This window comes from Humulus lupulus, chromosome 7 (assembly GCF_963169125.1).
Source record: "Humulus lupulus chromosome 7, drHumLupu1.1, whole genome shotgun sequence".
NCBI lineage: Eukaryota > Viridiplantae > Streptophyta > Magnoliopsida > Rosales > Cannabaceae > Humulus > Humulus lupulus.
In genome coordinates, this window is record NC_084799.1 from 65554994 (window position 1) to 65627082 (window position 72089).

At 35.3% G+C, this 72089-nt stretch overlaps 2 protein-coding genes across 3 annotated transcripts; one reads left to right on the forward strand and one right to left on the reverse strand.

Annotated features, from left to right (window-relative positions):
• Positions 1-33723: 33723 nt before the first annotated feature.
• On the reverse strand, positions 33724-53086 carry LOC133788226 (nardilysin-like). Of its 2 annotated transcripts, none has more exons than XM_062225616.1 (19): positions 52608-53086; positions 52044-52119; positions 51878-51924; positions 51054-51166; positions 50407-50480; positions 50175-50270; positions 49975-50094; positions 45304-45537; positions 44511-44659; positions 44096-44252; positions 43489-43638; positions 42963-43342; positions 36715-36864; positions 36382-36564; positions 35875-36078; positions 35673-35779; positions 35194-35347; positions 34616-34737; positions 33724-34152 (listed from the first exon to the last, which is right to left on the reverse strand). In XM_062225616.1, the coding sequence occupies exons 1-19, from the start codon at positions 52941-52943 to the stop codon at positions 33909-33911; spliced, it is 3096 nt and encodes a 1031-aa protein (XP_062081600.1). In that variant the 5' UTR covers positions 52944-53086; the 3' UTR covers positions 33724-33908. The 2 variants fall into 2 exon arrangements, with proteins under 2 accessions (XP_062081600.1, XP_062081602.1); XM_062225618.1 differs by having other exon boundaries at positions 51054-51158; positions 52608-52781.
• A 126-nt stretch (positions 53087-53212) lies between these two features.
• Positions 53213-56518, forward strand: LOC133788227 (uncharacterized). The gene is made up of 5 exons (XM_062225619.1): positions 53213-54151; positions 54652-55106; positions 55582-55766; positions 56001-56067; positions 56139-56518. Exons 1-5 carry the CDS (start codon positions 53260-53262, stop codon positions 56175-56177), a joined length of 1638 nt encoding a protein of 545 aa, XP_062081603.1. The 5' UTR covers positions 53213-53259; the 3' UTR covers positions 56178-56518.
• Positions 56519-72089: the final 15571 nt, after the last annotated feature.

A 72089-nucleotide genomic window follows, 5' to 3' on the forward strand; every position in this document is an offset into this window, starting at 1 on the left:
AATAATAATCATAATTTCTAATTGGGCCATACAAAAATTTGATAAAAATGCATTTTTTTTCTTCTAATAAAATGGGGGTCTTATCGTTTTCAACCATGACTAATTAATATAATTGGCACATGGGAAGAAGTCTTTGTTTTCCTATTCAAAACATATATGGAAGTTTCTTAATTTAATCAATAAATTTCCTTTTTAGTTCTAGTTCAAATCAAAATTTTTGCCTAGCTATCAAGGGAGTCACATAACACTACATTATTTGTTATTAGTGCCGTACTGGATAAGCATTATATGTAAGAGTAGTCTTTTTAATGCTTCATATATATATATATATATATATAAATAGCTAGTGGGAAATAGCAATCACGCATAATAAAATCTTGGGATGTTCAATTTGATTTAATGGCCTTTATGAGTGAAAATACCCCACAAATGGTCCTTAAGATATTCTAATATCAATAATTATTATTGATTATTGATGTGTATAGATACATGTATAACTAAGCTATATTTAAGAAACTTATATATATGTGTGGATGTATGAATATTATTGTGTACATAATACAATAAAATATACATACACGTAGGCAAAGTTGTACATGTACATTATATTATGGGCCCATTTAGTTGAATTAATTAATTAATGAGTGAGAGTTGGAGGGGGGCTCTTACGTGGGCATGGGAGACATCAGAGATGTTATGTTCGACTATTGTTGGACGTTGGGATCACATGCATGGCCGACTCACATTGAATAGTTGGAGTGTGACGTGGCAATTTGAACCTTCAAAGTCAGAGCAAATTAGATGACGTGGTGCTTTGTAACCTTTAATGTGAGTCATAGTTGGCCTCAAAGTTAAAAAGCACCGCATATTTATTTATTTGGCGGATTTAGTCGTACGTGTGGATTAAAAATCCACGTGTCACATGTTCACATGTCCATTAATCCTATTACGTGACTAAACTACGCTATTATTAATTGTTGTGGTTTCTAGGGTTATCTGGTCAAGGGTATTATCTGTTCAAGGTATATAATTTCGATAAATAGACTATATCATTATCTATCAGCTTAAAATATAATGAACAAAAAAATAAAGTAAAAATTACTATCCATTGTTATCAAATTATTATAGAATACAAATATATATTGTAATATACTTCGCAATAATATTGAATCAGTAGCAAATATCTACGTGTTATACCTTTTTTTTTTTCATTCTAATAATAATTGAAAATAAGTTACTCCACTTGATGTTTTTGATCAATTATAGGTTGTTTATGATTCGTGACATTCACAATAAGTCAAAAACTCAATTTTCCTTTTATATTGGTGGAAATATTAAAAGTACTAATTAAATTATTGTTAAGCAGCATATGCAATATAAGTTTAGATTATTTTTTCACAACAAACTTATTTTTAAAGAAAAATGTATCAGTGCTCGAATGAGATAATATATTATTATGTGTATTTTGTTTTTTAGTAAGATTTTCGGAAAGTAATGATTAGCTAAATAATAAGTTGTATATACCACATAGTCCGTGCGCTAGCTAGGAATAAATGAATTATATATTTCTCTGATCATTTTTAATGCCATATCAATTATAATATCTAGTTATAAAAATGGTGCAAATTCAATTATTATAATATTGTTAAAAAATCACTTGAACATATTTTGTATTCTAAGACAAATATTCTTAGTATATTTGACATTTTCATCGATATCACTCGTAAATTAAATAAATAATTATAGATACACTTTTAATTTGCATAATCAAATTATAAGTCATGAATCTCAATTTTGAATATTTTTAAGTAGGGACCATATTACATTCTTATAGTATGATTGATATTACTTATACATTATATGTGTAATTTGAGTGTGCAAATTAAAAGTGGATATGCTATTACTCAAATTAAATTTTGGACATATCTACATTTTCATATATACTTTTTAAAACTAAAGTGGGATTTATTATGTTCATAAATAAATTCCTAATTATGGTAATGGTAATTTGGTATAAGTGGCATATATGTGGCTATAAAGGCAGCTTGATAAAAAGTAAGAAGAATGCAGTATACATTGTCAAATGAAATAAAGCCTACACATCGATCCTGAAAATTATAATTTAGAAGACTCACGAGACAGGACTATATATAATTTGGGATAAGAAAATATTTAACCTACAACTTTGTTTTAGTTTTCATATGATGATGGTGTTAGATTAAAAATTAATCTAGATACATAACAATCTTAATGCAGAATAAACAGATTGTTACATAAAATTGATAGGATCGAATATTGTACCTCTGACCATTGCTATTGATAATCTTGATCTATAAAATTTAGATCTACAAAAGAAAAGAAGAGAAATTAGAACGAGTACATGGACTTCCAAGCTCTCACTAACTCTTTTAGAATGAGTTACTGAAAGACAGAAAAATTAGCAGTGAACTTGGGGACCGGTACTCTATATTTATAGAGTGAGACATTTCATCAGAATCTCTGCTACATATTGAGATACTCTCTCAATCAGTTGGGATATACAAAATCGGGTAACAATAAAATTGGGTAACAAATAATGTTGACCATTAATTAAAATATTTGTCAATAAATAAAATATTGACTTTGGTATATTAAATGAATTTAAATCAATTAGTTGTAACATAATTGATTTTATATACCATATAAATAAATATTCTAACATTATTCCACTTGGTCAGCTTTTAAATTAAAGTATAACTTAAGCCCAACGACTATCCCTGTTAGATAACAAATACATGAATCATGGCGATAGGTCCTCTATTTATGCTGAGTATTATCTTCCATGTATTACAATAAATTTATTACATAACAACGTACTTTATGTGGCTATGTACTTAAATGAATAAACCCTATGTTTATTTTGCTCCTGTGAAGATAAAATTTTCTCAAATAAAATTAAGATGCGCATAAATATGAGAAAACATCAAAATAAGAGTTTCATTGATAATAACTTCAGTTTGTACAATAAATTTACATAAGGGAACTAAGTCCTATGTTCAATACATGATCCTTGAATTTATGAGGTGGCAAGCCTTTCGTCATAGGATTCAGTGCTAATGTGTTGAATGAGCACTTTGTTTTCTTTAACACGTTCTCTCATGACTAAGTACTTTATGTCGATGTGCTTGCTTCGACTACCACTTTTATTGTCCTTAGCGATGAATACAACAACTGAATTGTCACAAAACATTCTCAATGGCCTAGATATGAAATCTACAACTCTAAGGCCTGAAATGAAACTCTTTAGCCATACACCATGTGATGTAGCCTCAAAACATGAAACGAACTCGGCTTCCATAGTAGAAGTAGCAGTCAAGGTCTGTCTGTTACTTCTCCATAACACAGCTCCACCAGCAAATATAAACACATAACCAGAGGTTGATTTATGTGAATCAGTACAACTAGCAAAGTCTGAATCTGAGTAGCCACCTACTTCCAGGTTGTCGGTCCGTCTGAACATGAGTTTGTAATCCTTAGTACCCTGAAGGTACCTCATAACTTTCTTTGCATCTTTCCAGTGGTCTAACCCCGAGTTACTCTGAAATCTTCCTAGCATTCCGACAGCAAAGACAATGTCGGGTCTTGTGAACACCTAAGCATACATTAAGCTTCCAACAGCAAAAGCATATGAGATTTTCTTCATTTCTTCCTTTTCAAAATCATTATTTGGACACTGGCTCAAATTTAAGTTATCACCCTTAACAATAGGAGCAACACTTGGTGAACAATCTTTTATCTGAAATCTCTCTAAAACTTCGTTAATGTAGGCTTCTTGAGATAGACCTAAGATACCCTTGAATCTATCTCGATGGATCTTAATGCCACTGACATAAGACGCATCACCCACATCCTTCATCTCAAAGTTCTTTGAGAGAAATTGCTTCACCTCATGTAGCATGCCCTTATCATTGGTTGCAAGAAAAATATCGTCCACATATAAAACAAGAAAACAAATCTTACTCCCACTAACCTCTGGTATACACATTGATCCATGCCATTCTCTTCAAATCCAAAAGAAGATATGACATCATGGAATTTTAAATACCAATGGCGAGACGCTTGTTTTAAACCATAAATGAACTTCTTAAGCTTGCACACCAAATGCTCACCATTACTAAAGGAGAATCTTTCTGGTTGTTTTATGTATACCTCCTCCTCTAGGTTACCATTCAAGAAAGTAGTTTTCACATCCATCTGTTGCAGCTCTAAATTGAAATGAGAAACTAATGCCAGGATACCTTTGAGAGAATCTTTCTTAGATATTGAAGAAAAGGTCTCCGTGTAGTCAATTCATTCTTTTTGAGTGAATCCCTTAGCAACGAGTCTCGCTTTGTGTCTCTTAATGTTTCCTAATGAGTCTTTCTTTGTTTTGAAGACCCATTTACACCCAATAGCCCTCGCCCCATTAGGCAACTCAACAAGATCCCAAACTTCATTGCTCTTCATAGAATTCATTTCTTCATTCATAGAATTGTACCACAATTCCGATTCTTTGTTATTCATAGCTTCTGAAAACGTTTCTAGATCATTTTCGACTCCAATATTGTAGTCAGATTCTTGCAAATACACAACGTAGTCACCATGTATGCCTTGATTAGTGGGTGTGATCAATCAAATGACTTATTAGGTTTTGAGAAAGATCCTTCAGAACCTCCACCTCAAGAGCAAGATTGATTGTGGTTGATAACACCCCTAGAGTCCAAATGGATGTTGAACCACCACAACCAATTGTTGAAGATCCACAAGTCAATGATGAAGTTCAAATGGATCAAGCTGATCAAGTCAATGATGAACTAACCCTGGGTTACTTTGAAATCTTCCTAGCATTCCGACAGCAAAGGCAATGTCGGGTCTCGTGCACACCTGAACATATATTAGGCTTCCAACAGCAGAAACATATGAGATTTTCTTCATTTTCAAAATCATTCCTTGGACATTGGCTCAAATTTAATTTATCACACTTAACAATAAGAGCAACATTTAGTGAAAAATATTTCATCTGAAATCTCTCTAAAACTTTGTTAATGTAGGCTTCTTAATATAGACCTAAGATACCTTTGAATCTATCTCGATGGATCTTAATGCCAATGACATAAGACGCGTCACCCACATCCTTCATCTCAAAGTTCTTTGAGAGAAATTGCTTCACCTCATGTAGCATTCCCTTATCATTGGTTGCAAGAAGAATATCGTCCACATATAAAACAAGAAAACAAATCTTACTCCCACTAACCTTTTGGTATATACATTGATCCATGCCATTCTCTTCAAATCCAAAAGAAGAGATGACATCATGGAATTTTAAATACCATTGGCGGGACGCTTGTTTTAAACCATATATGGACTTCTTAAGCTTGCACACCAAATTCTCACCATTACTAGAGGAGAATCCTTCTGGTTGTTTCATGTATACCTCCATCTCTAGGTCACCATTCGGTAAAGCAGTTTTCACATCCATCTGTTGTAGCTCTAAATCGAAATGAGCAACTAATGCAAAGATAACTCTGAGAGAATCTTTCTTAGATATCGAAGAAAAGGTCTCCATGTAGTCAATTCCTTCTTTTTGAGTGAATCCCTTAGCAACGAGTCTCACTTTGTGTCTCTCTGTAACACCCTAACTTATTTTAGTTAAAACCATATCTGAGGTGTTACGTTTTAAAAACTATATCATAATTACTTTCTGTGGAAGTCTAGATATTTTTTTTTAGAAAACTTATTTCACATTATTTACATTAAACATAAAGTGTGTCTCAAATATATTATACACAAGTATTAAATAACTCAATTTGTTTTTAAAACATAACTTCACACTTTATTACAAATATCACATTGATAAACTGAAATAACCCACAAAAGGTCGATATGTTCATATGTACAAATCAGGGTCAGGACCATACTTCAGTTCTCCTTATGTCATTCACTCATTTCTTTCTCTACCTGCAACACAAGACAACTGTGAGCCTAAAGCTCAGTAAGCAAAGCAATGCATGCAATGCTAATGATTACCCAATGACAAAGGACATAGACAACTTCTTTTTAAATTTTGGGCCCCTTAATATTGTGCACACTGTTTGAATTGGTCAATGCCTGCAGAGCTTGTTACACATATAATATAAAATCCCATGGGTTCTCCTCCGGCTAGCCATCACCACAGTAGGGCGCATTAAAAACCTTATTCCATCGTTGCCCCGTCGGGCTCAAGAGTTAAGGCGGCCACACACTGCGGTGTCAATACATATAACAATAACTCATATAGAGGAGAAATAAAAATGGAAATATGGAAAACAATATAATTGGTTCACTAAAACCTAGCCCAAATTATTGGGCTGCCACTATAAGCCTACTATAGGCCTCCGTTTACACTTATTAACACTTTCATTTGCCTTTTCAAAACAGTGGCACCGAACTTAAACTTCTTATTACAACTTGCTTTTATGTTGCATAAAACTTGCTAAGGCATCATATAATTAATCATCATAATATCATGCATGGTCTTATATCATACAATAATTTACCATATCACTATTATGCCATGCATACCAACATAATTCATCACAAAGTTATCATATATCGATTTTGATAAAATTCTAATTTCCAAGATCATCACCCAAATTAAATGAGTCTCCACGTCTATTCAAATATTTATAAACATATCTACCCTCTTATAAACTCAATAAAATAACCAAAATTATCTTGTACTCCAAGAACCCCAAAAACCTCATAAAACACAAAATTTCACTTATCGAGCAACTTTTCGGCGAAAACAATCTCTTCAAGATTTTCTAAACCTAAAACCACTTGGAAACCACCAAGAAATATCTTAAAAAAGATAAAACACCATAGATAAGCTCTCAGAAAAATTCAAAAACATGGTTTAACTTCCAAGCACAAGAACTTACCATAAAAAGACCAAAACTAAGCTTAATCTACTTCTTTGGCTTTGATTTCACTTGGATCTCCTTAGAATCTCTTCAAACCAGCCAATAAATGGTTTTTGGTTTTCTTTTCTCTCTATTTTTCAGAGTCTTGGTCATGCAAAGTGATAAGGTTGATGACAATCTTTTATTTTTAATGATTTGGCCTTATTGTATCAAAATTTGACACATTTCACCTCATCATTTCACTTTTTGACTTATAAAAACCTTATCACTTCAATAATTTCGACTTAATCATATGCTAGGCCTATTATCCTTATGTGTGAAACACTCACACCAAACCTTAGGTCCATATGAGTTCATACCCAATAGTTATGCTTATCCGATTGAGCGTAGCGCACTTATGCTAAGCTCGTTTTGACTTTGCATCAATACCACTGATTATGTATACCTCCCATCAAGACTTGATCTAATGATTCTAAAACCTTTTTTACTTCATCAATGAGACCTTAATCATACCTCAATTATATTTGGTAAATCTACTAATACTCAATTTTACACCGAAATACTAGTAATCGACATTGTACTATTTTTCACCGTTTAACATCTTTTGCCTTCTATATCTCACTCTTCTCACTTGATTTCATGCCTTGTCCATAGTTTTCATACTTTCTTATATCTTGAGCACATCACACACCCATAAAAGACAACTCAAACGCCACAAGGTTAAAAAATATTAAACATACACATAGACATCATATACACAACTTTTATACTTATACATGGAAACACTTATAAGAATATGCATATTCTCAAATTATACATAATGTATGATATGTAATGCAATGCAATCATGTGATTGTTGGCTATATTATATTAAAATAATGTGGGTATTACACTCTCAATGTTGCCTGATGAGTCTTTCTTTGTTTTGAAGACCCATTTACACCCAATAGCCCTTGCCCCATTAGGCAACTCAACAAGATCCCAGACTTTGTTGCTTTTCATAGAATTCATTTCTTCATTCATGGAATTGTACCACAGTTTTGATTCTTTGCTATTCATAGCTTGTGAAAATGTTTCTAGATCATTTTCGGCTCCATGTTGTAGTCATATTCTTGCAAATACACAACGTAGTCACTAGGTATCGTCAATTTTGTTGTCCTAATTGATCTTCTTAAGGCTACACCAGTAGGCTCTTGGGGAGCGGGTGGTTCAGCTTGTTGTTCAACAATTATAGGCAACTCCTAAACAACTTGATCCATTTGAATTTCATCATTGACTTGTGGATCTTCAACAATTGGTTGTGGTGGTTCAACATCCATTTGGACTCTAGGGGTGTTATCAACCACAATCAATCTTACTCTTGAGGTGGAGGGTTCTGAAGGATCTCTCTCAGAACCTAAGTCCTTTGATTGATCACTCCACCAATCAATGCATTTTCAAGAAATTTTGCATTCCTTGATTCCACAATCCTAGTACTATGAGATGGACAATAAAACTTGTAACCTTTAGACCTTTCAGTGTATCCAATAAAGTATCCACTTATGGTCCTTGGGTCCAGTTTATTCTCTTGTGGATTGTATATCCTAACTTCAGATGGGCATCCCCAAATACGTACATGTTGCAAACTCAATTTCCAACCTTTCCATAATTCAAAAGGAGTTTTTGAGACTGCCTTGGTTGGAACTTGGTATAATATGTACATGAATGTCTTTAGAGCTTCAGTCCACAAGGGTTTAGGAAGATTAGGGTTGCTGCTAAGCATACTTCGCATCATGTCCATCAATGTTCGGTTTCTCCTTTCTGCAACACCATTTTTCTCGGGTGTACCAGGCATGGTATATTGGGCAACAATTCCATTTTCTTGAAGAAACTTGATAGACCCAAAATGGGTACGTTTTAAATATTTATATCGCAAGCGCACGAATCGTATATATAATATAGAGTTCGTGTAAGCAAGGATGTCGAACCCAAATGAGTTGTCTAAAATAAAAAAGAAAACTATTTTAAACCAACACTAATAAACTCTAACATAGCTCCAAAGATTGATGATGGGATATTGTGACAAGAAAATCAAATAAATGCAATAATAAAGAAATTGAAGAGAATATATATATAACTAAATTAATAATTGTAAACAAGATGGTAGAAGAATGATTATAAAGATAATAGAATCCACAAAATATAAGTTCGATAATATTTATAAGTACATTGATTCACAAGTTTTAGTAATAGTAGAAATTAATCAAACCATCACTTATTCAAATTAGATAAACTATATAAGCACAAGTTATTATAGAGATATAGGATTTTCTTCACTTATAAAATTATAATTTCAAAGTATTTAGTGTGAATCAATCTAATGAAACAACAAAGAAATCAAAGAACATTACTTATAAGGCAAAACATAATATTTTTGCTCTAAGCTTGGATGTGCTCAATTTAATGACACACCTTAATAAAAGAATATTATGATTTTGCACAAATGAAGAGCAAAGTGTAAATATGTTCCAACAATAAAAAATACAAGATATTAAAGATGAAAGAAGATATTTGAAGAATAAAATCCATAGACTTTATTGCACAAAATGAGAAATTAACATACAAAATAAACATTATCTAGTTACATATTGTTTCATCATCACCTTAATAATCTTAAAAAGATTAGAAACTCATAACTAGAACAGAAAAGACAAACCAAAAATTACAAACATAACTAGGAAAATTTGGAGAGCCCCCAAATTGTTCCTCTAAAAATAAATAGAAAATTAACCAAAAGAAGAAGAAGATAAAGAGAATGGAGTGTTCTTCAAATGTAGTAAGTGTGTAGTGTAGCCTAAAATGGTCTTCAAATCCCTTATTTATAGCAAAAAATAAAGTGTTAAAATAATCAACTTAAATTAATTAAATTGATTAAATAAAGTAAATATGGTATGTAGAGGTAAATTTTAGGGTGTAGGGATGATTTTGTGGTGAAATATGTAGGAAAGTTGGGTAAAAATTTGGCATTTTTGGACATTGAGACAAGGGGATATTGTTGGGCTTAAGAGAGGAGGAGGCAACTGGGTTTGGTGGCTGTTGACAGCTGGGTCGTGGGGTGAAGGGGGGCAGGCGGCTGGGCCTGGGCCTGAGCTGGCCTAGCTAAGGCAGCTGGGGTGTGGGCCCGTGTGGGTTGAGGGGTGCAGTTGGAGGCTGGAGAGGCTTCGGGCCTAGGCTGGAGGGGCAGGCGCGGGCCCATAGGCTGGGAAGGGGCTGGCGTCTAGGCTAGGCTGATGAGCCAGGCGGGCCCAGGTAGGCTGGTGAGCCATTTCCTTTATTCTTTTCAAAAGTGCCATTTTTTTCTTTCTTTTTTCAGAATTTATATCCAAAAAATGCATCATAATTCCTACAAAATAAACATAAATTAAATTAAAACTAAAAATTTCCAATAATAAAATATGCAACATAAGTTCTATGAAAATACTAATTGAAACCTAATTTACTTTGACATTTAAGCTCAATAAAATTACTTTTTTAACTTTTAATCTAACAACACTAATTTCAAATAATTAAACTGCAACATATTACAATAAAATATCTATAAAAACATATAAAAATCTAAAAAATTACAATAAGACTAATAAATTCAAAATTACTTAAAAACTTAATAAATTACTTAAAAATCTTAAGAACTAACCAACAATTAGTATATAAAATGTTATAAAATAACTATATTTTGTAGAGTTATCACACCCCCAAACTTAAAGTTTTGCTAGTCCTCAAGCAAAAGAAAATTAAAACATACAATTTTTTTTTTATTGGTGTTATCATAAGTATTTCCTCAAGAATTGCACAAAGAAAACAGTTCTAAAAAAATTTATGAATATAGATTAAGCTTATCAAATAGTCAATCTTGATTTCTAAGATGATTTAAGCAATATTATTTTTCATATAAACTTATAAGAAATAGAAGTGTTCTATTATGAAAAATATATATATATATATATAAATCTTAGAAAACTTAACCCAATAATTAAAAACAAAGCTTAACTATTCATATTTTTAAGAGAACTGCAATTAAACTTTGTTAGGGTTTTTAGTTGGACATAAAAAATTTTGTATCCTAATTTTAGCTCGAGTCATTCACTCAGTTTGGGTACAACTGGCAAATAAATATACGAAGAAATAACCAAGGGAATGATATTTGCTTGTTATCCAAGTAAGCAACTCCAGTTTCACATGGGCACGTGTGGTGTTAGGCATCCTGGGTTAGCCCTCGCTACAAATGCGAAGGTTATAAAGTGTGAGCCATAATATTCAAACAGCTGTTGAAGTACGAGCTCAGAGAGATATCCAGCTCGTGATAACTCAAATATATTGCGTACCCGCGGATCCCCAAAGACTCGGGTCCCATTATACGATTATTTATAACCAGGCTGTCATAATTAATGTCTCAGATATTAGGAGACCATTTACTTTGTGATCAAATCATTTCCCAATATAAATGAGAATTGTTTGTATTAAATGTAATAAATATGTAAATCTGTGATTGACTCACGCGGTTACCCAAACCTGTCCATGAAATTTCTCTATAAATACTGAGAATATTGGACAGGAAAATGGACCAATTATTCTGTAATACTGAAACTCTGCCAAAATATAGAGAGAAACAACAATAATATAGACTTTTGGACTAGGAGGATTTTAACCACTGAACCACGTAAAAGATTTGTGTTCTTGTGAATTCATTTCATCTTTCGTTACGATTTATTACTAAGCACTAATCAACCTTATTATTTCTTAATACACTGTTGGCAAAAAACCGCATCAATAGTTTGGTGTTTCCGTTGAGAGGGAAATTAGTGCTTTCATCAAAATCCCAATCAAATCTCATCATGGTGCTCACTCGCTCAATGCACGACAATGAGATAGAACAACCTGGTGGGGAGGAGGCCCATCATACCGCTATTTAAAACGAGCATGGCCCTGAAGTCCAGTAACGTCCAGGAAAGCAACCGGCAGGTCACGACGATACTGGGAGTTCGACGTCATTGCCATTGAGTCCAAACCCAAACTACTTAACTGCAGTTGAGTTGGAAAATATGTAGTTAAGAAGCCATCTTGCTAAGGAAAATAGGCAAATTGAGGAGGTTTTGGCTCGGTTACCCCTTCTTGCAACCGACATTAATGTCAGAAAGAGGCAAAGTGGGGTCTCATAAGTCTCACAGGAATAATTGATCCAAACCAAGTCGGCTAGTCAGAACTGCCACCCCAAGTTCTGTGTCTACAGTGCGAGATCGCCAAAAAGCTCAACCTAGTGGCCCTCATAGGGGTCATCAACATGTCAGTCGATTCGTTAGAACCGCAACCCCAAGTTCGGTGCCTCCTTCACAAGCGCCTAGGAATGTTCCAGCAAACCCTCTTGTGTCAAGATCGGATCGCCAGGTGCAGAGAGCTAGAAATAATGGAGCAGAACAGAGGTGGGCTAATTTAGTTCGCCCTGATGGGACAAGGATTGCCTTGCTAGTTAGGCATCCCCCGTCACCCATATGACATCCGATGCCACCTCGTCCTACACGGGACATTCCAGCTTATGGAGACAGCAGGAGAAATCCTCCTCCTTTTGCCCATACCTATATCCCACGGACATGTGTCGAAAATCCAGATCCTCGGCCTCAACCACGAGCTGTAAGCTTTGAAAATGGAAGTTATTGGACTACAAGTCATCGAAGTGGTAGGTCCAAAGGCGATCTGAGAAATCATCTGAGTTCGGAACAAAGCCCTCGATACGATTCATAGCCTGATCTTCGTGATCATCTGAATTCACAAAGAATAAATTCAGCTCAGGATGAGGATGTTAGTTATACTCATCGAGAGGGAGGTCCTTCCATAGTACGTGATAATAGGAATGCCCCACCAAACCAAGCTCGAGCTTGGAGGGACAATAACCCATAAAACACGTACGATAGGATGGGAGCTGTTGAACAACCCCAAAATAACCTAGGGACCAAACCCTCGAGAGGCTAGCTCAGATGGAGGAGCAAATGAAGAAGCTTTTATCTGGAAAAGATAAAGACGATTGTGACTCAGAGCATGAGCTCGAGATTTTCGCTCCAAATATTGCGACAACCACATATCCGGTGGGCTTCAAAATGCCACACTTGTCAAAGTTTGACGGAGATGGGGATCCGTCTGATCACCTTGGGATGTTTAACACCATGATGATGGCCCACAACGTCGGACTCGATATAAGGTGCATTTTATTCCCCTAAACTTTGATTGGGCCAACCAGGCAGTGGTTTAAACAGTATAAGAGGCATTCAATTAGCTCGTGGAAGAAGTTTTCTGCTGATTTCAAGAGAGCATTCAGGGCTTCCTAGATAGCTCAGGTTAAGGCTGATTCATTAGCTAATGTAAAGCAGCAACCTGGCGAATTGTTAAAGGCATATCTAAGTAGGTTTGCCAATGTCGCTGCACGAGCTAGAGATGCCGACGATAGCTCCAAGCTCATGGCAATGAGGATGGGAGTCCTTATTGGAGGAGACCTGTGGTAAGAATTACAAAGAAAATGAGGTAATAGTGTGGACGAGTTCTTGGCACAAGCTCAAAGATGGGTTAACTTGGAAGAGGCGCGATCTTCTGTCGTAGGAACCAGCCAAATCCCTGTCCAGCCCGTTGGAGCAGTAATAGATGTTGCAGCTACAGCTCAAACCGTTGCCCAGAATAACCAAGGGGGAAATAATAAGAGGAAGGGAAATGGTGAGGGCGACCAGAGCGGAACAAAGAAAAATAAGTCCGCGGAGAAATTCAAACATGTTTACACAACTTATACCGACCTCACGGATACTAGAGAGCGCATCTTCTTAGCCATTTCTACTCGCCTTCCATGGAAGAAGCCAGAACCATTGAAAAACCAAAGAGCGAAGATAGATCCTTTGGAATTCTGCCGATTCCACAATGATATCGATCATAACACTGATGATTGTAGACAGTTGAAGGATGAGACTGAGACCTTCATCAGGGAAGGACCTTTGGCCCAATACGCCCAAAATCAAGTGGTCCCTAGTCAGCCCACTGGAAAAAAACCCTCCATCAGCTCCATCAGCTCCAATGAATCAAGCCGGAGCTCAAGCGAATTAGGACGACCCTCCTCCGATAATAGGAGGAGATATAGCCACCATTTCAGGAGGACCTCATCTGGCAGGCACGAGCAGAGGTGCCCAGAAGAGGTACATTAACGAACTGAAATCCCATAACAGAGTGGAATTCATCCCGGAACAGCGGTTAACAAAACAACAGCGATTGGAAAAACAACCAATCATTTTTACAGAAGAAGATGCTAGCCATGTCCAGTTCCCACATAACGATCCTTTGGTCGTAACCGTTCAGCTCGCCAAACGGAGAGTACAGAGGATACTAGTAGATAACAAGAGTTCTGTGAATCTACTTTTTAGGTCCACCTTGGAAAAAATGGGTTTGTTTGTAACCGAGCTGAAGGCGACCTCAATGATTCTATATGGGTTTTCTGGTGAAGGGTCGGTTGCCATTGAAACGATCGAATTAGTAGTAACATTGGGAGAAGGTTCACGAACTGTCTCCAAGCTGCTTGAGTTCATGGTAATTGACTGTCCAACCACATACAATGCGATTTTGGGTCGTCCTGCGTTGATGGCATTTGAAACCATACCCTCTATCCGCCACCTAGCAATCAAGTTCCCCTCGGCTGCGAGAATATGCACCATTAGGGGCAATCAACTCGCTACCAGGGAATGCTATAGCATTTATATGAAGGGAAAATCACAACCCAGGCAGCAAGCTATGGCCATAAGTGATGGAGGTGAGGAGTCTCAGGAAGTGGAAGTTACTTGTGGGGCGGAAGAACCTCAAGAAGCAAAGGATAGCGATGTCGTCCCACGTGATGACATTGACCCACGAATGGGCGAGGACAGGTCAAAGCTCCAGGCCATTGAGGAGATTGAGGAAGTAAGTATAGACCCCAAAGAAGCTTCAAGAGTAGTTAACATTGGAAAAAATCTTGATGATGTAAGGAAGAATGAGCTGATCAATTTCTTACAAGAGAATATGGACGTCTTCGCCTGGTCACACGAGGACATGGTGGGAATAAGCCAAAGTGTGATCATGCACACTCTAAACTTGGACAAGAACGTGCTTGCAAAATCCCAAAAACAGAGGCATTTGGAATAATCTGAGCCGAAGCACTGCAGGAAGAAGTAGCTCGACTGCTAAAGTGTGGGTTTATTCGTGAAGCAAAATACCCGATCTGGGTTACCAATCCCGTGCAGGCCATCCAGTGCTATAGCGATTCTCAGCTCGTGGTTAATCAAGTGTTGGGAGAGTATCAAGCTCGAGGCACCAAGATGGCGGCTTACCTAACTAAGGTGAAGGGGGAGCTATTCGAATTTAAGTACAGTATTGTTGAACAGATACCTTGCGAGCATAATTCTAATGCTGATGTTTTGGCAAGGCTTGCCACCACCAAGGAAGTTGAGACCTTGAATGTAGTGCCAGTAGAGTTCTTGGAGAGTCCGAGAGTGACAAAAAAAAAAAAAGTAAAGGTCGAGATGATCGACACAAAACCGACCTGGATGACCCCCATAATGGAATACCTCACAACAGGAAGGCTATCCTAGGAAAGAAAAGATGCAAGGAAAATACTATATCAAGCTCCGAGGTATGTGATACTGGATGGGACATTGTACCGACGTGGTCATTCATTGCCTCTCCTACGGTGTATTCGGCCCGAGGAGGCTAAAACCATTTTGTAGGAAGTGCATGGAGGCTTTTGTTGAGATCATGCTATGGGGAAAAATCTAGCACTGAAAATATTGAGGCCGGGCTATTTTTGGCCCTCTTTAACAAAAGATTCCATCTCGTATGTTCAGAAATGCGACAAATGCCAACACTTCGCCATAGTTGCTCGAGCTGCTCCAGTCGAGCTAACGATGATCTCATCCTCCTGGCCATTTGCAGTGTGGGGAATCGACTAATAGGGTCCCTACCTATGGGCAAGGGAGGAGTTCGTTACGCGGTGGTGGCAATTGACTATTTCATGAAGTGGGTAGAAGCCGAGCCTTTGGCAACCATCACTTCAAAGAAAGTCTTGGACTTTGTGGTGAAGAGTATTGTATGTCGGTTTGGGCTTCCTAAAAAGATCGTGTTAGACAATGGGACATCGGTCGATAGTGATCTCTTCACTAACTTCTGTGAAAAATATGACATTCTTAAGAGCTTCTCCTCAGTAGCGTATCCACAGGCCAATGGACAGGTCGAGGATGTGAAAAAAACCCTAAAGGCGAGCCTTAAGAAGAGGCTAGACGAGGCCAAAGGAGTATGGCCCGAATAGCTCCCGCAAGTACTTTGGGCATACCGAACTTCTCACAGAACCTCCACAGGACACACTCCTTTCTCCTTAACTTTTGGAAGCGAGGTCGTCCTTCCAGTTGAAGCCATGGTAACCACTCACAGGCAAAGGACATTTATCCAGGAATGGAATGATGAACTACTTACCGCATCTCTCAACCTGATTGATGAGAAACGAGAGGATTCGTAGTTACAACTCGCCCATTATCAACAAAATATCACTCGTTACTTTAATTCTAAAGTCAAGAGGCGTAGGTTCGGATTGGGTGACCTGGTTCTCTGAAGGGTCTTTTTGGTGAATAAGGATCCCAAGGACGGTGTTTGGGCCCGAACTGGGAGGGACCATATCAGATCGTGGAGATTCTGCGTGAAGGAACCTTCAAGATAGCTTGGCTGAATGGGGAGATAGTCCCACGGACATGGAACACCATGCATTTAAAAAAGTATTATCAGTAGTACCATTATCCATGTAAGGCTTAAGTATAAAAGCCATTTGATTAAATAATAGATGGATTTTTAAATAATTTTTTCTTGTTAAGGTTGTATCAGCTCGCGTATTTAATGTTTGTAAAAGCAACCGAGAAAGTTTCTCATTCTGGTTACTTGGGGGGCATATAACCCAAGATGGGTCAGAGTAAGATCATTGGATAAGTTGAAATTACTTAAAATCCTGGATACAACCAGGTCTGAAACTTAGAAGCTTGGAAAATTGATTATTCGACGATTTTTTAAGAGCTCGAGATGTCAATAAACCTAGCACGAACTAAGTTTAAATTACTTAAAACCTTGGATACAACCAGGTCAAAAACTTAGAAGCTTGGAAAATTGAGTATTCGATGTCTTTTTAAGAGCTTGAGATGTCAATAAACCTAGCATGAACTCAATTTTAATCATTTAAAACCCTGGATACAACCAGGTCCAAAACTTCCAAAGTTGGGAAAAAAATCTAACACGAACTAAGTTTAAATTATTTAAAATCCCGGATATAACCGGGTACAAGACCAGATTCTTAACAGGTATGCTACAAATCAACACACAAAACTCGAATATAACCGAGCTCAAAATATCTATCCCGATCTAAAAATCGATTCCTAAAATGTCGAATGTACAAGTCTAAGGAGTCATAAACATGAGAGATAATAAAGGAAAGATAAATAGATAAAAAGTTAGATATACATTGAAAATAAAATTATCCCGAGGAGAAAAACCTCGAACTGAGCCCAAGGGCAATTGTTTACAAACAAATAAAAAAAACCAAAAGGAAAAAGGGTGTCACTGAGCTCCTCCAGGTCGCTCTAAGGATGTAACCTCCTCGCCATCCTCCTCGCCTGCTGCAGAAGCCTCCCCTGTTTCTGACGGTTCTTGCAAAATTCGAGCCTTCAATTTTTCAAGGTACGAATTCCACAGCTCAGGAGCCGAAGAAAAGTTCCCATCCTGGTTAAAGGCCCAGCAATGGTACATCATATCCTCCATGGACGACAATGAGGCCGCCCTCTCGTCTTTGACTGCGGCTTCGGCCTCGAGCAGTTTAGCTTTGGCTCCATCAACCTCGGCCTGAAGTTGTGCATTTTGAGCCTCGAGGGTAGTCAAGGCAGTCTTCGCAGCCATCTCACTTTCTTAGGACGAGGCAAGAGCAGCCTTGACCTCGTGTTCATTTTTATGAGCAGCCGCCAATGAAGTTTTGGCAACCTGCTCGGCTACTTGAGCGGCTGTCAAGGTAGTATTGGCGGCGTTTAATTCAGCCTGAAGCTCATCATTTCTAGCCCTAGCACGGGCTATACTACAATATTGAGCCAAGATAGACTGCAAAATAACAAGGCAAGTCAGATATATCCTTAGACGCAATAAAAAGAAAGATGTCACCAAGGAAGGATAACTTACAGTAAGGTCCATCCCCATGGATAACTCCAGGACGTTCTCCGGGCTCTGCTCCTCAATAGTCCTCAAGTCTCTTAAGCTGGCCCTATAGGCGTGCCCCACCATATGGCTCGCCGTCTCGTAAATGATCCCTCGAAAGGCTTCAGGGATTTTCTCTAGATGCTGGGGATCCTACTGGTATTTGAAAGGTCGCAGCTGGGACAGGGGGAGCTGGAGGATCACCTTGTATCACTTGGGCTCGAGGAGGCACAAATCGGGGCGGAGGAGGAGGAGGAAGAACCCTTCTATCAACAACAGAAGACACCGGAGCTGTCGAGCTCGTGCCTTTCCCCTTAGCAGGGGATTTTGAGGCATTTCCTGCTGCCGGAGGGGCCTTCTTCGTAGATTTGGGCCTCTTCACAATGGGGCCTGAGCCAGTTTTCCCAGTCTGGAGGGCAGTACAAAGGTCAAGAGCTTCGGTTTGTTCCATCTCTTCGCCTGAAAAGAACAAAAGGGGATTAGTTCACAAATAAAGTAAAAAAACATATACAAGGAAAGAAAATAAATGAAGATCCTACCCTCCGGGTTGGGGGAGGAGTCTATAATCATGACATCCGACCTTGGGGCTACTGGAGTAGAGGGAGAGTCTACGACTAGTAATTCTGGGATCCTATGAGGTTCAGGCTCAGGTTCCTCCTCGGGACTAGATTCCTCTACATATTGTCTAAATCCAGGGGCAAAGGCACCCTGGAGCAGAGAAGAACAGGACCTACGGTTGGTCCCATACTCCTAAAAAATGGCGGACCTAAAATTTAAGATATTGTCAACAACTACTATGCCCTTAGGGTAACTACTGTCATGGCATACCACTAGGTGGTCTATGCATTGGAGCAGGGTTACATTATGATCTGGGTTATCAGGATGATGATGGACGAGCTGACTTGGGTTAAATTGAACTAACCTAAAATCAGCAACAACCCTATCTAATTCCCTATAGGGGTATGGGTTACCTTGGCCGGAGGGGCTGGCTACTGCCCCTGATGCAACACGGTCTAAATTAGGTTCCCGAACAGCCTCAGGAACCCCCCTTTTCCATACAAGAGGCACCTCTTCCTCTTCCTCATCATTGCCTTTGGTGGCTGGCAAGGCCTTCTCTTGAGAGGATGGGAGCTTGTGGATTACCAGGAGGGTAGTGATAACTCTACAAAATAGAGTTATTTTATCACTTTTTATGTGCTAATTGTTGCTTAATTCTTGAGTTTTTAATTGATTTATTAAGTTTTTAAGTAATTTTGAATTTATTAGGTTTATTTTAATTTTATATATTTTTGTGTATTTTTATAGTTATATTATTGTAAAATATTATAGTTTAATTATTTAAAATTAATATTGTTAAGTTAGGAGTAAAAAGATGCAATTTTGAGCTTAAATGTTTAAGTAAATTAAATTTTAATTAATATTTTCATTGAATTTTTGTTGTATATTTCATTATTGAAAATATTTAGTTTTAATTTAATTTATGTTTGTTTTATAGGGAATTTTTTGTATGTTATTTGCTCTTGAAAAACAAGAAGAATGGTGAAAAAAATGGCATTTCTGTAAAGGGAAAGTAAGGAAAGTGGCATTTTTCTCCAGGCCCAAGCCAGGCCCACGCCTGCCTCCATTCAGCCATTGGGCCTGCCTCTTGCCCAGCCAGCCGTGGCCCACCTACCTCCTGAAGCACTCCCATGCTTGACCAGCCATGCATCAACGCCTAAGCACTCCATCCTTCAGCAATCCTCTCCACGCTGCCACCTGTCCAGCTGTCCCAAGCCTTCAACATTCATCCAACTAAATCACATGCTGCCATCTCACTTCAGCAAAGAAGGCCCAACCCAGCAAGCAGCCACAAGACTCCAAGCACCAACAATTCGGCCCAAAATAGCCACACAAAGACAGCCACAATCTTTTGCCTAAACCAGCTGCCAAATAGCCACCAAAATGCCAAAAATCATGTTTTTCATTCCGAATATTTTTCACTCAAATATCAATTCACTCTTCCCTATTTTTCTTACCTAAATAAACATTCCTAATTCATTTTTTTTACCCTAGCTTTTCACTAATATTTTACCCAACCAAACATTTCATCTTTCCAATACTCTTACACTTACTCTATTTATCCTACCACTTCCCAACACAATTAAATTAATCAATTTATTTATTTTAATTTGATTAATTTAATCTCCATATTTTGCCTATAAATAGAGTCTTGTAAGACCATTTGGAGGGCTCTTCTTCTTCATCTTTTCAACATCTTCTACACATATTTTTCTCTCTTCTTCTACCATTTTCATCTTTTGAAGAGCATGTCAAGTATGTTATTTTGTAATTTTTATTTCAATCTAGTTATGAGCTTCTAATCTTTTTCAAAGATTATTAAGATGATGATGAAGCAAAATATAACTAGATAGTATTTTTTGTTGTATGTTGATTTCCCATTTGTACAACATTGTTTATGGATTTTTCTATCAAAGATATGCATTTTTCATCTATTATTGATTGTTAAAGCATATTACACTTAGCTCTTCATTATGCAAAAATATGATATTCTTTTATTAAATGTTTTTCATTAAATTGTTCACATCTAATTCTTAGAGCATAAGTATCATATTTTGCCTAAACATAATCTCTTTGATTTTTTGTAGTTTCATTAGGTTGTAACACAACTAATGCTTAGAAATTATATCTTATATAAGTGAAGAAAAAAATCCTACATTTTTGAAAGAGTAACTTGTGCTTGAATAGAAAATATATTTTGAAAAAATATATAGTGTGATTTATTTCAACTATATCAAAACTTGGGAATCAATATACTTATAAATACTATTGAACTTGCATTTTGTGGATTCTAAAATCTTAATAATCTTATTTTACATATCTCATTTAAAAACCATTTTTATCATTAATATTTTTATTACTTGTCTTTTATTTTTCTAAAACAAAATCTCATCAAATATTTGGAACTAGGTTAGAATATTCTTGCTTTGTTTGAAATAGTTTCTTTTGATGTTAGTCAACTCCCATGGGTTCGACCTCGTACTTACATGAACATTATATTTCGAAACGATTCGTGCACTTGCGAGTTTAAATATTAAAACACCCTCTTTTGGGATCAACAGGTAGCCTGAGTCCTTAAGGCCAACGTCTGGCCTTTGCCAATCAACTGACACGCCAGCATCGTGACATCATTCACAACCTGGCGATAGTCCTTCTCGCTAGGTGGAAGCTCAGACAAAGTCTCGTATTAACCCCCGAGGGCCACGAACTTCGCCGTCCTCGCAAATATGGCTGCACGAGAAATAAACTCATTTAAAACATGTATAAGGGAAAATATCTTAAAAAGAATAAAATTTCACGAGCTGAGGTCAGAGAATAAAGAACTTACGAGGACGGTTGAAGTATCTGTGCTCGCAATTCTGGAACCCATTTGACATAAAGAACAAGTCTTTATAGTCGTTGGGGTGGCTGGGAAGCTCAATGATGGGAGCAGAGTTGGGGAATCTGGTGAGATAGTATAACCCGTCACCTTGAACTCTCTATTCTGGGCTAGCCTTGAGGCAGAAAAAATATAGGATGTCTGCCGGAGTGGGGACCTCCCACTCATGCTTAAAAAATAAATATTTCAGCCCTGCCAAAAGTCTATAAGAATTTGGGGGGAGCAGAAATGGAGCCAACTTCACGAAGATCAAAAAGTCCGCGAAGTATTAGTCCAATGGGAGAAAGGCTCCTACCTTCAGGTGTTCGTCACTCCAGGCCGCGAAGGATACAGGATACAGTGAATGAGTTTTGGGGATTTCTAGGAAAGGAGGAAGTTTCGAGAGTGTAGAAGAGGAGAAATTTTGAATGAAAGGTGGTGAAGTCTGAAATTGCCTAGCCCATTTATACGTAAACTGCGTAAATTAATTTGGGCCATCTGATTTGGTTAGTACAAGATCCAAGGGCCATGGTTAAATAGACAAAACAACGACAAAAAGGTGACAAGACAATTATTGCAGTCCTTGAAACCCGAACAGACGCCAATTGCAGTACGCCACGTGTCCAATACTCGAGTAGTGGGCAAGCATGGTTTTGTGTAACAGAAGACTAAAAGTCCCTACTGTGTAGATCAAAAAATGATGACGTCATACACGAGCAGGAGCTTGGGGGGCAAATGTTGTACCCTAATTTTAGCTTGAGTCATTCACTCAGTTCGGGTACAACTGGCAAATAAATATACGGAGAAATAACCAAGGGAATGATATCTGCTTGTTATCTACGCAAGCAACTCTAGTTTCACATGGGCACGTGTGGTGTTAGACGTCCTGGGTTTAACCCGAGCTACAAACACAAAGGTTATAAAGTGTGAGCTCATAATATTCAAACAGCTGTCGAAGTACGAGCTCGGAGAGATATCCAGCTCGTGATAACTCAAATATATTGCGTACTCGCGGATCCCCAAAGACTCAGGTCCCATTATATGGTTATTTATGACTAGGCTGTCATAATTAATGTCCCAGATATTAGGAGACCATTTACTTTGTGATCAAATCATATCCCGATATAAATGAGAATTGTTTGTATTAAATGTAATAAATATGTAACTCCGTGATTGACTCATGCGGTTACCCAAACTTGTCCATGTAATTTCTCTATAAATACTGAGAATATTGGACAGGAAAATGGACTAATTATTCTGTAATACTGAAACTCTGCCAAAATAGAGAGAGAAACATCAATAATATAGACTCGTTGACTAGGTGGACTTTAACCACTGAACCACTTAAAAGATTTGTGTTCTTATGAATTCATTTCATATTTTGTTATGGTTTATTACTAAGCACTAATCAACCTTATTATTTCTTAATACACTATTGTCAAAAAACCGCATCAACAAAAAATATCACCATTTTTTTTACATTTTATAACAAATGCAAAACACACATAAACAAAAAGAAAAACACACACACACACACACACACACACACTCACACACACACACACACACACTCACACACACACACACACACACACACACACACACACTACCCCCAAACTTAAATGAAACATTTGTCCTCAATGAGTAATAAAATGGAAAAAGTTAAGAACTACTCCTTTGGATATATGCTTCCTTGATTTGGCTATTTTGTTTTCTTCATTTTTTTTTCTTTTTGGGCAAGAAGTTTCCTTCAAGCTTTTAAAAAACATGAAACAAAAACACACAATAAAAGTAAAATATAAAATGAAACATGAAAAGTATGGGTTGCCTCCCACAAAGCGTTTTAGTTTATAGTTTTTAGCTCGACTATATATATATATATATTTCTTTTAACCTACACCCAATCGATGGTGTAGAATTTCATTTTTAGGGTGAGTTATAAGTTTGATGCAAATGCCATGAATAATAATTGATAACATCACACCTACACAAAAATTAGAATATGCAATTTTGATGGAATATCAATGAAATGAGAAAATTGCACATCAATGAAATGAGAAAATTGCACATCTATGTTAGACTCATTTTCAGTTTGAGTAAATATATAAATTTGTTCAATTATAGGCTCTTGAGATACAATTATATCTTTTTCATTTTCCTCACGAGCCTCGGAAATTATTTCATCCAACTCTTTTGTTTTATTTGGTGGTTGGATGCCTATTACAAGTTCTTCAACAACTTCATTCTCTTTTTCACCTTCAATTTGACTGTTTGGATTGGGAATGGGTTGGTAGGGGTGAACTAATTTTCTGACTCTATCATAACAGTTGCAAGTTTCCCTATTAGTGTCTCAATTTTTGAGATTGACTGAGACTGAAATTGTAGGATTTGGTGGGTTGATTGCATGAACTGCTGTAGGGTATCCTCTAAAGATGGGTTCATTTCTTGTTGGATTGGATATGATAGATCGAATTGGGCATGAATTTGATTAGGCACATTGAACTCATGCCCTTGATTCATTGGAGACTGGGTATGACTCCATGAAAAATTTGGATTATAGGCGGGGGCAAATGAGATATCAAAGGATTCACCATAAGCATGTATATCATTGGTTTCTCCATAATTCAAATTTAATTGTGCACAATAGTTGTACTCAGAATTCTAACTATAATTAAAATGATCCATATGGTAAAAAATCAATGGCTACCTCAAGAAATCTTTTTTGATATGGAAGATTGGTCAAGACCGCAACCATAGAGCATACTAAGAGTTTCAAGAGAATATATATATTTTAATTTTTATATATATATTTCTTCCTTCTTATTTTTTTTCGCACAAATGCACAATAATATGATAGAAAAACAAGAAAAAATAAGGTAAAGTCAATAAGACTATCAAAGCTTAGACAAGAGTAGGAAGACATAGCATGTCATCAACCATAACAAAAATAAAGTAAAAACTAGGAGACAAAAATTGCCATCAACTAGTAAATATGCACAAAAATATAACAAAAAAAATAAATAAAGCAAATTACAATAGAAGTTAGGAAGCACAAGTGCTATAACTAACAAAAAATAATAAAAAATATAAGTATAAATAGATATATATATATATAAGTAAAAAAAATTATGGGTGGTAGAACCATCTCAAATTTTCTACTTATCTTTTTTTTATATATATACTTTTTTTATATAGTGCAAAAATTAAAATAACTAGTAGAAGAATTCACTAACCTTGAGAAAAAGTTCGTTTATTTTCTTGCAACTCCCCGACAACGGTGCCAAAAACTTGATTCAACCCAAAATGGGTAAGTTTTAAATATTTATATCGCAAGCGCACAAATCATATATATAGTATAGAGTTCTTGTAAGCAAGGATGTCAAACCCAATGGAGTTGTCTAAAATAAAAAAGAAAAACTATTTTAAACCAACATTAATAAACTCTAACCTAGCTCCAAAGATTGATGATGAGATATTGTGACAATAAAATCAAATAAAGGCAATAATAAAGAAATTAAAGATAATATATATAAATAAATTCATAATTGTAAACAAGATGGTAGAAGAAATATTATTAAGATAATAGAATCCACAAAATATAAGTTAAATAATATTTATAAGTACATTGATTCCCAAGTTTTAGTAATAGTAAAAATTAATCAAACCATCACTTATTCAAATTAGATATTCTATTTAAGCACAAGTTATTATAGAAATATAGGATTTTTCTTCACTTATAAATTTATAATTTCAAAGTATTTAGTGTGAATCAATCTAATGAAACAACAAAGAAATCAAAGAACATTACTTATAAGGCAAAATATAATATTTTTGTTCTAAGCTTAGATGTACTCAATTTAATGGCACAACTTAATAAAAGAATATTATGATTTTGCATAAATGAAGAACAAAGTGTAAATATATTCCAACAATAAAAAATACAAGATATTAAAGATGAAAGAAGATATTTGAAGAAGAAAATACATAGATTTTATTGCACAAAATGATAAATTAACATACAAAATAAACATTATCTAGTTATATATTGTTTCATCATCACCTTAATAATCTGAAAAAGATTAGAAACTTATAACTAGAATAGAAAATACAAACCAAAAATTACAAACATAACTAGGAAAATTTGGAGGAGAGCCCCCAAATTGTTCCTCTAAAAATACATAGAAAATTAACCAAAAAGAAGAAGAAGAAGATAAAGAGAATTGAGTGGTCTTCAAATGTGGTAAGTGTGTAGTGTAGCCTAAAATGGTCTTCCAATCCCTTATTTATAGCAAAAAATAAAGTGTTAAAATAATCATCTTAAATTAATTAAATTGATTAAATAAAGTAAATATGGCATGTAGAGGTAAATTCTAGGGTGTAATGATGATTTTGTGGTGAAATATGTAGGAAAGTTGGGTAAAAATGTGACATTTGTGGACATTGGGACAAGGGGACATTGTTGGGCTCAAGAGAGGAGGAGGCAGCTGGGTTTGGTGGCTGTTGGTAGCTGGGCCTTGGAGTGAAGGGGGGGCAGGTGGCTAGGCCTGGGCTGGCTGAGGTTGCTGGGGCGTGGGCCCGTGTGGGCTGAGGGGTGCAGTTGGAGGCTAGAGAGGCTTCGGGCCTGGGCTAGAGGGCAGGCGCCCGCCCATAGGCTGGGAAGGGGTTGGCGTCTGGGTTGGACTGGTGAGCCATTTCCTTTATTATTTTCAAAAGTGCCATTTTTTTCTTTCTTTTTTTTTTCCAGAATTTTCAACCCAAAAATGCATCGTAATTCCTACAAAATAAACATAAATTAAATTAAAACTAAATATTTCTAATAATAAAATATACAACATGAGCTAAATAAAATCACATTTTTAACTTTTAATCAACAATACTAATTTTAAATAATTAAACTACAATATATTATAATAAAGTATCTATAAAAACATATAAAAATCTAAAAAAATTACAATAAGACTAATGAATTCAAAATTACTTAAATACTTAATAAATTACTTAAAAATCTTAAGATCTAACCACAATTAGTATATAAAATGTGATAAAATAACTCTATTTTGTAGAGTTATCAAAACTTTGCAAAAGGGTCAGGTGCGTGTCCATCTTTAGTGTATCTTCCATAATATTCTCCACCTTTATCTGATCTCACTATTTTAATTTGCTTGTTGCATTGTTTCTCTACTTCAACTTTAAATATCTTAAAGACATCTATCGCTTCATTTTTGTTATGAAGTAAGTTGAAATACTTGTAACGTGAGTAATCATATATGAAAGAGATGAAGTATTTTTTACCATATGAGTCAATTTTCGAACTACATATATCAGTATGTATGATTTCTAATAGTTCGGAACTCCTATGGACACCGCTTTTCTTAGACTTGGAGGTATGCTTTCCCTTAATGCAATCCACACAAGTATCAAAATCATTAAAATCTAAGGTATTGAGTACCCCATTTTTCACTAATAATTTAATTCTATCAATGGAGATTTGTCCCAATCTCCGATGCCAAAATGTAGAGGAATTATCATTTATAGCACATCTTTTATTGCCAGCGTGAACATGGACAATATTATAAGCGCTATTGTTTTGTAAATTAAGGCAGCAAAGACCATCAGACAAAATACCATTTGCAACACATTCAGATTTATTATATAATTTAAAAGATTTGTTTGAAAATATAAAGGAAAATCCAAAAGGTACAAGTCTTGAAACTGAAATCAAGCTTCTAGACAAACTTGGTACATAAAAAGGTTTTTTCTAACTTTAAAATAAAACCGCTACTTAAAACTAAATGGCACGTTCCAATAGCCTCCACATGTGAGCCCATCTTGTTTTCGGATAAGATGCTTTGCTCACTTCCCACTAACTTCCTTAGGTTTTGTAAAACCTGCAAGGAATTTGAAATGTGAATTGTTGATCCAGAATCAATCCACCATGTGTTAATATTAACATTAGCCATATTAGATTCATAATATACTAAGGAAATTGGAATACATTTGTCGTCCATCCATTTCTCATTCCTTTTTCGCATGCCCCTTCTTTTTGCAAAAAAAAAAAGAAAAAGAAAAACACTTGATGGAATCTTTCTTTATCTCACCTTGGGGAGGCACTTTATTTTTCCCATTGTCCTTCTTGGATGGTTTGCGTTTCTTTCCTTGGGTGGCCATGTGAGCACTTTCACCTTGTTCCTGTAGGAGTCTTGCTTCTTCTTGAGCACACATGGTTATCAGTTCATTGATACTCCATTTGTCCTTATGTGTGTTGTAGGAAATTTTGAAAGACCTGTATTGAGGTGGAAGATTGTTAAGGATGTAGTGAACCAGGAAGGTTTCAGGAATGACTACATGGAGATGTCCCTCATTTGACACCAGTTAAGCAGTTGAGCAGAAATGTCCCTCATCTTTGAGATATGTTCTCTAAATCATTTGACACTAGTGAGCTTTGTTGATGAGAACTGGTGGATGAGGTTGTTGTAAAGTGATTTGTCCGAAGTGCCGAACTGCTCATCAATCATTTTGATCAAGTCTTTAACTTTCTCAGGTTGCTTCATCGATCCACACATTCCCATAGGGATCTTGGACATAATGAACGTGATGCTGAGGCGATTGGATTGCTCCCATTTTTCATATAGTGTGATCTTAGCAGTAGTGCTAATCGCAGTGATTGCAGCAGGTTTGTCCTTCCTTATTGCGTAGTCCATGTCGGAGCAGCCTAAGTGAAGAAGAACTCGTTCCTTCCAGATTTTAAACTTATCACCCCAAAGCTCAGGAATTTCGGTAAGGATTTCAACGAAACTAGAGGAGGATGAAGAAGCTGCATAAATAGGATTACAAACTTAGATTTCTAAAGATTGAGGCTTAATGAAGTCATGTTTTACCAATGTATAACATGCTGAAAGATAAAATTTTATTAAATAAAAATTGCCTGTGGGCTAAATTTTTAATTTAATAAAATTGGATGTACATTATGATAGATTATTCAAACAAATTATTTGGGATAAATTAAGGTTTGATATTTCTATCTAAATTAAACTTTATGATAAAACTATTAAATTAATTATCATAACTCCTGTGGGTAAATTAAGAAAATTAATTTAATATATTATCCTAATTAAATATATAAATATAATAAAATACATGTGGGGTATAATTATTATATCTATATAATCAAACACAATTTATGTCCGTTACGTGATCATTTCATATTAATATATAATTTTATATAATTAAAGATGTTGTGGCTACTCTCTAATTATTTAAAATTATATGGTTCACTAAACATTATGTTTTAGGCTCTATGAAGACCTAGGAACAATTTCGTTATAACGTAATAAGCAATCACAAAGAGTAGTGCTCCTAGTGTGGTCGTCCGAAGATCATTAAAAATCGTTCTAGATTGAGCATTTGTCTTAGTTTTATGTGTTCTTATGTCAACCAAAAAATTGTTTATGTATTATTCATGATTTTATTCACCCTAAATATTTTATGAATATTAATGTGAATATTTTACAAATATAAATGTGCTAAATATTATTCAACATATCTTAATGTTTGAATATAATCTTAATATATCTAGCACAATAATAGAATATATAACACATTTTAAATCATAAAGTCATACATATAACATAAATCTAATTATACTAAGAATAAATTTTGCATGAATAATAACAAAATAATCATACAAATTAGCATAATTATTTATATGTATGAAAATAAATACAATAATTCCATATAAACACTTTATGGTAGAATTAATAATAATAAAATAATTTATCATGTTAAATGAGACAATAATGAGTTATTTGGTGAATAAATATAATAATTGCACAACTTAATTGTAAAACATTAAATATGATTACATTCTTAATATATCACAATTATTAGTAAAATTACATGCCAAAATGAATCATGCAATTAATACAAAATACAAAATTTTTACAGTTTAATTAATTACCAAATAACATATAAGATAGTAAAATATATGTTTTAATTTAAATGGAAAAAACTAAAATAAATATATGCTGCCTCAATTAATTGATAAATTATGAAAAAATCAGAAAAATTCCAACAACAAAAAAATTTAGGAAACGACAAGTCGTTTTGTGCTGCATGGTGGAAAAAGACGTGTCGTTTTTCCACCTTCTTCAACCTCTATCCGAGTCGATTTGACCCGATAGCAGAAAACGAGTCCGACTGGAAAACATGATCCCGACATCAATTTTCGAGTTCTTTTTCCCCAGATGAATTAAAGAAAATGTTTCTCAAGTGATTCATGGAATTATTATGCATAAACATCAACTCAAATGTGGCCTACGATTTCAAAAAATATAATCAGTAATGAATGGATTTTCAAAGTTGCAAAACTGTTAGTATGAGTTTAAAACTCGTTTTCATGCAACAAAAACATTAGAAAGCTTAAACTAAAAGAATTCTAATGATATTAAGGTTGAAAAACAATTTGATACAAAAAAACTAAAATTGTAATCTTTCGACATGAATGTGTGGGATTTCAAAAAAAAAATTGCTCCTATTATTTTTAGACTATTTTCACATATAACAAATCATAATGATTTCTAATTCAACTAAAATGGAGAAACAAAATGTGAATTAATAATTCAAAATTTTTAACCATTTGGAAATATATATATATATATATATATATACATAAAGACATGCATATATAAATCATAAAAATATATATGTATATATATACAAAAATACCTAGGTCGAGATAAACCTGACTCTTGATACCAAATGATAGACTAAAAATTAATTTAGATGCATAACAATCTTAATGTAGAATAAAGAGATTGTTACATAAAATTAATAGGATTGAATATTGTATCTCCAGCCATTGCTATTGATAATCTCGGTCGAAATTAGAACGAGCACACGGACTTCCAAGCTCTCACTATCTCTTTTAGATGAAATTATTGAAAGACAGAAAAATAAGTCGTGAGCTTGGTGACCGATACCCTATATTTATAGAGTGAGACATTTCATCAGAATCTCTGCCACAAATTAAGATATTCTCTTAATTAGTTGGGATATACAAAATCGGGTAACAATAAAATTGAGTAACAAAAAATGTTAATCATTAATTAGAATATTTGTCAGTAAATAAAATATTTAGTTTAGTATATTAAATGAATTTAAATCAATTAGTTGTAACATAATTGATTTTATATATCATATAAATAAATATTCTAACAGATAGTTCATCCATGAGCACATTTGGAAAATAATAGTGGATTAAACATGATTTAATTTAATATATATATATATAAATTTATACATTTTTGGACCCGTATTTGTCTTGTTACTTGTTTGGACATTGTATTTTGATAAATTATTTTTTGGACCTTGTATTTTGTAAAATAGTTCAAATAGACCCCCAAACTCAATTTTGATCACAGTTTTTTTAATTAAAATCACAAATAATTCATCAAATTAATAATTTAGAACAAAAATACAATTATTTGCCTAATAATTGTGTTGTTATATTTAATTTTTCTTCATAAAATTTGAGTTTAGAGATTTATTTGAATCACTTTAAAAAACACAGGGGTCCAAAATTTAATTTGTCAAAAATACAGAATTCAAATAAGTAATGAGACAAAACATGATGTTGAAAAAAATATAAACTCTACAAAAAAAAATTCATCATTTACCAACAATAAATAAAAAAGAAGATACATTTGAAATATATGAATATGAAAATGGGAATTAGATAAATAAAGTTATCTCAAATAATTTTTAATAGGATAGAGTTATTCCATATTAAGGAGATTATTTAGTTGTTAGATTAAGTTTTTCAATACTATTTCTAATTTCATAACAAAATTACAGTATCAAACCAATTCAATTGTAACTTCTAAACATAGTCTTATTACAGTGTATAATTATTATATGATTGCATATCTCAAAATACATCCATCTCAAAATACCATACATATCAAAATTATGGTACAGATGTTATGCCTATAATTAAACCTCTCTTTAAAAAGATAAAAGAAAAAAGTAGAAGGTCCATAATTAGCACGTTTGGGAAATCCCTTTAATGTCGGTTGTGGGTGATTTATTATTATTATTATTATTATTATTATTATTATTATTATTATTATTATTATTATTATTATTATTATTATTATTATCTCACATGTACAATCCTAGAATCTCATAGTTGTCATTTCTCAGTCTTTTTTTTAAATAATTAAAATAAAAAATGGCAGTAGAAGTGTGTACAATTAGATTATAATATTGAAGTGAAAATGGCTGCATTATTATTTACGAGTAAACCCGTGTAACTTGACCCTCATTTATTTCTAAGGAAGAAAAAAGGAAAAAAAAAAAGCAGAAAGCGAAACTGCACAAATAAAATAAAAAAGACCAATCATTGCAAATGTATAATTAGAGAATTTAATTAGAATTAATTGAAGAGTTTTTTCTTTTATTGTAAACTATTATTATTTCAAAATAGACAGATTGCTGTCTGTTGTTTTCAAAATCTCATTTATGATTTGTTGTTGTCATTGTGTACTTGAATTAAATCGACCTCATATGTCGTTTCATTATAGCCAGAAGCCTTGATTAAACTGATATAAACTTATTTTAGTGTTGATTTTAAAGTGTTCTTTTTTCAAAAAGACTCTTGATCTGATAGACAATTAGAGATAAAGAGAAAGAAGTATACAAATTTGGATATGAACTAATGGAGGAGATTAGTTGGTGGTCCTACCCATGTTAGTAGCACATGCAAATTCCGGATTTGCTGCTTATGAACTTGGTGTTGTTATTCATGCATCCATTTCATTCAGCCTCCAAAAATAGACATTTTTAAAAATAAATAATAACTTTAATTTGGTTCTTATTGACGTAATGACTATTGACTTGCCATAAATAAAGTAGAAATAGACAACGCAAGTTCATTTTCTTTTTGGGTTTTATCTTTCATGTCTCACTAGTATGAAAATAATATATAGTTTTGCCTTCCAAGGTATGAAAAATGAGCAGTTAATTTTTGTCTGTTCTTGCAGAGAATATTATTTTTTCAGTTACTTGTAATTTAATTTTTTTTAACGATAAACCTTTTCTTTTATCACATATTATAAGGTATGAGAACACAAGTTTTAGTTCGTCTATAATTATCTTGTTATAATTTAGGCATGTGTTATTACGTAAGACACCACTGTGAAAGTGACTTCAAATAATCAAATATATAAATTGCAGTTGCAACGAACCAATAATCCAATCAATCATATGGCACCAATTAACTATTGTCAGATTCAAACAATGCAGTGTCTAGCATCTGTCTACAGCCATTGAACTTATTATAACCTCAAATATATATATGACATAAAAATGAATATATATATATATATATATATTTATATATATTCATGTAAATCTAGTAGATTTGTTATACCAACCTATTTGATTAAACTTCTTGTACTTTTGTTGTTTCAACTTTCATCTACCGAAGAGGAAGATAAATAAGCTTTGAAAATAATGTAATCCCAAAGAGTGAAGCAGCCAGTGGCTGCCTCGTGCCTTCCAGCCCCACAAAAGAAGAATCAAGAGGTGGAGATTCGAACAATTTGAGCCATATGATTTGAAATATTTCCTTACCAAACAATGAATTTTAACTCCATTAGAAGAGGCAGATCATGTATTAGAGAAACATAGTTTGGTGTTGAAAAAGCTCCCACACATCATCATCCAGGACAAGGGTTAGATCAAATTTAAGTCCACAAGAAAGCATAGAGATTTTTTTTTAGTAAGTTTGTGTTGTTGGTTAGGGGTGGTTAAGAGTGCCCTTCACAAGGGTTTGTCTTTAATTTTGTTGAGAAGTACGAAGGGCAAAGCTGTTCTTAGCAGATGTTTCGTCACTGTTTTCTTAGAACCAAAAGGAACACTGTTCCAATAGGGACCCCACTTGAGCTCCCACGACGATGCAGCTTTCTATTCATAGACCGTCATTGCCTTCCCCCCACCACGTGATTTACCACTAGATTTGAAAATAAGTTCACTAGTCTTACTCACAAGTCTTCTATCAAAATTCATTCCTTGATCAATATCATGTAGCTTATAATAATTTTGAAAAAAAAAATCACAATTTGCTTTATTGCTAACTTGTAAAAAAATATTTGTTTCATATCAATGTGATATTGAATGTAAATGTATCTATATAGTTCTCTCCTTGGTTTTTAAAGTAACACTGAACCAACTTACAAGTTACAACTTAAAGTCAAAATCAAGCTTTTTTAAAATGTCTTGAGGAAGTAATTCGCTTCACATGCCGACGATGATCATCATTTTCAACAAATGCTTGGATAGAACTTGGATGACATCTTGAAAGCTGCGGCGTCTTCAATGGCTTGCTCAGGCTTCGGTTGCTTCTTGGCCTCTTTCAAGTCGGTGTTGCAACCCCACACCCGAATCGCAAGCCTTCGACACTTGGGAGATGACTGTTGCAAATATGTTTTGTACCAATTGATAACATCACTTTTCTGGATGCTTCCAAGTTCATCTGCTTCCTTCTTTGACAAGTCGAAAATGTATCTGAAAATCAGCAACAATTAAATTAGAATGAGCATTAAAATTTGATAGGAAAGAGAACTAATGTGATTGATGTCATTATCGGTTGTCACACTTTTCATTCTTAGACAACACACGTTATACATTGAAGCACTAAATTAACACAATCTACGACTGACTATTTAGATCCAAATATTATCAGGATTCAGTGGATGAAATCAGGTGGACACTGTCATGTAGGACCCCAGCTTTAAATCATACCAAATATCAATTATGACAAGTTTAAACACCAAGGAGAAAGCATCTAAGCAATAGTGTTCCTATCCACTTAATTCTACACAAATCTGCTCATTACTCCTCAAAAGCAAATAAATAATTGCTCCTACCGCGGAACATTCCTTTCATTGCGGAACAGACGGGATAACATACTAATTTTTATTTCTTAATAACTAAATAGACGGATCAATTACACAGAAATAAAACACACCTTTTATCGACAATCTGATTCCACAGACGATTGGTTTCATACGAAAGAGATGGATCTTTCTCCAATAGCTTCGCCATTAAACCACCTTTGTAATTCTCGAAGGATTCTTTGTCGAGCCCTTCCTGCAACATTAACACTTTTTCAGTAATGAGGATTCTTTTTTATGCAGCACTAGACTTTTTTTCGAGGAACTTAATTACAAAACCTTGTAACATGAATCAAAGTATGTATATTGAGTTTAGATTCATCTACAGAATCATAAGCAAAAAAAATGTTTAAAAAAGAATTAAGATGTCAGCATCATATAGTCATACCATATCTTTCGTATCATATACTTGAGACTTTTTTTTTAAAGATCCAATGCTATGGACCCACACATTGCGATTTGCATAAAATTAAACGTACCTGTTTTTAAAATATATAAAATTTCCAGGGTAGGGTCTAGATAAAAACATTGGTTACTGATAATACACTACCTCACGATGGAATGTTGCAAAGCATGTTATCAGTGCCCAAAAAATTGATAAAAAAAAAAAAAAGAAAGAAAGTCAAAATAATTCATAAACTTGGATACTCACCAACAATTCTTCCAGACCATTTATAAAGTTTTCAATTCTCTCTTGCAAATAAATTGGGCTATACTCAGCTGATTGAACACAGAAACAAAATCCAAAAACACGGTATGTTATCCGAGGGCTACATTCAACAACATAACCAAGCTGTTCCTTTGTCCTGCAATAAGAATACACATAATCAGATTTGAGCATATCAATGAACAACAGTGTCAGCCCAAATTCAATTAAGTACTTAAAATCAAATTTAAACTACTCAGAAATCTGACGCAAAAAAAAAAAGGGAACTAGGCATTATCATATCACATGGTCTGAAGTAAAGAAAATTAAAAGGCGGAAGAAATTTGTTTTCCCCTTTATTGTCACAAAATAGAGTTTTAATAGAAGGCTTTTCGTAGCTTAGCAAGGGTCTCCGGCACAACCACCCTCCCACATGGTCATTTATAGGTAACCCAAAATTTATTACTTTTAGTTTCAGTATTCACCTTAGCTGATTAAACAGTGGTTCTTCCACGATCTCATCAAACAGATCAACCAGTGTTTTCAGTCTAATGGAATCCATCCCCGTGTCCTGCTCAATTTGAAAATAAAGCTGCAATGCAGAACCAAATCAATTTATCAGCTATGAATAAAGAAATAATACATTTGTATTAACCTATAACTTGTAATTATGAAACTATTCATTACCTCTATCACTGAGTTCTTTTCCATCTTGTTCTTCACAGTAACATCTCTAACAAGGTTAGCACTTGCAGGAAGACAGATGACATATTCTTTGTGCCTCAATTCATATGGGAGTGCTTGTGCAAGAAAAACTTCTTTAAATGTATTTGCAATGCCAATTGCTTCTTCTTCTAACAAATTGCCATGGCAGAGGCCCTCAATGTATAGCTGTCCAAAATGAGAAGAGAATGCTGACAAACGTTCATCCAACATCATTCTTTTGGAAATTCTTTTGGAAATCTCAAAGAAAAGAATATCAACAAAATAAATTACTAGATAAAAATGGTTTGTAACAAAAAATAATGTAGCAATTAATTGCACCAGTGGAAAATATTATGAGAAACTATATGCAGGTCTCCATTTAGTTCAAGCTACAGACATGATATGACAAAAAATGTCCTCAATAATGGTGTATTACAAGTCTGTGCTACATACTATTAGGAATGTCTAGTATGCTACATCTTACAGTACCTGTGAACGGAGCTCGGGAATAAATGAATTCAGATCAGTAACAGACAACTGATCTAATAACTGAAGCTTCTCATCTGCATCATAGAAACTCTGACATAAAACTTGCAATCTCAAATATGATGAATGACTCAGAGGCTTCATGTTGGTATTCTTCAATGTTCTCTTCATATCTTCTCTAATGACCTATTAAGTTCAGCATTAGTTTCCTATAGTAAGCCACCATAAAGAATACAATGAAGTTCAGCAAAAAAGGATGTAAAATCTGAACTGAGTAATTGACCACAAATGAACATTGAGTGGAACAATAAAAATGCAAATTCACATTGCATATACCTTGAATCGATCATCAGCTGGCAAGAAACTTTTGGCTGTTGCAAGAAGTTTGGACAACAGAACTGGAAGCTTATCGTTGAAACCATAGACCTTCAACTCCAACTTATCACTTAGAACAGATACAGAAGTTTCCAACTTGGCAATACTGGCCTGCATAGAAAGAAAGAAGATCGGTATTCCTATCACGAACAGATAATGAAAGTTTGCTATACAGAAAAAGGTAAACAACCCGGTGAACTTCCTACAAGAAGAAAGCATTTTAAGTAACAAATCAAGCATGCCAACACAAAAGAAAAAGTCTTGGAAAATATCCCTTATATCAATAGAAAATAGACAGTGTAACTTTATTGCACTTAAAAAACTACAGTAGGGACCTTACTTTTTTAGTGGATTATCTTGGGGAAATTGTTTATCCTAAAAGATCCTGAACATTTTATGTAGAGTTGCCTACTAGAGTCTAGAGCATAGGGTAGATTCAGTGGGAGGAGTTTACATTTTACTTTTAAGCTTTAGCATAAAATTATGATAAGCCTATGACTTATCAGGTTTACCATAGAAGAAATAAATATTCAATAGTTGGTAGACATTTATTTTAATGTGTAAATTGGCATTTATGTTCCTGGGTTGTTTTAATTCTTTTGATCAGTTTTATCCTAGGTGGCATAAGTAGTATAGACCGATGCCTTTAAATAGTATAAGGGGGATCTCTTTCGGGGATTATGAGGATTGTAATGTGAGTTAGCTCAATAGGAGAGACCAAACCTCAAAAGGTTTGGAATAGGAGAGTACAAGCCTCTCGAAAACTTGGGATTGTAATTTGGTTGAGTTGGAATTAAAGTTTTTCTGTGAGGGAATTCATTTACTGTGTGTGCAATATATTCATAGATTGTTCTAATCTAAGAAAAGTCTATCAAATTGGTGCGGTGAGCTGCGGACATGGCGCCCAAAAAACCTGGGGAGAAAGTAGATACCCCATCTGGCATGGAGGATGAAATGGCAGCTCTAACATAGGAGCTTTCGGCAGTCAAAGATTCAGTCCAAGAAATGGGACGGCAGATGCAACAACAACTCCAGGCCTTCCTAGACAACCAAGAATGATCAAGAACGCAGCGAGAACCTCATGAGAGTTCCTCAACGGCAGCAGATCCTAGGGAAAAGGAGAAGGTCGACACAGGACCACGAACAGGAGATAACCAGACGGGGAATGTGCCACGAGACCGGACAGGGGAAAGTGCGCCACGAGACGGGTCTTATTCGGGCAATACATATCGCCATGAGAATCGGGCGAGGAAACTGAAGATGCCAATTTTTGAAGGAGACAATCCAGATGGGTGGATCTTACAAGCTGAGCGCTATTTTTCCTGTCAAAGCTATGATAACGAGGAGAAAATAGAGGCAGCCTTCATCTCGTTTTCTGGAGACGCTTTATTATGGTATCAATGCGAGAGCAAGAAACAAACCATACTCAGTCGGGAAGAGATGAAACGACTAATTCTTCGCCACTTTTGGGATACACAATCTTGGTCACTTTATGAACAATTTTTGGTTGTTCGGCAAGAAGGTTCAGTGGCTGATTTTAGAAAGGCTTTCATCAGGCTGTTAGCACCCTTGGATGACATTCCAACAGAGGTTCAACTGGGTACTTTTCTCAATGGGTTATAGCCATCAATCCGAGCGGAATTACGAGTCTTGCGGTCAAGGAATGTGGATGAAGCCATGGACACGGCCTAGGACATTGAAGACAAGATGAGAACGGCAAACCAATTCCGACAGAGGACTACTAAATACCACCGCACCAGCTTTCAATTTTCGAACACAACTCAAGAAACTCCATCTCTGACCAACTTTGTGCAATCGCGTGGGGATGTGAGGAGGTTAACAGATGCGCAAATTCAATAAAAGAGGCCGAAAGGACTGTGTTTTAAGTGTGATGACAAATGGTCACTGGGCCATCGCTGCAAGAAGAAATAAATGAATGTGTTAATGGTCCCCGAAGAGATAGATGATGCTCCTTCAGATCAAGGCTCGGAAGATACCTCGGAAGAATTGACAGAGTTGGAGTCGACTAAAGTTGAAAAGGTTGTTGAGGTTTCCCTTCAATTCGTGGCTGGTTTGTCCACTAACAAAACTATGAAATTAAAAGGGCAGTTGGGTTCTTGTGACGTGGTAATTTTGATAGATCCAGGTGCAACCCATAATTTCATATCTAAGGAATTAATATCTAAGATGTACATTCCAGTGACAAAGACCAAGGAATATGGAGTAACCATGGGCAACGGAGACTTGATGAAATGTGAGGGTGTGCGCAAAAATCTGAATGTTCATTTCCAAGGCTTAGACATGTGGGATGATTTTCTACCTTTACAATTGGGTAGTGATGATATCATCTTGGGGATGCAATGGCTGTCTACCTTAGGCAGGACCCAAACAGATTGGAAGTTACAAACCATGGAATTCAAAGTTGGGCAGCGGAGTGTGGTTATTTAGGGAGATCCTTCACTTGGGCGTTCATTACTATCCCTTAAAACCATGCTAAAGACCTTACAAACTGAGAAGCAAGGTCTGGTATTGGAGTTGAACCATATCAGTCAGACAGAGGGAAAAATAGAGGAAGTTGCCCTAGAATTTTTATCAGATTTTTGGAAAAACATCACAGCGTTTTTGCCATGCCTAAAGGCCTTCCTCTGGCATGCCTACATGAACACACAATCTCCCTTCAGCCAGGAGTTCCACCCGTTAGTGTTCGTCCCTACCGATACCCTCACTTCCAAAAGGCAGAAATGGAAAAACTGATTTCTGAGATGCTGGCAGCAGGGATAATACAACCCAGCAACAGTCCATTCTCCAGCCCATTTCTTCTTGTCAAGAAAAAAGATGGGTCTTGGAGGTTTTGCGTCGATTATCGAGCATTAAATCGAGTGACAATCGCAGATAAGTACCCAATACCTGTTATTGATGAATTACTTGATGAACTTAATGGTGCTTTAATTTTTTCAAAATTGGATCTTAAATCAAGTTATCATCAAATCCGAGTACGGAAGGAGGACATCCACAAAAATGCTTTCTGCGATGGCCATTGCGAATTTCTAGTAATGCCCTTTGGCCTAACAAACGCCCCAGCCACCTTTCAGTCGCTCATGAACGACATTTTCAGGCCATATTTACAACAGTTTGTGCTCGTTTTCTTTGACGATATCTTGGTATACAGCAAGACAAAGGAGCTGCAGCGACAACATCTAAACACCGTTTTTTCTGTTCTGAGCAGCCACCAATTATTTGTCAACGGAAAGAAGTGCGAATTTGGCAAAACTCAGATTGCTTATCTGGGCCACATCATTTCACAGCAGGGTGTCGCTGTTGATCCTGAGAAAGTTAGTGCCATGTTAAAGTGGTCGGTGCCTCACAACATCAAAAAGCTGCGGGGTTTCTTGGGACTCACAGGGTACTATAAAAAATTCATTGCCAACTATGCCAGAATAGCACAACCATTGACTGATCAGCTCAAAAAGGATCCGTTATTGTGGGGTAATGAAGCTGAATAAGCCTTCCGCAAGTTGCAAGAAGCAATGACCATGGTACCAATTCTAGCTCTACCTGATTTCTCCAAGCCCTTTTATATAAAAACAGGTGCTTCAGGTCATGGGTTGGGTGCTGTCCTACTTCAAGAACAGCGACCAATCACTTTCTTCAGCCAGGTTTTGGGCGCACAAGCTAGGAAGAAATCCATATACGAGAAGGAGCTTATGGCTATTATATTTGCCATTTCCAAATGGCGCCCTTACCTTTTTTGGCCGAAGGTTTTTGATACGAACGGATCAACAAAGTTTGAAATTCCTCCTTGAACAGCGGGTCATTGGTTCGGAATATCAAAGTTGGGTGTCAAAGCTTATGGGAATGAACTTTGATATTGAATACAAACTAGGAGCAATTAATCGTGTGGTCGATGCTCTTTCTACAAGTTGATGGGTCAACTTTGGATACAATGGTGCTTACGGAATGGCAGATTTGGCCTGAATTAGCTGCTGAGTTGTCGGCTAATCCGATGTTGACACAAATTCTGGAGGATATTCAATCAGGCGACAAGGTTCGCCATGGTTTCCATTTGCACAGGGACCTCCTCCACTATAAAAACAGGTTGGTCATCCCAAAAAAATCATAACTCATCCCTAGAATTTTGGAAGAATTTCACAATACACCAGTGGAAGGACATTCAAGCGAGCTGAAGACATACAAAAGACTGGCAGCTGAACTATTGTGGGAAGGGTTGTGTGACGACGTTCACCATTTTGTTCAGCGTTGCATGGTGTGCCAACTGTACAAAATCCTCACTACCTTGCCAGCGGGGCTACTTCAACCGCTTTCTCTTCCAGCACAGGTATGGGACGATATTACGATGGATTTCATAGAAGGGCTCCCTAAATCAGAGGGTTGGGATTCGATGGTTGATCGCCTCTCAAAATATGCTCATTCCATCAAGCTAAAACACCCTTTTTCTGCCCCTTCCGTAGTTGAACAGTTCATGAAGGAGATTGTCCGTCTTCATGGGTTACCGCAGTCCATCATTTCGGATAGGGACCGAATTTTTCTGAGCAATTTTTGGAGCCATCTCTTTAAGCTACAGGGCACTACCCTTAAGAGGAGCACAACTTATCACCCACAAACCGATGGGCAATCTGAAGTACTTAACAGATGCTTGGAAACCTACCTTCGCTGGTTTACATACCAGCAGCCAAAACAGTGGTCCAAATGGCTGGCCTAGGCCGAATACTCCTACAACACTTCCTACCATACTTCTCTCAGGAGTACACCCTTTAAGGCTTTGTATGGAAGAGAACCGCCAGCCCTCGTTCCTTATAAAAAGGGTATTGTAGTAGGTGCTTCAGTGGAAGAAATGCTGGAATCACGAGATGCCATCCTTGACGACCTGAGAATGCATCTGTTACGCGCCCGGTATCGGATGAAGATCCAAGCTGACTTTAAGTGACATCTTGAAGAATTTGCCATCGGTGACAAAGTCTTCCTTAAGCTCCAGCCCTACCGCCAACATTCCCTAGCTAAGCGTCCCAATGAGAAACTTTCTGCCAAATTTTTTGGGCCTTTTCTGGTTGTCCAACGCATAGGCCCGGTTGCTTATCAGCTACAACCAACCACTCCATAATCCATCCCGTCTTCTATGTTTCTCAGCTCCGCCGAGCTATTGGTACTGCCCCATCCAATCCAACGATTCCGCCACAATTAACTTCAGATTTAGAGCTCCGGGTCGAACCAATAGCTGTACTAGACCAGCGTTTTGCTACCCCAGATGCCACAACTCCCTCTGAAGTTCTAATCAAATGGACGTCAATGCCTGACTATGAAGCCACTTGGGAACCTTTTTCCTCCATTACAGAACAATTTCCACTTTTTCACCTTGAGGACTAGGTGAAGGTTCGTAGGTTGATAAGCCTAGGACTTATTAGGTTTACCATAGAAAAAATAAAGTCAATAGTTAGTAGACATTTATTTTAATGTGTAAATTAACATTTATATTCCTGAGTTGTTTTAATTCTTTTGATCAGTTTTATCCTAGGTGGCATAAGTCTTAGTATAGACCGATGCCTTTAAATAGTATAAGGGGGATCTCTTTTGGGGATTTTGAGGATTGTAATGTGAGTTAGCTCAATAGGAGAGACCAAACCTCTAGAAAGTTTGGGATAGGAGAGTACAAGCCTCTCGAAAGCTTGGGATTGTAATTTGATTGAGTTGGAATAAAAGTTTTTCTGTGAGGGAATTCATTTACCATGTGTGCAATATATCCATAGATTGTTCTAATCTAATAAAAGTCTATCAAATTAATAAAGGGGTACTCCCTTTGCCATTTGATATAGACTTGTCTTAGTCATCAATACAGAGGTTTAGTTATTCGAGAGAGCTTAAACTGCTTGGGGAAGACTCTAATGAAGATATTCCTGAGATTAAAATTAAAAAGATATGGAAAATGAGATAAAGTGGTTCACAAGGTTGTAAATACCAATTAAATCATAGATATGGAAGAGCACGCAGCTTCATCACAAACGACATGAAGATACATTCATTAATTTGATTAGTTAAGATTTCAAGGTTGATAATAGTGCTAGAAGCAAGTTAATTCAATCTCTCTACCAAACAACTGACAGCAGATTAAATAAGAAACATGTTTCTGTAAAACCAGATTTGAAATACTAACATAACCAGTTATTGGTATTACCAATAAAAGTTAAGCTGCTAACCTGATATATAATTTCATTTAGCTCATCCTTGAGAAGGTGAATAAACAGTTCAGTCAAAACACAATTCCTTATGTTGTCATATCCACCCTTCAAGTTGATGCGAAAATATGTATTTGCACGAGGAAGTTTGAAAGAGCCATCAAGCTTATACCAGAACTTCATCAATGGCTCATCAAGTATAGATCTCGGAGAAGACACATTTGCAGTATTGTTGGACACATTATCAGCATGGATGGAAAAATTAGAAGGAATGAACACATTCTTTGAAGGAAGATGTAATGAAACATCAACTTCTAGAGGATCCCCCCATAAGTCCATCAAAGAAGAAGATATATCTTCCTCAATGTAACGTGATCCAAACCAGGGTTCGAATTGACAACCTGGGAAAGGTAGAACCAAAAGTTAACATTATGCAGCTCAAACAGTTTAGTATACAAAAAACTTCCAGCATTGTTTGTTTAGACGCAAAATGCATTTTATTTCATTTCTTCACTGTCAAAATAAAATGAAGGTTGAAGGGATTTACCTTCTGACTTGAAGGACTTTGAAACCACATCAATCCTCATGTTTTCAGGTTTGAAGAAACCAATAACATATTTTATCAGGTCCTCATCCCATGTATCGTAAACATAGTCTCCATAGATTACATGCTCCATAGGATAAAGTAGTAAATTCTCTGCAATGAAAAAGTTTCATTATGGTTAACCAAAAACAAATACCAATACCTCAGAACTATAAAATTTTGTGCATTGATATTTCCATGAAAAAGATAAACAAAGTACACTGAAAGAAAATCTGATACTGCATGTGTCTACTCTATTTCAACTATTATCACTACTGTTACAATCAAAATAAACACTTAACAATGCCAATACAGACTATATGCTAAATGAAATTATGTAAAAGAGAGAGGCAATATGTATATAGGTGAGTTAGCAAAGTACACCTTCCTATACACATAAAGATTAAATAATACCCATTGTCCAAGAAACCAAGAGCCACAACATTCTATTACAACACTGGAATTTTCATATGGTAGATGAGCAATAGTGTCATTAAAATCCTAAATCAATTCAAAGGGAAAGAAAACATAAATAAGCAAAGAGGAAAAATGAAAACTAAACAAAGAATACCTGCAAGTTCTGAGGCATAATCATCCTGGGGTTGCTCTTCGGCGAATCTAAATTCCATGTTTCCAATATCCTGGAGTTCCTTAAATATCCATTCTTGTGGAGAAACTTGACGCAATAACTTGAGGTACTGATAAACAAAGCCAATGATCTCGAATATCTACAGAACAGGCAGCGGTTATAGCAATTAAAAGTTAAGAACCATTGGTATAGCATGTAAAAGTAAAAAAAAAAAAGTGTTCTTTAATGACATGTGTTTCCCAGTGAAAATGCATGCAACATAATTGTGAAAGGTATTCCAAATTCAATATTATTTATACAAATTCCTCCAGGAAAAAAAGTGGCATTTTCTTTATAATAAACATATTACTGAACATATAATTTCCAAATCAACTCCATAAGTAAACAAAGATTATACCTTCTCCAAGCCAGAATCAGTGAGGTGTATTGACATCCCAAAAACATAAGCTATTGACGAATGGTGCATGCCTTCATCCCCAACTCCAGCAGATAGAGATGTTGCCCATCCTTTAGCTTTAAGAAAGGAAAGCAAACTTCCTCGACCCTCTGAAACCCCATGACTTAAGAATTCAGAATCAATATTCACACAAACACCATAGACAATGAAAGGCCAAATAGTTATAAATGGATTTATTCAATGAATACGGAATGCAAAAACAGTGATAAAGATCAAGTCGTTTAATTCCTCTTTCAAATGACAGTATTATTTATGATCAACTCTTGATAGTAAAGTTGCCTTTTGTATGGAATGCTTTGACGTATAATGTATTAGAGCCAGAAAAGTATGAGGTACTAAAAAAGTTGCAACTCTAGAACCAACAGCAACCATATACAATTAGCAGCTATAGATTGTCTTATGTACTAATCTTGAATAGCCAAAAAATATATATTTATAAGAAACAGAACTACTATATTCATAAAGATGAAAAATACAAAAGAAAATAGTATAAGAGCATAACCCTCTCAAAATGAAACAAACAGAACAGACGGAAAAAAAAAAAGAGGATAAAATACAGCCCAAGCCCCAACTCAATTACAATAAACCCTCTAATCCAGTTAAAAGATCAGTAAAAAATAACTAAATAATTTCTATTTTATAACCTACAGCAGCCCAAAACTTGATCCTTTCCCATAAACAATTATATCAAACTTCTAAAACACTAGAGAAAGGACATAATGGATTCTCTTACCGTGCCCAAGGATATGAGCTATATAATCTTCGGGTTTCTTCATATACTCTTTACGAAGACATGGCAATGTCCAAGTTAAGTCCAGGATATGAACATCCTTGACAGCTTCTAGCCGATATAGTTTTCCTGATTTCCAGAAGGGAACTTCCACTTTGAACTCCAAATTTACCGGGTGACCTTTTTTAACATTACCAAATAACTCCACAACCCAGTCCTCAAGAACATCAAGAGATTCTGCAGAATTTATATAATACAATAACTAACATCAGTTGAAAATTTCAGTCAGCAATAAATACATATATAACATAAAAACAAAGCATTGTATATCTTAACTTGTGTAAACATCAGCATTCTGTCATTAAACCAACAATAAAAAGAATCTTTCTCCGTACAGAAGTAAAGTTGATTTTTGTAAGACTGAAATGCATGTAGAAGATGGATAGAACTTTAAATACTACATTTGCAGATCTGGAACCGAAAACTATATTACTAAAAAGAAAGCTTCTGACTCCTGGATAGATTGGAATTTTGACAACTACCACCAACAGTTCAAACATCATAATGCAGACAACTCATGATCAACATTTCTTCCATCACAAGATCACAACACTCCCAGGCCCATGATCAATAATAACAAGTGTAGGTTTTGGGGATTAATTCTTCTAATCTAATTTTATTGAAGAATAGAAAGGCCAATGTATAAGCAGATTACAATGTATACAAGATAGCTAAAAAGGAAAGGAAAGAAATAAATATTACAACCTATGCTTAGCTGTACAACACACCCCAGATATTTACACATATGCTATCCCTATTTCTACACTCCTTCAAGCTGAGTTGTATATGTTATACAAACCCAGCTTGGAATTAAATTTTTCAAAACTCGTTCTTGGTAGGGCCTTTGTTAGGATGTCGACAATCTGTTTCTTTGTGGAAATGTAGTTGAGCTCAATGACCTTTGAATTTACTTTCCCAAAAATAAAGTGTCGGTCTATTTCAACATGTTTAGTTCTATCATGGTGAATCAGATTCTTAGCAATGTTGATTGCAGCTTGACTATCACTGTACATCTTAAATGACTCAAGAGAGTCAATTCTCAACTCATTCACCTTTTGAGCCACATTTTTTCACATATACCTAAGGCTAAAGCATGATATTCCGACTCTGGACTACTCCTTGAGACCACAAACTGCTTTTTGTTGTGCCAAGTGACTAAATTACCCCATACATAGGTGCAATAACCACCGGTTGATCGTCTGTCAGTCAGCTCTCCAGCCCAACTAGAATCTGTGTAGACTTCTAAGTCTCGATTGTTGTGCTTTCTGAAGTGCAAACCGAGACCTATTGTCATTTTCAAATATCGTCGAATACGAAGAATTGCTTCCAAGTGCTCCTCGAAAAGATCGTGCATATGTTGGCTTACCATGCTGACAGAGAAAGCAATATCAAGTCTAGTATGAGAGAGATAGATTAGTTTCCCCACTAATCTTTAATAACTCCCCCTCTCTACTAGAGTTGAATCCTCAATTCGAATTGCTTTCACGTTTAGATCCATTGGAGTGTCAACAGGCTTACTCCCAATCATTTCAGTTTCTTTTAAAAGGCTTAGGATATACTTTCGTTGAGATATAACAATTCTATTTTTGGATCAGGCTACTTCCATTCCAAGAAAGTATTTGAGGGGTCCTAAATTTTTTATTTCAAACTCCGAGGCAAGAAGTCTTTTGAGATTTGAAATTTCGCATGAATCATCTCCAGTTAGGATTATGTCATCCACATAAACAATGAGAATTGTCATCTTCCCGGTTGAAGAGAACTTACAAACAGGGTATGATCAACCTGGCTTTGAGTATATCCATGTTTAATAACTGACTTTGCAAATCTATCAAACCATGACCGAGGTGACTGTTTCAAGCCTTAAAGAGATCTGAGAAGTTTGCACACTACTCAACCACTAGAGTATTTTTTTATCCCAGGTGAAATAGACTTCTTCGAGTTCCCCATTCAAGAAGGCATTTTTTACATCCAACTGATATAAGGGCCAATCACAATTTACACCAAGTAATGACAAAACTCTTATTGTATTAAGCTTGGCAACGGGAGCAAAGGTCTTCTGATAGTCAACACCATATGATTGAGTGAACCCTTTCGCGACCAACTGAGCCTTGAATCTGTTGATACTCCCATTTGAGTTATACTTGACGGTGAAAATCTACTTACAACCAACTGTCCGCTTTCCTTGAGGTAACTCTGTGAGAACCCAAGCACCATTTTTCTCAAGAGCATTGATTTCTTCATCGACTGCAACCTTCCATTTAGGATCTTTCAAGGCCTCATAAATGTCTGCAGGAATCTGAATAAGATCAAGGGAAGAGACAAAGGCTCGGTATATAGGTGTTAGTTTCCCATAAGCAACATATTTCTCTATTGGGTAATTAGTACAAGTTCTAACACCCTTTTGAAGAGCAATAGGCAACTCCATGTCATCAATAGTAGGAGAAACTAACTCACGAGTCATAGAGTCCTTACCTTCATGATTTTCAAGGTCGCGAGATCTCGGATGAGTGTTTGAATTGTAATACCATTTAGATATGGGAATGTTGCGAGTAACAGATTTCTTGGGGTTTTGAATTGTAATACACAGCTAGGCATACGATTTATGAGATAGGTGGCTGAGTATGACTTCTCCCAAAACTGTTTAGGAACATGATTTGAAAACATGATGGATTTAGAAACTTCAAGATGTCTGTTTTTTCTCTCAGCCACCCCATTTTGCTGTGGAGTATCAACACATGAACTAATATGAACAATCCCTTGCTCTAACAAGTATGGACCAAGAATAGAGTTAAAATATTCCTACCCATTGTCAGTTTTCAAAATTTGGATTGTTTGGTTGAATTGATTTTGAATCATGGAATGAAATTTTTCAAAGATAGAAGCAATTTATGATTTTTCTTTCATGAGAAAAGTCCATGTTGTCCTAGTGTGATCATCGATAAAGGATATGAACCATCTAGATCCATTGATATTTGTTAGTCGCGAGGGTCCCCAAATATTACTATGTATCATTGAAAAAGGTTTTGAAGGTTTATAAGAAAAACTGGGATAAGAGTTTCGAGTGTGTTTAGCAAGTTGACAAGCTAGCTTCACAATGAAAGATTTTTGGTCGTTTGTGGATAAGTAACTGAGGAAAGAGTTTTTCAAGATAACCAAAATTTGGATGTACAAGGCGAAAATACCACAACATGATAACATTGTCATTTGAAACAGACAGAATGAGAAACATAATTGAAATGGTCACCACAACTTGATTTGTGAACTTGTTTACTTTGAGGAGAATCCTTGAGAATATAGAGTCCATCATGCATTTCAGCCCTGGCAATCACCTTCGTTGAGCCCACAACCTGAAATTCACAAAGATTTGGATAGAATTTAGACACAATTTACGTCTCTTGTGAGTTTGCTTATTGAGAGAAGATTGCAACTTAATTTAGGGACAAATAAAACAAATGAAAGGAGAAGATCATCTGATAATTTTACAGAACCAATCCCCATCACTTTTGAGAGGGATCCATCGACAATTCTGACTGTGGGGCAATGAGCACATTGTTTGAAGATGGTGAAGACTTGTAAATCACCCGTCACGTGGTCAAAAGCCCCAGAATCCACTATTCAAAGACCTTTGTTGGCGGATGCAGTGAATGTGTGAGATGAAGAACCTAGATGACACATTATACTGACATTTGCCTCAATTGTATGTGGTCGTGGCTGCTACATAAAATGTCGAAGAGGGTTCGAAGGTGTTTTGAGAGGTGGCAAACTTTGTTCCTTAGAGATGTGACTGACTTTGTGATGGTTGGTAGAGAGCTCCCATGAAGTTGAACAAATTTCTGAGATTGATTGGCTAAGGCTAAGATTGAGCAGCCATGAAATTTGGAGATTGAATTTTCATGATGAATGGGCAGCAGAGAAGGGTGTATGAATGAGCAGCAGAAAAAAAAGATGTTTATGAACTAAAAATAGATAGAGAAAACTTATAGCACAAAAATGCAACTTTTTGATGAAATGGTGGGAGAACCCGAGATGAAGAGTCATAGTCAAAGCAGGAAGTGCCGAGGAGGAAGACGCCGAAGAAAGGTGGCTAGCGACGCTGTCACCCGCCTACACGCGCGCGCGTGGGAGAAGACGCCGGGGAGTGTGGCGGCGCATGTGACTCACGCGCCACTCTTCTGGACCCCAAACTTTGGGGTTTTGCTGATCGGAGTTGGGGCAAGCTTTCTGGGTAGGAGGTGAGATTAGAAAACAACTCTAAAAATGATTTCTAAGTTTGAGCCTCAAAGAACTAAACCCTAATTTTTTTTTAAAGAAATGGCAGAAAAAAAATTGAAAAGATTCCCAATTTTGGACTACAAATGCTCTGATACCATGTAGGTTTTGGGGATTAATTCTTCTAATATGATTTTATAGAAAGGCCAATATATAGCCAGATTACAATGTACAAGATAGCTAAAAATGAAAGAAATAAATATTACAACTTATGTTTAGCTGTACAACACACCCTAAGTATTTACACATACTATTACTATTTCTACAACAAGAAACAAATATAACTCTAAGAGCATGATGAAAATGACTAATGCATCATAAATATATAGGGAATAATTACTACACCTCCACCAATGACAACTAGCTTCATCAATCCACCATGGTAATAATCATTGTACAGCTGCAATATGTGGTTCCGCAAGTCAATTCCCTTCTCCATGGCATCGACAAGGCTCTTCTTATTCCCTAACAATAAAAACAATAGTATCTTTAGACAAACACATATCCTTTTAAGGATAAAACAAATCATACAGTTTCAAACATACCCCAAAAAAATCTGTTAAAAGGATGACCACTGGTTGATGTATGGCACTGAAGTTGTTGAAGGCGGCAAGCATCATTTTGTAAAACCTGGTTAAACTCTGTTCCATTTTGTTTAACAGTGGGGTGTTTATTCAGCAACAGAAACACATCAGTATTTTTGTTGTTATCCTTGACTCTTTATTTATTTTAAGAAAAAAAATTGAGGCAGTACACTTGGGTAAGATTAGCACGTACCAGAATCTACAGCCTGCACTTCTCGTTCCATCGCTTCTATTTTCACTAAAGGTGAAACAAAAAACTGAGAAAACCTGATGAGACAACGTTACAAATAGCTGTTAAACCAACCTCTCGATTTGAATTTCAAACAAAGAAACTCAACATCTGGAAATGCAAAATGTGCATAATGAGAATCACAGAAACTATAGGGCCTTTTAAAGTTAATATATACATAACCAACACCTTCATTTTGTTAAATGTACAGTGATGCAACAGAAACTATGACAAGCCAACAAAAAAGTTGATTAGAATTCATTGATATTTTTTAAATAAATTTTTTAGGATTTTGAAACTCATTATTGATTGCTTGCTTTCTAAGCCTTCTCCAATTCAAAAGTTTTCTGCTCAACTATCCTTCATCTTGAAATATGATTTTAGTTCTTTTACTCTTCGGAATAGACATACCAGAATGCAAAATCATTTTACCTCAAATAAGACCACATTCACGCTAATCTATCAGCAAAGAAAAAGATGTAATGCTAATAGGGGAAGATTTAGGAAAGACTACAAACCAACTTCATCCACGCAATTTTTTTTTTTTTTAAATAAAGTGAAAGCAAAAACTTTGTTACCAATAGCCAGTGCAAGAGAAAATCAACATTTACCTTCTCAAAGCACCCCTAAGGAACTCCCGTTTCACTTCAAAATGGTAGCAGGTGTGCTCTGTTTCTGTGTATGCATTTGATGCTCCTCCATGCTTGGACAGGTAACTATCATACTAGCAAAGGAAAGTGTCAATCTGGTAGCCAACCTATTATAACCTTGTCACGCCCCTATACTATATTTTCATATGATAAGCAACATGAATAAAATGCTGTCCAATTAAAAGAAACTAATATAAAATTATTCAATAGATAATAGATACATTGGACAAAAAAAAAAGAAAGATGAAAGAAGGATAACAATTGTGTACCACATGAACCTACTTAGCCACTTATACATAAATATGACCTATCTAAAATGAAAAAAAAATTGCCCTTACTCTTCATGTTAGGCGAGAATCATATTTTTTAAATATTATATGAAGTTAATCTCAATAACAAAATATCCGTTTTTCATCACTACTATGACTTAAGCATCAAAATAAGTAAAAATATGGAGAGAATAAGAACCAATTCTAAATATTCCCTTTTCCTTTGAAAGATAGAGTTAGGCCTTGTTTGTATCTTGAATTTTACCAAGGAAACATTTTATGAGGGAAAAGAGTAGAGAAAAATGGAAGAAAATATGTTTCTAAAATTTCATAAGAGACTTTGTGCTAATACTTTTTCTTTTTAGATATATTTATAATTGTGCTAAATTTATAAAATTATAATACATCTATATTTAATTTTTTTTTCCAAACATGAGAAAATAAAATCCTTTGGAAATCGTTTTTTTCCTCATTAAATCCAAGAAAGGTTAAAGTAAGCTGAATGGATAAACAAACCTCGTTCTCATCAGGAAATTCCGTACTCCCCATAAACAGCATATGTTCTGCAGAATATACAAATTTTAGAATATCTATGCATATCAATATATAAAACTACTTCATATAGTTGTTATTCTTCTCTCTTTGCAATTGCTCCCCCTCCCCAATAAAACAAAAAACTAACCGAGAAAGTGTGCAAGCCCTTGCGCATCAACCGGGTCGGAGAAGCTGCCCATTCCTACACACATAGCAGCTGCTGCCTGTACAAAAAAGGTACTAATAAAACGAATACAAGAAACTAAACCACACTTAATATTCCAGGAAATAAACATCGAACAAAATTGGATACAAAAATACTGGTAATAAAATATGAGCATGGACAAGTAAGTGTAACACAAATGCCGCAGTGCTTAGATAAAAACACCATAAACTCCCGTCCCATAACATTTAGATACAAAACAATGTACATGATAGTTGTTTGTGGTAATAAGAAATGAACACTTGGGTTGCTGCAAAATCCTTATTAAATAAAACAACATTCGAAGCTTACAGCTTCAAGGGGTTAGAAGCATATAGCACATTGGAAACCCAACTTCCCAATTGAAAGCCAGTGCAACCAAGCAAATGTATTGAAGGTTTATGAAGATTTGAACACTTATTCAATGTCAAATTGGTGTTGCAGCAAGTTTTTTTTTTAATCTCAAAAGAGAGAGAGAGAGAGAGAGCGAGAGAGAGAGAGAAAATAAACCTTCTTGGTTTGAGAAGCTCCTCCATTTCCTTTCCCATTCTCACATTCATCATCTTCTTCGGCATCTTCATCGTCGTCGTCATCTTCGTCATCGTCGTCCTCTTCGTCATCTTCTTCTTCACTGTCCTCGCCTTCCTCTCCATCACAGTCTTCTTCTTCACAATCCATTGCTTCTGCTTCGTTGTTATCGGGAGGCCCATCCGGGTAAATCTCGGGATCGTGAACAAGCAATGCAGAGAGGCCATTTTCGAGCTTGATAACTCTGTACAACCGGCTATCGTTCGGAGACTTTATGACGATATCGTCGGAGGAGAAGGTGCAGCGACCAGTAGCCATTGTTGTACGGCGAGGGAGAGAGAGAGACAGTGTATTTCTCTTTGGAACAGTACGAGTCTGTCGACTGCGAAGGTAATGGAATTTGATTCTTTTCTTCGAGGGTTGTTGGCAGAAGAGCGAAGACGACGCTTTTAGCGGCTTTAGAAGCCTTGTTGTGTGTCCGTGTTTTGTATAAACGACGTGCCGTTTAATTGTCTGTGACCAATTAAACGAGATGTCGTTTTTAACACCATCACCAAGATGATTAGAAGTAAAGAAAGAAGAAAGAAAAGAAAAGAGAGACCTGTTTTGTTGATGAAAGGTTTGAGAGTGAGCCATGGATGTTTCACGGTGGATTCTGGAGTTTCTTATTCGAAGCCCTGACAACGATAGGTTAGCCAAGAGAGCCCTCTCGGTTATGCCCATTCCCAACCACGACTTGCGCTTGAAGAAGATTGTGCTCCTTCGGACCATCGAGTGCGAGGTTTCCGACGCATTGGTCACCGAATCCATTCTCCAAAATCTGGAATTGGTGGAGGAGTTGGATTCCAGGCACGAAGAAGGCGCGGCCATCGCCATGGTGGACTCTATGAAAGCTGCTTATTGTGCCGTGGCTTTGGAGTGTACGGTGAAGTTTTTGGTGAGCGGTGGGGGAAAGCCTGGTGAGAAATATTTGAACGCGCTGGACCGGATTTGGAGAGGGAGGGTCCGTCAATTGGAGAATTCTGGGAAGAGTAATTTGCTAACGGTGGATTTGAAGAGGTGTTGGGATGAGGTTGAGAAGGCCATTTGGGACGATGGTGTGTGTAAGAAACTTTTGGGTATGAATACTCGGAATGAGGCTGTGAGATTGGTTTTGGAGTACTTGAAAGAGGCTTGGACGTTAATGGGTCCTTCGTTTGTGGAGTGGGCAGCAAAATTGACCGCCGAGCAGAGAGGTCTGGTGCGTTCCGGAGATGGTGGGGTTGGGAGTAGAGTGGTGGAGAGTTCGGAGAATGAACCGGAAGTGGGTAACGAAGAAGTGGATAGGGTGGCCGAAATGCGTGAACCGGTGGCTGCGAAGTTGGCCAGTCCTGGTGGAAGGTTGAGTGTGAGCGGTATGCTTGAATTGGCAAACGAACTCAGGGCCCAGAAAGATGTGAGAGAACCGGGTAATGATCAGGTTTGCGATAAAGATGTAGATTTTGCTGTCACTTTGCCTGATTTTAGACCTTCCACCGTTGTTAAAGGTACCATATTCTCATCTTCCCTGAAAAGAGATAGAATTTTCATGCTTGTAGACAAAACTTAGAAACTAGTGTTTAAGAAGAAAAGTGAGAGAGAAATTCTTTGAATGAGCATAAAGCTGCTTAACTCAAGAAAACTGAGAGTAGACTGAGCTTTCATATAGTTTGAGCTTTTGTATTCGTACAGCTTAGTCATGGAACATACAACATTCTTCTAACAGAAACTATAACAGCATAGCAGACATCTCCACAAATTTAGGCGAACTGTCCTAACAACTTAACAGATTCTAAAACTGAATCAGATTAACTCCAGTTCAACTGGACATTTGACCTTGTTTTGGTCTTCTGTTCTTTGTTACAAATCTTTCTATAATAGAATCTGTATGTGTGGACGCTTTAATGTTTGCTTTTATCTTTCTTGAAAATTATTAGGATTTAATTTTCTATGCTTGAGATTTGTATATCAAATGTAGTTTTCGTTTAGAAATTGTTTATGGTTACAGAAATTCAGAGGGAAAAGGTGGTGACCAGAAACAAGCAAGTTGCTTTCAACAAGAGACGCAGAGGACCTGTCAGGATTAGTGAAGTTGAAGATTTACATACAAATGAATCCGAAAAGTGTAATTCCATCCCGACCCCTGAAGTTAATAGAGTACGAGAAACACTTAAATCTAGTACTCAGGAATTACGAGCGCTCGTGAAAGACCCACTTCCGGAGGCATTACGAGCAGCTGAAGCTGTAGCTTCTGACTTGGCAACAAAGAATGTGGGCCATGAGCACCCTGTAGAAAGCCAGAAAGAAACAGAAGCAAGTGCAGCAACAAATCCATCTGTTGAACAAAGCACCAAACATGTTCAATCTAGTGATGCTAATCTCAGTAAGCCATCGTGCAGTCATCAGGATAATGTTCCTCAACCCAGCTTGATGGCTCGCAATAGCACTGCCCACACATACGAGGTACTTCAATTCCATTCAACTCAGGCTTCAGTGTAGTGAGTACTGGAAATATGATTTAACCAAAAATAAATTACTGAAACATAAAATTCTCTTCAGGTTGCTTTCTTATGCACAAAAATCTTGTTTGTAATTTTCATTTTGTGCCATCTTACTGTATACTGTTTTAATTGATTTATATTTGTCATAAGTTGAATGGAAAAATACCAAGCAGATAACTTCTATAATGGGTTATGCCCATGTGAATCCGTGATTGAAGTGTTTCTCGGATAGTCCCCATGTTGGCTGTCATACGATGGATGGTGACAGTCATGAACAGAATGTTAGTGCTAAATGCATTTAATGTACATTTGTGTTAATGTTTCTATTGAATTTAGCTTCCCCCCTTTTTCACTTGTCTGTTTAATAAGAACACAAGATCAAGTTTCCGTTACAATTTATAGATAATCTTCTAAAATCCTGCGTCTTGTTCTTGCAGTGGGATGATTCGATTGATGATGACTCTAATACACCGGTGAAAAGGAGCAAACTTCACCTACCTAGCCCAAAGATAAAGGTTGTTTCTCCACTAAAGAAGTATGCTCCTACAAAATTTTTAAAGAGAAGAAAAGTTAAGAGGTGGTCACTGCTGGAGGAAGACACTCTAAGGGATGGCGTGAATAAGTTAGTCCTTTTTAGATCTTGCACATGCATTATTATTCATTTTAACTGCTGCTCGTACTTATCAAAAAGGATATCCAGCCATATGCTGCAGAAAGTTTCTTGATATATTCATAATTAATCAGAATCAAAAGCAAAATGTCTGTTCTTTCATAATGTTAAGTAAAAAGCAGGATGCAGTATATTATTTTGTATGCTCTGAATTCCTATCTTTATAATTGCTGTCTTGTCATGAAGGTACGGTAGGGGAAATTGGAAGCTTATCCTTAATAGCTACCGTGATATATTCGAGGAGAGAACAGAGGTAAACTTGTGGAACTTGTATGTTTTGTCTTGTGTTACATTCCAGTCTATTTAAAGATGGTTTTTGTATAGGTAGATTTGAAGGACAAATGGAGAAATATGACTCGATAATGACACAACATTGACAGTCTTGGCAACAGAGGATTTGACTAGCACATCTACAATCTAACCTCCTTTTCACTCTTTTAAATTTGATATGGCCATGGTGTTGACACTCCCGAACAGGCTTGAGAAGAGGTTTCTCTTGTATAGTTAGTTTTGTTTTGGGGTTCAACAAACACTTTCTAATTCTTATATATGATTGTACTATGTGAACCCTATACAGATACAGTCAGCTAGTTAGTATATGTAGTTGTATTTTATTCTTCGGATGTACCTCTTTAGGTTTAACTTCCATGTCAGCAGCAGCAGCCTCATATAATGAATCATGGTTGAATGGAAACTGATTGTTACTTGGACTCTCTCTTCAATCAAAGTTACCGTTTTTGTGTACCTAGTCATTTGTATATGTGATCCAATGAATGAAAATCTTCCCTTGTTATATAAACTGCTTATTTCTCTTCTTGATACATGGCCAACACTTAAAAGATGGAGCAATCAAAGTCTCATCAAAACATAATGATACAAATGATAATAGATTTTTGCTTTGTTCTATAGATGCTTTTTCAGCATTTCTAATTGCATTATCATTTTCTTTGAAGTATTGCTAAGGGACACCGATGGCGTCCAATACCATAAGAATGTGACATCTCGCTATTGGTGCAATTCAATATCAGGTCTCACATATTTTAATTTAATAAGTATTATGGAGTATTGCTAACCAGTCATAGAGTGTCATCTCATGTGGTGTTGGACACCTTAAGATATCAAATAACAACACTCTTTCTTTAACAAACTCATTTGGGCTCATTGTGAAACAAACTTTTGATTGAAATGCATGGTTTAAGACCTTTTCTTATTTATATGATTAAAGATCTATCCATGAATAAAATAGTCTTCCAATTTTTTGTTAGTCTAGTACTAACTACAAGTTATGTGTGGTTGCCAACTGTCAACTCGTGTTCAGACGATGATCTATGAAAATTAACATGCAAATATGCGTGGTCGAATCAAGTAATATATGATAAGTAGAGTGTCGATCCCACGAAGACTGTTTTCCAAATACCACTAATTGTTCTTTAACTTTCTATTTAGTGGATTAAAATTATGATGAAAAGAATAAAATTAAAGTGAATACTCTAACTTATGAACAGAAATTAAATAACTAGAAACAAAACAATGAATCAACTGATCAAAAATCAATAATAAAAAGCCTAGGAATTAATTTCATCAACTATTTATTCTATTAATTTTAATAATCAATTCCAAATCTCTTCTTTCTATTCTAATAGCAGGTTAATATAATCGATTCCTATTATTTTTCAAGATATAAGATCTCAATTTATATGCAGGTTTCTACATTTCTGTGATAAACTTGAACATATAGAAGGCATTAAACATGAAAATCTAATTACTACACAAGTGATACAGGTACTTTCTATTGGGGTTTTATGCCCTAATTAAAACTCAAATTCTTTGTAATCTCATTTATTATCAATAAAAGAATAGAAATCATTTTTTGACTTGGTCAATCACTTTACTCACATGTTTTATTTTCATGATTATTTGTTTAATATAAACTTCTAGTAAATCTCAAGCATATAGATAATCGTATTTATAGTGACGTAATCACAGTGGAATATAAATATGATTATATGATCAAAATAAGTTAGTCCTAAGATTAGTCAGTGCACAGGATTTACACTGACTTGCCAATCTACGGTATGATCTACTTACACATTACAGTGTTATGTTATTTTCAGAACATTAGCAAAGTAGATAAGATCGGATGTATTTGTTACATCGGACAGAACCGATATTGACAATTGATAAGATAAGTAAACATACCGTTATTATCTATTCTAATCATATCATATAGTTGACCATAGGTCAATTCAATATCAATTCTGAGTGGTTAGTATTCTAACTGATTGTATTATATGAGTTCTTTGACTTGTTCGTTACCAGCTTACCCTACAGACTAGCCCATACTTACATCTTGGGAACTCGGTAATATAATTGAGTAGGGGTGTTAATCATAGATATGAACATCTATAGCTTCTGTTGAAGAAGTGAAACAATGGTTTCCTTTTAGTTTGGTTCAAGGTGTTAAATGATAGAGATCTCATTTCAGTAATTAAATTAGTTTACTGAAATATCATTTACAAGGAACTAAGTGCTTTAAGGATAAAATACAATGAGGGGTAAAACAAGATTTTAGTCCTATCTCATTGTAGATCATCTATAGATGATTGAGTGACAATTGTGGTTGTAACAATGGATAATTAATAGCGTATCTATATTTGTTATAGAGTGTTCTATGAATTCAAGAGTGCAATTCCGAGTCTATAGTAGAGTCACAAGGAATTAATAAGTTAGTAAATTTATTTGTTAGATTTATAATAACTTATTGGAGCTTGATTTCATAGGCCCATGATCCCCATTGTACCTTGGATAAAATCATCTTGATAGTCTCAGTTAATTGATTTAATTATCAAAGTTGAATAATTCAATTTTGGATAGTTTCACAAAGTTATGTATTTTTTTTAGAAGAAAATATAAATTATGGCAGATTTATTAATTAAGTTAAATTAGTATCTAAATTAATAAATAAGTTTAAATCAATGTTCAAATTATATATAATTCATTTGATAAATGATTTAAATAATTAAATCAATAGAAAATAATACAGGCCTTGATTTTAAGATCAATGGGCTTATAATCAAATGAGAAATTTCACGGGCCTAAAGCCCATGATAATTTCGACCTAGGGCTTCAAATTGACTATTATTTTATTGATTTTTTAATTAAATTAAATGACCTAATTGAGTCTATAAAATGAGTGCTTAGAGTGAAGTCAAAACACAAGTTTGACAAGTTTTGACAAGTCACAAGTCAGATTTTCTGATAGGTTTTAGATTCTCTCTAAACACAAATAATTTTCTAAGCCTCTTTGTTATTTTCTCTTATTCTCTCTGTATCTATCTCATGTGTTGAGAATTGCCCACACTAGTCTAAGTGATTCTAAGGATACATTGGAAGACTGTGAAGAAATTAGAAGAGCGGTGCAGTTTCTTGATAATACTCTGGGACAGAAAGGATACAAGAGTTAGAGAAACTGAAGGAAGAACTCTTTCATTCTGCTGCGTATACTGTAAGTATTCTTATCTTTGTTTCTCTTTGAATTCAATTTTAGAAACATGTTCTAGGTTATCTCATATTAATTTGTTTAATATTAGATTCACGTGAAAATAAATAAAGATCCTGTAAGTTTTCCCTCCAACTGGTATCGGAGTCTTTGGTAATATTTATTTTCATGCATGAACATGTTAAAAATTGGATTATTTGATGTGTTTGAATAATTTGATGTATTTTCATGTTTTTATGAAGCATATTAATTTTATGTGATTATTAGCAATTTTTATGTTATTTTGTAGTGTTTTCTATGCTATTAATTTTTATATATGCTTTATTTTGTGTAAAACATGTTAAAAATTAATTAGAAAATGGTTTTGATTTGAAAAATTGCTCAAATTTTTTTTTTGGAAAATTTAGCCTGGTTGCCCATGTGCGCGCGGACGCCTGCGCACCACCCGCGTGCGCCCATGCGCACCAGCCATCAGCGCGGTGAACAGTACCCACGAGTACTATTCATCCAAAAAAAATTTATTTTTTTTAAATTAAAGAAAAATAAAAAAAAATTGTGAAAATAAATTATTTATAATCAAAACCAAAAAATATCTTTTTTGTTTTATCATTTAAAATTGTTTTTTAAAAAATAAGGTATTTTTGTTAGTTGAGATTTAAATAATTGGATATTTTCTACAAAGATTCAAATTTAAATTTAAAAATAGACTAACAATTTAATTTTAAATCTTTTAATGTATTAAAATATTATAATTAAGATATCAGATATTTAAGATATTTTCTTTTAAATTTTTGATATTTTTATTTGAAAATATAAATATATTTTTATTCTATAGTTTTTAATATTTAAATTATTTGAAATTTGAATATTGTTAGTTAGATATTTTTATGGATATTTGAATTTGATTAACTGTTTTAAGATATTTTAGGATTGTTATAACTATTAATATATATTTTTTAAATATGGTTAAAATATTTATTTATAGTTGTAACAACACAAGATATTTTTGAAAAACAGTTAAGATATTAATTTTAAAATTGGTTAAATTTTGAAAATTATCATTTTTTTCAGCCAATTAATAAAACATTTTTTTTTCATAAATGGGATTTAAATTAACTTTGGTTAATTGTTGATAAATCCTATTTAAATTAAATTAATATTTTTTTTCAAATTAACCTAAAACCAAGTTGATTGTTGATAAATGAAATTTAAATTAACTATTGTTAATTGTTGATAAATTTCATTTAAATTGACTTATTTTTGTAAAAATTTAATTAATTTGAATTTTTTGATAAATTCTAGATAATTAATTGTGGTTTTTTTGCAAATAAAATAAATTGTGGTATTTTTGCATAAATTCATAGAATTGCTCATATAGTAACATGATTAGGCCCATCTAATTAGAACATGTATGTTTGCACTATATGTGGTATTTTTGCAATTGGACTTAGATGCATATAGTGACCCATATGTTTGTTAGATGTATGGATTTTGCCAAATAAAATATTCATAAAATGATAGGTTTTATTTGGACCCATTAGAAAATGTAAAGTTTAAATTCCTCTTTTGTGGATGATTCCACTTGTGAAGGCCCATTTGCTTTGCATGACTATAGTGGACCTAATCAATTAATAACAATTAATAAAACAAAGGTTTAAATTCTTGTCTTTTGGACCTTGTATGGAAGATTGGGGGCATTTGTAGTGGGAATGACATACTGGACCCAGCCATCCTCCATACAAGCCAAATTGTTAAGACATATTTACTTAAGTTGGACTTAATTATATAGGTTCATTATATTAGTTAAACCTAAATATTGATTAGCAACAAATTAATTATAAATTAATTGAATTTGTTTCAATGTGACACTTTAGAATTAATAGGACATTATAGGACTTTGATTTTAAAAATTTAATCTTTTTCAATTTTTTGGAGAACCATAGTCATTAATTTTCTAAAAATAAATAATAAAAATACTATTTTTTAATTTTAATAATGAGCTTATTTTAAGATTTTTATTCGATCTCCACCATTGGTTTAACATAGTCAATAGCTTAATAGGGTCTCGAGGCGCTTTGATTCGTCCCCCCTACAGAAGGTGTTCATTAGCTATTTTGACATGGTTGGATCTCGAAAGATAGATAATTATAGGTCAAATTCTACTAGACTCACCCTTGCGGTGACTACTAGGACTAAATCTATGATTATCGAAACCGTGGGTCTAGCTTATAAAATAAGAGATTTTGTTTTCTTATTTTGATCGAATAATAGGTTGTTAATAATGATGTCCATTATTAAATAAGTATACAATTTTATTTAACTAGTGGTATTTTTGACTCTCGCTAACCGGGACAAGGATATCATAGATTAGTTAAAAACCTAAAGAAATAGAGATATGATTATTTGGTATTTTTTCTCATATCTTACATATTTTTGGTATATGTTGTGTTATTTTTGAAATTTGTGTGAATAGAAGTTTTATTGAGCAAATGTGATTGATTTCTATTTTATTGATAATTTGTAGTTTTAAGCTAAGTAGTGTCTGTGTCTACTCCCATCCTTTCTCAACTTTCGATGGAGAAACTCACTGGAGAAAACTTTCTTAATTGGAAGCAAAATATCAACATAAAGTTGATTGGTGACAACTCCGAGTTCATCATGATTCAGGAATCCCCATAATGAGCACTGTGTCCGCACATTCGTGATGGCACCATCAATACTCGTGATGGCACCATAAATGCTTGGACAGCACCGTCTTCGCACATACGTGATGACATCGTGAATGCTCGAATGGCACCGTGTCCGCACGTTCATGATCAACTCCACTATGGTCCGACGCAGCTCATGAACGAGCTTCAGATTTTTGAGCCTATCATGGGTGGACCTCGTAAAGGAGGCGAAAATAAGACTACTGTTGTTGCTGTTGATCCAGCTAAGGCTGAAGCTAACCAAGCTTCGTCTTCGAAAGCTGGAAACAAGAGGAAATGTGGACAAAACAACAACCCCAAGCCTGCAAAGACGAGTGCACAACCAAATGCACAGATGCCTAAGGGGAAGAACAAGAAAAACAAGAAAGGTAAAGTTAAGTGTTTTCACTGCAAAGAGAAGGGGCATTGGAAACGAGATTGCCCCAAGTTTCTAGCAGCTAAAAACAAAGGTAATGATTATAGTTCATTTATCTTAGAAACATGTGTTTTAGAGAATGATAAATTCGTCTGGATTATTGATTCTGGATCTACCAACCATGTTTGTAACTCTTTACAACTTCTTGAATTGTGGGAGGAAGTGAACGAAGGCGGCTTAAAGCTTAGAATTGGGAACGGAGCGTTCATTACGGTCCAAGCTAGAGGAAGAGTTCGTCTGAAGTTCGGAAATAAATTTTTAATTTTAAAAGATATCTTTTTCATCCCGAATTTTAGTAGAAATTTAATTTCAGTTTCTATGTTGCAATTAGAACAACTTGTTATGACTTTCACAAGTTCTAATATATCTATTTCTTTCAATGGATCACAATTGTGTATTGCATGTTTGAAAAACGGGCTTTATATTCTGCGACCTAACGAACCCCTCACTCTTAACAATGATTTATTCAAAGTAGCTAAACCTAGGACCAATAAACATCAAAAGAACGATAACAATAATATGACGTATTTATGGCACTTGAGACTAGGTGACATTGGCTATGATAGGATTCAAAGACTTACAAAGGATGGGCCTTTGAGGGAACTCACCTTAGGTGAATTATCTGTCTGTGAATCTTGTCCAGAAGGCAAACTGACCAAGCATCCATTCTTTGCAAAGGGTGATAGGGCCAAAGAACCACTTGGTCTTGTGCATTCAGATGTTTGTGGACCTTTGAATGTACAAGCCAGGGGTGGTTTTAAGTATTTCGTCACTTTCATTGACGATTACTCTAGATACTCATGTCTTTACCTAATGCATAGGAAATCAGAAACATTTTCAAAGTTTCAGGAATTCCTAGCAATGGCTCAGAACCAATTAGGTAAAACGTTAAAGATCTTGCGATCTGATAGGGGTGGAGAATATTTGGATATGCAGTTCCAAGATCATTTAACTGAATTTGGGATTTTATCACAACTTACTGCCCCAGGTACTCCGCAACAAAATGGTGTATCGGAACGCCGTAACAGAACTTTATTGGAAATGGTTAGATGCATGATTAGTTACTCAACTCTACCAACTTCGTTCTGGGGACATGCAATTGAAACCATGAATGACATTCTCAATGTCGTGCTGTCTAAATCAATCCCCAAAACACCTTTAGAATGCTGGAATGGTCGTGAACCTAGTTTACGCCATTATAGAATCTAGGGGTGTCCCGCTCACGTCCTGAGGAAAAGGGAGGGAAAGATAGAACCGCGAACTGAAGTTTGCATGTTTGTTGGCTATCCTAAATGTACTCGGGGTGGAATTTTCTATAGTCATTCAGAAAAGTTACTTCTACAAATGCTACTTTTATGAAAAATGACTATGTCCAGAACTTTAAACCTCGTAGCAAAGTAGTTTTAGAGGAGATGGTTAAAGAATTGACTCCAACCAATGTTCCATCGTCATCAATGCGATTTGATGATGAAATTTCCACTCTTCATGTCCAACCGACGCAAGTCGATTTAAATGAAGAAAGTACCACTGTTCTTGAGCAAACAGTCATAGAGCCTTGTCGTAGTGGGAGGGTTTCTAGGAACCCAGTTCGCTATGGTTTGGATGGTGAAACCAATATGGTTGTTGGTGACACTAGTGATGATGATCTGTTGTCTTTCAAACAGGCAATGGCTAGCCCTGAAAAGGAACTATGGCTCGAAGCCATGAAACAAGAAATGGAGTCCATGTACTCAAATTCCGCCTGGGATCTTGTAGAAGCACCTAGTGACTTTAGGGCCATTGGGTGCAAGTGGATCTACAAGAAGAAACGAGGTGTTGATGGAAATATCGAGACTTATAATGCTCGATTAGTGGCAAAGGGTTATACCCAAAGAGAAGGCGTGGACTATGAGGAAACTTTTAGTCCGGTAGCCATGCTCAAGTCCATTCGCATCCTCCTATCCATAGCAGCCACTCTCGACTATGAGATCTGGCAAGTGGACGTCAAGACAACTTTTCTTAATGGAAAGCTTGACGAAGTCATTTATATGGATCAACCAGAAGGATTCAAAGTAGCTGGACAAGAATGAAAAATTTGCAAGTTGAATAGGTCCATCTATGGACTCAAACAAGCTTCTCGTTCCTGGAATCTTAGGTTTTATGAAATAATGAAAACCTATGGCTTTGAACAAAATATTGATGAGCCTTGTGTTTACCAACTAAAGGCAAATCAAATAGTGGTATTCCTAGTTCTTTATGTAGATGATATCTTACTCATTGGAAACAATGTAAGAAATTATTAGATGTGAAGAATTGGCTGAGCACTCAATTCCAGATGAAGGATTTGGGTGAAGCAACTTATGTTCTAGGTATCCAGATTATCAAGGATAGAAAGAACAGACTCGTAGCTCTATCTCAAGTAGCTTACATTGATAAAGTGCTTGAACGTTTCTCAATGAGAAATTCCAAGAAAAGGCATCTACCGTCCTGCCATGGAATTCATCTTTCAAAGAAGCAGACTCCTGAAGAGGAAGATGCAATGAGAAAAGTTCCTTACACATCTGCAATTGGAAGTTTGATGTATGCCATGTTGTGTACTAAACCAGATATCTGCTATGAAGTAGGAGTAGTGAGCAGGTATCAGTCAAACCCAGGACCGGAACATTGGATAGCAGTTAAGCATATCCTGAAGTATTTGAGACGGACTATGTTAGTCTACAAGGGTGGTGTTTTGAACCCTGTAGGCTACACCGATTCAGATTTTCAGATTGATGTCGATGATAGGAAGTCTACTTCTAGAATGGTGTTTACTCTTGGGGGTGGAGCTGTGATTTGGAGAAGCGTAAAGCAGTCTGCAATCTCATATTCCACCATAGAGGCTGAGTACATAGCCACGTCAGAAGCAGCTAAGGAAATAGTCTGGCTAAAGAAGTTCTATTTGGATCTTGGTGTTATTCTAGAAACGGATAAACCGCTTGTGTTGTTTTGTGACAATGCAAGAGTGATAGCCAACTCAAAAAAACCTCAAAGTCACAAGAGGAGTAAGCATATAGAAAGGAAGTATCACATTATTCAAGAATATGTGGGCAGGGAAGATGTGAAGGTTATGAAGATTGCAACTGAAGACAATCTTGCAGATCCGTTTACAAAGACACTACCAGAAGCTACATTTGATAAGCATATCAAGGAAATAGGATTAGTAGAATTAAGGCATTAGTTTCAATTAGTGCAAGTGGGAGTTTGTTGGGGTTTTATGCCCTAATTAAAACCTAAATTCTTTGTAATCTCATTTATTATCAATAAAAGAATAGAAATCATCTTTTGACTTGGTCAATCACTTTGCTCACATGTTTTATTTTCATGATTATTTGTTTAATATAAACTTCTATTAAATCCCGAACATATAGCTAATCATATTTATAGTGACGTAATCACAGTGGAATATAAATATGATTATATGTTCAAATTAAGTTAGTCCTAAGATTAGTTAGTGCACAGGATTTACACTGGCTTGCCAATCTACGATATGATCTACTTACACATTACAATGTTATGTTCTTTCCAGAACATTAGCAAAGTAGATAAGATCGGATGTATTTGTTACATCGGATAGGACCGATATTGACAGTTGATAAGATAAGTAAACATAATGTTATTATCTATTCTAGTCATATCATAGTTGCCATAAGCCGTTATTATCTATTCTAGTCATATCATATAGTTGACCATAGGTCAATTCAATCTCAATTATGAGTGGTTAGTATTCTAACTGATTGTATTATTTGAGTTCTTTGACTTGTTCGTTACCAACTTACCCTACAGACTAGCCCATACTTACATCTTGGGAACTCGGTAGTATAATTGAGTGGGAGTGTTAATCATAGATATGAACATCTATAGCTTCTGTTGAAGAAGTGAAACGATGGTTTCCTTTTATTTTGGTTCAAGGTGTTAAGTGATAGAGATCTCATTTCAGTAATTAAATTAGTTTACTGAAATATCATTTACAAGGAACTAAGTGTTTTAATGATAAAATACAATGAGGGGTAAAACAATATTTTAGTCCTATCTCATTGTAGACCATCTATAGAGGATTGAGTGACAATTGTGGTTGTAACAATGGATAATTAATAGCGTATCTATATTTGTTATAGAGCGTTCTATGAATTCAAGAGTTCAATTCCGAGTCTATAGTAGAGTCACGAGGAATTAATAAGTTAGTAAATTTATTTGTTAGATTTATAATAACTTATTGGAGCTTGATTTCATAGGCCCATGGTCCCCATTGTACCTTGGATAAAATCATCTTGATAGTCTCAGTTAATTGATTTAATTATCAATTAGAATTATCAAAGTTGACCAGTTCAATTTTGGATAGTTTCACAGAGTTATGTATTTTTTTAGAAGAAAAGATAAATTATGGCGGATTTATTAATTAAGATAAATTAGTATCTAAATTACTAAATAAGTTTAAATCATGGTTCAAATTATAAATAATTAATTTGATAAATGATTTAAATATTTATTTAATTAATTAAATCAATAGAAAATAATACATGCATTGATTTTAAGTCCAATGGGTTTATAATCAAATGAGAAATTTCACGGGTCTAAAGCCCATGATAATTTTGACCTAGGGCTTCAAATTGACTATTATTTTATTGATTTTTTAATTAAATCAAATGACCTAATTGAGTCTATAAAAGGAGTGCTAAGAGAGAAGTCAAAACACAAGTTTGACAAGTCACAAGTCAGATTTTCTGATAGGTTTTAGATTCTCTCAAAACACAAGTTATTTTCTAAGCCTCTTTGTTATTTTCTCTTCTTCTCTCTGTATCTATCTCATGTGTTGAGAATTGCTCACACTAGTCTAGGTGATTCTAAGGATACATTGGAAGACTATAAAGGAATTAGAAGAACGGTTCAGTTTCTTGATAATACTCTGCGACAGAAAGGATACAAGAGTTAGAGAAACTGAAGGAATGACTCTTTCATTCCGCTGCGTATACTGTATGTATTCTTATCTTTGGATTCAATTTTAGAAGCATGTTCTAGGTTATCTCATATTAATTTGTTTAATATTAGATCTACATGAAAATAAATAAAGATCATGTAAGTTTTCCCAACACTTTCGTCCAATATGCAACCTATGTCTATACAATGATAGCATATTCAATTCTCATCTTTCGAATTTTAAATCAAAACCATTAAATCAAGTAAATATTGATAAAGTATTTACTAGCATTAAACAAACATCATATAGATTAGAATAAATAAGAAGTATCAATAGAATATCATAATAAAATTAAATAGAAATCTCAGTGACTACATTAATCCATAGATAAAAGAAATTAGTTCATAGATAACATGATGAAAATAAACTTCAAATAATTATTCATAAAAATTAACCTAAAGAATTCAGATGAAAAAGAAAACTAAATTCTAGCAGCCTCTTCTAAATCTAGGGTTTATAAAACTAGAACTGCTTTCAAAATCGTAGAATAATGTTCCTTAAATAGCCCTCCAATGCTCCCAAGTGAAAAGACCATTTTGTCCTTCAAAAAGTGGATAAAAATCTGAAAAAAATGCATTTACAGCGCTGTAGCGCTATAGTCAGAGCCAAAATTCCTTAAAAATTTATTCACTAGCGTTGTAGCGCCCTTGATGTAGCGCTGGGGCGCTGCTCTGCTGTTCTTGATAGCGCTGTGGCACTAGCTTTGTAGCGCTGGGGCGCTACTTACAGATTCAACAGCCCCTTCATATCCTTCCTAGCGCTATGGCGCTCCTTTGATAGCGCTGTAGCACTATTGACAGCATCAAAACTCGCACATATCGAGCTCGAAAAACACGATTTTCTCCAACTTAACTATATTTTCTTCCACTTTCACTCATTTTCACTCTTTTCACCAACTTAGCATGGAAAATCTGAAACATGAACAAACGAGCATAATTCTGCAATAAAATAATCCTAAACTAATGAAAACCAACCTAAAACTAGACCATAAACGAGCCTAAAACTCGTTTATCAAACTCCCTCAAACTGAACCTTTACTCGCCCTCGAGTAAAGAATCTAACTAGACTTAAGCCTAAACAAATCAAGTTGACATAACTAACCAATTCAAACACTGAAGACTGTTATGCATATAATTCGCATGAAAAACAATCATGCTATTTAGAACATTAATCTAGATTTTCAGTCTCACTTACTTCACCATTTCAGTGCAATTTATCAACACCAAAGCTCATTTACTCATTACTCGCAAATAAAATAATTGAACCACTTTATGTACATCAAATTCTCACCAACTAACCACATAACCAAATATTTCCATATGCCTGCACTACTTACTATTCTCCATTAATATAAATAAATGCACAAATAAGAATCCATAGGACTTTACAAAGGTTGTAATAGAAGGCTTAGGTATAGGTAGATAAAAAAAATATTTTTAGGCTTAATCATACCACAAGCAATCCAACTCAACAAACTTTCCTTGAAATTTCACACCTCTCTTCCCTTATTACCCCCTTTTTTTTTTCTGTGCAATGATTGAGAATATTTTTTTCTTCTTTTTCAATACACTCCCTCACACTTTTATTTTTCAATAGATAATTGTTTGGAAGCATAATCATTTTTCACTTTCTTTTCTTTTCTTTCTTTAATTCTTTTCTCAATCACAAGTAATTTTCTGAATAACACATAATACAAACACCCCATTACACATTCACTCCCCTTATATAATAATTTTCATGCTCATGGTATGGGTCAAAAAGAGTAAATGGTATTTTATTTCATAGTTAGGCTCAAAAGAATGTGTTAACAAGAAAACAGTTGTAAGGCTAAAAAAGGTTGACTAAGGATAAAATTTAATAGGGTTAGCTTGAAAGGCACAACTAGTCCAAAAAAAATTGCCTATATCATTTTCCCAAATGTGCATTGTTTCAAATTTCATCTCAAATAGTAAGCAAGCATGTTCTAGAATTTTTTTCAAACTTTTCAATCCATAATCCAAATTTGACATGCATAAAATAACTTAATTATAACATTTGCAATTTATGAGCAATAGATCTCTAATGTCAACAAATCACAGTGAAAAACAAAGTAATCTAACCAAGCACACAGATTATTTTTAGAAGCACATCCATTTTTCTTTTGGATTATACTACAAAACAATCAATCATATTCAAATGGCAATAATTATCAACTTAATTTACACTCTAAAACATGACTCAAAACAAAAAAATAATGAAAATTAAAAACAAACAAACACATCATAAAACAAACGCAAACGCATCAAAGAACACCAGAAATAAATCTCTCCCCCAAACTTAAAATCGAACATTGTCCCCAATGTTAAGTACATAAATAATGAGAACATAGACTTACCTGACCAGTCACGTCAGTATGGCGGTTGTGGCGACTGAGACGAAGGTCCCTCGAAAGGTTGAGACTGCGGAGGCTGTGGTTCTTGAAATCCCACAAATGACTGAGGCGGAGGCGGAGAGTAGAATGGAGAATACGACGGATATGGTGGTGGTGGAGCAAAATAAGTTTGATCTGATTCATTTAAAGACCACTGACTCACCAAGTTGTTTAAGCGAGCCACATGGTTCACCTCATATTCGTACTGTTGGCCCATGTATTGATTCATCATGTGCTGCTGCTGGACCATATATTGATTTTGTTGGATAAGATAATCCAACTTATCATTGACGTTCTTCAGGCTCTGATCACTACTACCTCCCGGCATCACCGGATCAGCCTCTTCTTCCACCTCTGTTTCGACACGGCGTTTACCCTTTTTTCTCGTCTGTGGCACATATAGAGCAGGCTCAGGATAGTCCTTCATCAAAGTAATCGACAAAGGTTACTGCAACGACTGATAAATATCAGTGACAAACTCTGGAACTCCAGCCTTATAGCATAATATTGTTATGACAGATCCATGGCCCAAACCTTCAGTGGTATGGCCCTTTTCAATGAACTCAATGTTTTCCTTAATCCATGAACCTGCATTAATAGTCATTTCCGTCATGAGCGCATACATCAATAGTACTTGATCTTTAGTCATGTCAGATACATGACTTACTGGCATAAATCGAGCACAAACAAAGAAAGCCCAAAATCTAGCCTCAATATTCAGTTGACATGATGCTATACTTTTAGGTAAAGTGCCAGATAAGTTCCAAGGAGCACCTTCAAAACATAATTTTTCAGCCACAACATTGTAATCTATATATCCCTTTAAAAATCTTGTATATTCTTCTTCTTGCTCTTTTATATGTGGGACGTTGAAAACCTTATTAATAGACTTTGTAGTGAAAGGGACTCACTTCCCTCTAACAAAAACTTTATCATTGTGTTTATTTCTTAGATTGGCATAAAACTCATACACCAATGATACGTTTGCTTGTGCTAATATTGTCACTAAATTGTCCCACTTCCGAGCCGCGAGATTAGCTCTAACTAATTCAAAAATCTGATGATCAAAAGGATCAGATTGATATTCCACCTCACGTTCAGGAATCAATGTTTTTCTAACAAACTTTTCATAACGCTCTTGAGCCTGAAAATTTATAAACCTAGTTTCATCATACTCTTGCTCCGAACTATCATCCCTTGGTTGGGAAGCAGAAGCTTGGCCTTTCCCCTTATCCTTATTCCTTCCCGCTCTACTTTTAGGAGCCATTATCTACACTCACAATAACACCAACCCAGGAAAATTTTGACAGCACCTCCCCTTAAATTAAACACTTTCCCTCTTCACAACCACCCTATAAATTCAATTTCGCAAAACACAAAACCCAAATTCTCCAAAGCACAGCAACAAAAATCAATATCCACTAAAGACAATCAATAATGGAACCAATCCCAAATGCAGCAAAAAATCTTAGAATAAAAGGGATTGAAAACACTTACTAACCCTTGAAATAGTCTCCCTTGTGCTTGATTGAGTAAAGCCCCTTGAAAATTTAAATCTTCTTCAAGAAATTTGAAACTCTGAACTCTTAGGGCTCAAAATGGAATTTGGAAAGTGAAATTGATTTTAGAGGTATAATTTTGAACAATGACAAAAGGGATGATATAGAAAAGAAAATGAAGAAGAATAGTGGAAGTTATGGTGAATTTTTTTGGAAAGAGGCTATAATGGAAGATCTATGGAGGCTTTGGGGTGTTGGGATAGAGAGAACACGAAAGGGGAAGGAAAAATGAGGGTTTGGGAAAGGAAATTCGAAACCCCCTCTTTTTAAAAAAAAAAAAAAATCTATAATAGAGTGCTGTAGCGCTACTTCGGAGTTTTCTGGGCCCTTTGGTTCTGAGAACAGCGCCATAGCGCTACTAAACCAGCGTTGTAGCGCTGCTTTCCGTTAAAAAAAAATCCTGAGGCTCTGAGATAAGTGCCATAGCACCCTATTCATAGCGTTGTAGCGCTTGTGCTCGAATAAAATCCTCCAATCTTCTCTGTAACTAGCGCCATAGCGCCTCCTTCCAAGCGCTATAGCGCTACTTCCTGACAAATTAACATTTTATAAACTTTTTCTTGCAAACTTTTGCGTTTTTTTTTACGTTTTTCACAGTTCATTCAATACATCAAAATTTTTCTAATTAAAACTAAAAATAATCACTAAAACAAATTCCCTAGACATTGTTCCAAACCAAATAAAAACAAAA

Bases quoted from the DNA above. Each gene is read 5' to 3' on its own strand.
- LOC133788226 (XM_062225616.1), bottom strand. From the start codon at position 52,943: ATGGCTACTGGTCGCTGCACCTTCTCCTCCGACGATATCGTCATAAAG. The intron at 50,481-51,053 runs GTAAATGTTGAT...TTGTCTCATCAG, and splicing joins CTTAGGGGTGCTTTGAGAAG to GTTTTCTCAGTTTTTTGTTT. The intron at 34,738-35,193 runs GTGAGTATCCAA...TTAATGTTGCAG, and splicing joins ATGGTCTGGAAGAATTGTTG to GAAGGGCTCGACAAAGAATC.
- LOC133788227 (XM_062225619.1), top strand. From the start codon at position 53,260: ATGGATGTTTCACGGTGGATTCTGGAGTTTCTTATTCGAAGCCCTGAC. The intron at 55,107-55,581 runs GTACTTCAATTC...TTGTTCTTGCAG, and splicing joins GCACTGCCCACACATACGAG to TGGGATGATTCGATTGATGA. The intron at 56,068-56,138 runs GTAAACTTGTGG...GTTTTTGTATAG, and splicing joins TATTCGAGGAGAGAACAGAG to GTAGATTTGAAGGACAAATG.